Genomic DNA, 72089 nt, shown 5'->3' on the forward strand with positions numbered 1-72089 from the left:
GAAACTGATTATTTTCAGACATTACACAAGGAAGAGGATTGACTTAGTGTTACAATACTATGCTCTAACCAGTTATGCCTTAGTAATACTATTTAGAAATCGTACCAGGAGTAGCTGCAGTGGGATTTGATGGCTGTGTAGACTGAGGAGGCGCAGTGGCATCCGATGGTTGTGTAGGAGGTCCACTTGCTTCATTCTCTGCATCTGGCCAAAAAAAGACACCAAATACAAGCAAAACGTTAAAGCTTGATGCTAGAATAGTTGGGAAGGCTATTGTTCAGTGACTTCTCCTATTAAGCTAACCGCTTACCTGTGTTATCATCCACACCATCATCATCCTCTCCTTCAAGATCTAGTGAGCCACTTCCACTTGTTACGTTGCTTGCTGTAGACATAGGGGTGGCAGCGTCTGTCAGGTCAAACGCATAAATACTATGTGCATAAAATTAACAAAAAACAAGAGACGTCTTTTTACGCATCATCATGAGGAGACCGCAAAATAGCCATATACACTGCCTTACACTGACATTACTTTACATTAATTTGACGTTTATTTTACTTATTTATCAGGGACAGTGCATGTTAGGCAGCAGTTGTGGTACTAATGAGTAGCATTACTATTTATTATGACAATTGACCTTAGTTACATAGCTATTTTACTCAGACAAGCCGAGCTAACCTACCTTGGTCGTCCGGTATCTGCTCCTGTTCGTCCTCAAAGCCGACATCTACCCCGCTGTTTTCGGCAGTAGGGATGGGCCTATTCCCCAAAATCTCATCCATTATGTCGAACTGGGGGAAAGAAGTACCGTTTTGTTTCTTCGCCTTGTAGTATGCCTTTTTCAGCGTCTTCCAGCGGTGTTTGACTTGGTCTGGGGTCCGTACAACCCTGCTTCGCATAATTTTTCGGTCACCTTCTTATAAATTTCAGTATCTCGGTACTTTCTGCCGTCAACAAATGACATTATATTCATGGTTTTCAACTCGCTTTTCCTCCTCGTTTTCCTCCTCGCTCCAAAAATGTGGTGCTGTGCTGCGTCTTGCCATGTTTCCCTCTATTTATTGTTTACTTCCGGTATACTGGTTTTCTGGCGCATACAAGAAGTTCCTCTACTCAAAAGACCAAGATTCCTTGCGAATAGAACATGTGCAGAACACAAATCAATGTTCCTTTTGATGGGGATATGCCGATACGTGTTTACATGACCAAAATTTCGGGTTAGAAAAGGGGTAACCCAGGTAGTATATTCGGTTTTAAAAACCGGAATATACATATACATTTTTGCCGGTGTTTACATGGCCGTGCGCGACAGGGTTATTTCTAATATTCCGGTTTTGAACGGGTTATTGGCTGCATGTAAACGTAGTCAATGAATCTAGCCTCATGGCACTCTTGAAATTTTGCCAGATGTGCGGGAAACCAATTTTAACAAAGAACATTGTTGACATTGGGGCACAGAGGAAGGTGGATTGGACATGTCTTGGGGGGCATTCTGGGACATGGACATCTTCACGTGACATTAGGGGAATGCCAGAGGTGAACCTCCTTGCAGCTGCAGCTGTTCTGTTCAGGGGGGGCACATATACAGAACTATCAGACTGGTGCAAGATAATGGGTGTCCAAATGATGGGACAGACCACCTTTTACAATATCCAGAAGGTCTACTTGCACCCTGCCATCGAGGAACTATATAGTGAACAAAGAAGAGAACTCTTGGCAAGAGTGTTTTTAGAACAGGAGGATGGGAAGGCGCTGCACTTGACGGGTGATGGACGATGTGTCACGCCAGGATTCAGTGCAAAATACTGTCACTACACCTTCATGTTGGATGATACAAAGGAGATACTCCACATAGAACTGGTGCAGGTAAAATAAATTTAAAAAGCAGCAGAATTATAATGTAAAATTACAGATGCTATTTGGAAAATTGTGATAACATCCAAGTAATTACTGAACTTGACTCTTTAGGTTACTGAGGCCACCAGCACTGTTGCCATGGAACCACTGGGTTTCAAAAGAGGCATGACTGAGCTGATGGACATGGGCCTTGACGTGGAGGTAATGGCCACGGACCGCTCCACATTTATACAAAAAAATTATGCGAGAACAATTTCCTGATGTGCAACATCAGTTTGACATCTGGCACACAGCCAAAGGTATGTATTTCTTTTGCCATCCCTGTACACACACAAATCTCCACACTTGTCCAGCCCTACCCCCACTGACAAGTCATGGTCTCAGTCTTCACCCCCTCCCAGAGTTTTGCAGCCTTGAAGCACTTGGCCAGTGTATTAGTGTGAATTGCTTATTCAAGAAAACAATGAACAATTCACACTTCTACACTAGCAGAGTGCATCAATGCTGCAACGCTCTGTAAGGGGTTGAAGAGTGAGAGACTAAGGTGTAAATGGGGGGGCAATACAAAATAAAATGAAAAATGTTGGTGTTTGTCAAAATTATGCTGCATTTACTCACAGTTTTCCGGAAGAAGATGCAGAAGAAGGGGAAATAAAAGGACAACGAAATCCTCCTTGCATGGACCAGGTCAGTGTTGGTTTCTAATGTGGCAGACTTTACATTAGTTTGCAAGGTTCCAAATTACTAATGTCATTATCTTTCATAGGTCTGTTGTAAACCATTTGTGGGTTGCCCATGCAACCAGTAAGGGGGACGTTGAGGTAAGACATTTGATTCTAATTTGATTCTTTTTAGGAAAAATTATTTTGGTAGACTTATTGATAATAATCGTATTTTCATACAGGCGCTGAAAGGCCGGTGGAAGTCCATTCAACACCATGTGTGTAATGAGCATGAGTCGACAGGTGATGACAGAGAACGCCATCGGTGTGACCATGCTCCTCTAACACCCCAAGAGCAAAAGATGCGTATATGGATGAACAAGGACTTGGTGGCATTTCAAGACCTGTCATCGCTGGTCCTTGACAAAAGGCTTCTGAGAGACATAAAGATGGCCCTGTTCAAACATACTGGTGAGATTAGTTGCCCTTGTACACTTGATTATTTTCACAAATACTAATGATCATGTTTTAATTTGTTATATCCCTTCTCCCTTTCTCTTTATATAATTGCACACAGGGCCGCTGGAAGTCTTTCACAGCGCACTTTTGAAATACCTCCCCAAACGCCAGGCATTCTCATTCCAGGGAAGAGAGGTGTCACCTAGCCATCCTGGAGCACAACGAGAACATTGTGAAGAGGAAGCAGGCCACAACCAACACAGGTGTGTTATCATGTGTTGTTAGAGTAGTATAATGTCCAAATTCAGAATGTGCAAAGCTAAGGGTACAGACAGAACAGTGAGCAGAGCAGTGCAGCTTTTTGTTGCTTTGTATTGGCAGGAAGTGTTTTGTGTGCTGCCTTTGAGCACATAATGGAATAAAGTCTTGCAAAGTCAAATCATAGTTCAGATATTTAATTATATTAAACATAATATTATATTACTACTCTTATGTTACCACAATGCACATAGCTGTACATGTCTGTCTATATGGTTCATACTGAATATCCATATTTATTGTTTTTGTTAAAATATATTCTGTTAATACACTGCATACATCTACATCTATATTATTCTTACTACTATTATAATGTTACTGCTACTACATCACACATATCTGTACATGTCGTTCATACATGGTTCATATTACATAGACATTTATTATGCTTTTGCAAGGTAAATGCTAAGACACTGCACATATTTCTATTACTCTAAAACACCTTCTCTAAACCAACAGTATACTACTATCTACACTGCACTACATTTTTTGCACTTCTGGTTGGACGCAAACTGCATTTTTTTTACTTGTACTCTGCACAACGACAATGAAGTTGAATCTAATCCATCTAATTTCTTGTCCTTTACAGGACAAGCACGGTTCAAGCAAGTGTTCTGCAAGCGATCAAAGAAGTGGGTCTTGAAGAAAATCTTCACATCACACACCACCCAGTTTATTGACACACTCATCCTGAAGGTCATGGACAGAAGACGCAACCCAAACATTGTGTTCAAGGTGCCAACCTCCTCACTTGCCCTGCCACAGCCTGTGCTGCCACCAAACATTGCACCAGTGCCTAAACCAGCAAAAGCGGCTGCCACGACTTCCTTCAAAAGCCGCTTCTGAGACCGACACTTTCCGATGGCACCTTCTAACAGCACCTCTTCCTTGAGCCCTATAGCTGTCTGATCAGATTCTGCCAACACTGTGTATGTATGTATGTATGTATGTGTGTATATATATGTATGTGTGTGTGTGTGTGTATATATATATATATATATATATATAGAGAGAGAGAGAGAGAGAGAGAGAGAGAGAGAGAGATGTATATATGAATAGATAGATAGATAGATAGATAGATAGATAGATAGATATTGCTTGCTTTGGTTTTATATTGTGCATATATTATGTGTATATTAGACGTATCTCCTTGTTTATTGTGACACAATCTTTTTCCTTTGTGAATAATAAAAAATATACATGTCTTCATCTTCACCTGTACTCTTTTGTACACCAAAGTTATACATTATGCACTTGTGGAGGAGGCTGAATGGTTATTGTCACTGTGATTTAGCTGTTATTACTTATTGTACACGCTCTACCTGGATTATTTCCCTTGTTGGAATTCATTTGGGGTTTTGGAATTTATAGTGTGGTCTAGACTACTCTATCTGTAAAGTGTCTCGAGATAACTTTTGTTATGATTTGATACTATAAATAAAATTGAATTGAATTGAATTTGGGTTTAAAAGAAAGCCAAATGTTATGTATATTACACAATTTAGACTTGAACTTTAAAAAGAAAAAGGCAAGGCATGACCATGTCAAAAGAGTAGCTTAGTAGCTATTTCGCTAGGCAAATGAATACTATAATGCATAGGTACAACACTAAGGTTTTAAAATTTAGACCATAGCATCTCCAGACTGACCTGACTAAAAGTTATGGAAAGAATTGTTATACGATAAAAATAACGATAAACTAATTTGTGTAGCTAACTGTGAAAACACCAACTTTGCCATATCTCGGCCAAAATGAAAGCGATCAACGCCAAACTTTAGATTCTTCTTTGCCATGACCCTCTGGAGGTCCCCCATCCGTTTTAGGAAAATTGGTCACTAGGGGGCGCTACAAGTACAAAAAGTTTATATCTCATGAACGGCTCATCCGATCTATAAAAAATTTGATGGGTACCATCTAGGTCCAATCCAAGCTGAATTACCTAATATAGGCCACGCCCATTTCCACGCAAACGTTTTTTTGCAATATTGCGCAATGTGCAAAAACAACTTTTTCAAACTCGTCTTAGGCCATGCGACCGATTTGCACGAAACCTGGTAGTTAGCATCTCCAGATGGACATGACAAAAAGTTATGGAAAGAATTTTGCTACATTAAAGTATGCCAATTCCAATTCCTTGTTCAACAGCCCACTACGATGCTCTGTACCAAATCTGGCAAAGATCAGCCTTTAGGGGGCGCTATAAGCAACGTTTATTTTTTTCGCCCTATAACTCAATGCATTTAAATGGAAAATTTGCAATTGCAATATCTCTGCCACAGTAAAAGCAATCAACACAAAACTTTTGATGCTTGTTCAGCATGGCGCTCTGAGACGCTGTACCAAATTTAGCGAAGATCGGCCATTAGGGGGCGCTATAGTCAACATATACCCGTTTGGGCCTTTTAACCCCTTCTGAGGTCGAGCATGTTGTATACAACGCCAAACGGCACTGCTGATTCATAACTTAATAATTATAAATAGTTAAAACTTAGAGTCTTTTGGAGCTAAAAGCTAACAGTTGCCCTTTTCTGCTGATGTTTTTTTGTCATCCTAGCCCTTACAGAAGGTTTTGCATCCAGCCTAGAAGTCCAGAATCTTTCGGGTCTTTGTGAAATTAATCCATACTGTTACATCCAAGATTGATACACTGTGTGTAAGACATGTTAATAGTTTGTCCTTTAAGAGTTATAATGTTCAATATGTTTATTTTTGCACTGGATGACTCCCAATATATAGAACTGTAGATGTGTTGCTCGTTCGGCATGCCGCTCTGAGGATTTGTACCAAATTTGGCAAATATCGGCCATTAGGGGGCGCTATAATCAACGTATACGTTTTTTGCCCTGTTAATCAATGTTAATGGAATATTTGCAATGGGAATGTATCACAGACCTTGCAGCTCACACTTCTCAATATTTACTGATGTTTACCTCCTACCGTTACGTTTTGGTTTTCGCTTTTGCGTGCTCCCCTGGTGTTCTACAATAAACAAACTTCCTAACCCACCTGACAAAGTTTCTATAACCTTCAGAGTGGATAAATGTAACTCTTTTCTCCCACTTTTTCAATCCAACATAAACACCATTCATAGGCGCTGATCCCGTGCAATTCAACATTGCAGTTGGTGCTACGTGGAGAGTCTGTCATAGTGTGATTAGTTATGTCGGTGGCATTGATTCTTAATTTCCCATGAAGCTGATCGCGGTTATGTGTCAGTTAAACTTCTCATCTCCAATCCTATCTGTATTTGTGAGAAGTGCCTGATATGAAAGCCTTCTTTACGACTTTAGTATCGAGTTAATAGGCGCGTGTGTTCGTGCCGGCCGCTGTCCATTTCCTAAGGTTTTGAAATGCAAACAACTTTTGACAACCTTTTTTTTTTTTAAACGACGTGTGCCTGTGAGCACCCTCAGAGGAAAACATCAATCGGCGCCTATGACATTTCACTACAGACTTTGGACCTCGCACTTGGTCAAATTTCCTGACTTTTGCCTCAGCGTCATCGTGCTTTGGGTTTCCCTTTCGTGGGCTTCGCTTCCGTGGGCTCTTAGCGTCGTCAGGGGCGACTCGCGCCGGGGGGACTGGCACCGGGGGGACTGGCACCGGGGAGGCTTGGACCCCGTTCATAACTGCTTGCAGTTCTAGTTGTATTTTTTTCTTCTTTTTCCTATCTTAATTTTTTTGTTTGTTGTGGTTATAGTGGTCTTGTCTGGTGTCCATATGGGCAGATATTGTGTATGCATGCACTGATGTTTGAGTTGCCCTATGTTTGTTTAGTATTGTGAGGAATATTTTCATGCTTCTTATTCATCACTAGTAACCTATATTTATGTTTAAAATCAATAAACATTTCCAATGACAAAAAAAAAATAATCATAAAGTGAAATTTTCATGCCATGGGACTTTTAATTGCTGCCTTGAGACGGAGGAATTTTTTTATTTAGTGCAGACACTTTTTAATTTTTCCTCCAAATCCATATCCCATTGGCAGACAATTACAGCGGGTTTACAGCCAAATGACAACTAGAAGATGTAGGGACCTATTTTAACGATCTGAAACGCAAGTGTGATGGGCAGATCTCGGGCGGTGTTGCTATTATACCGGCGGGATAAAGGAGTCTTGCACCCGACAGAAATCTAAAATGGGTTGCTCTGAAGTAGCTAGGAGTGGTTTGGGCGTAACGTGAAAATAACCAATCAGAGCGTCATCTCACATTCCCTTTAAGAGCAGGCACGCTTGTTCCGTGGCGGATTGCTATGACGGTGGATTTGCGTCTTGTCCGGGTGGTGATGTTGCTGCGGCCTCTCGGGCGCATCTCCTCAAGTCTGGAGAGGATTGCTGCAGCCATGCAGCGTGGGCCTCCAAACGCACCACCTGCACCTGTTGTGCCCCTTCCTCCTCCCCACACTCCATCTCCGTCCACCTGCTCCATCAGGAGCGCATCGCGCATTGCCACTCCCGGACCAGATTCCGCTGGAGTGTCCAATCTCACCGTAGTTCAACATCACGTGTCTTTAAGTCCTCTAATATTTCCTCATTTACAAGTCTCTTTTCCATGGACAGCATGGCCAATGCAATCAGCCTCTCCTGGGTCATGGTGTTTCTGAGAAAAGTTTTTATTTTTTTCAAGGTTGAGAAGCACCTCTCAGCTTCAGCCGTGGTCATGGGTGTGGTAATGACAACTTTTACTAGAGTCACAGATTTTGAAAACACAGATTGACAACTGGAATAGGTCCACAGAACCATGGCAGGCTTTGAACTCTTCCTTGCTGTAGATGAGACTGAGCTCTGTCTTCAGCTTGCTTCCACTGAGCATTGGGTACGCTTTCATGGTGCTGCTCAATGCATCTTCAGGAAAGGTATCCTTGTACAGCCTTTGTTGGAACTGTTGGATGCTCCCTTTGATATGGACCGAATCAATGTTCTTCTTCTGGAGCTTGGCATAGATGAAGTCTACATGTGGCATGATGTGGTGAAGAAGTTCCAGAAAGAACTTAAAATCCTGATCCTCCAGTAGCATGGCCAGGGCTCCTGCTTCTCTGACAGTATTGGGGTCAAAATCACCTGAGTCTTGTATGTTCTCAAAACAGAGATTCAGATCCTTTCTGTGCTCAAAGGCTCCACAATATTTCACATACTCTATTATCCTGGACAGTATGTGTCCTCTTCCTTGTACTTTCTAATGCCAATCCTGTAGCCTTCATCTAGTTCTTCAGCAATGCTAACTCTGCCAAATTTTGTTAGCTTCATGCTATTATCAAGATGGCTGCGGCTAATTTTATGACGTTTGCATTTTCTTTTTAGGTCTCTTACCCCCGTTGTTGTCCACAAAACCTCAGTGCCAACACTTTGAAATAAATTGCAGGGAAAGCAAAGGCATTGCTAACATCACATCCAGCCAGTCAACTCCGTTTCGCATAACAAGAGCAGGTGAAGCCCACGGTGAAGCCCACTGCTGGTGGTCCGGTCCGAGATCCATTATCATCTTTTTTTTTTCCAGCGAACGCCTTGTGAAAGGGTTTTTTGGAAGATCAATGACAGAATTTGGTTTAGCTGCTGCCATTATCGCTACGAAAGTGATTTGTGTGATTGTCAGCTTGCAAGGTTTTGGCGAAGTGATGGTATCACCTGCATGTTAAGCAGCCAAGAGCGTGAAGTTGAATGACAGGTGTCAAGAATCAATCAGATTGGATAAAATAACACATATCCAATTCTGATTCGTCAGGGATGCAGTGAGCTACGCCTGGAGAAGAATCTTCAAGAAACCAATTACAGACCAGTTTGAGGTCACATGCTTGCCTTGTGGAATGTAACTGTAACATATACTCAAGTCCAAATGTTGAGGTACTTGTACTTTACTTGAGACTTTTCTTTGCATGCCACTTTCTACTTCTACTCCGCTACATTTCAGAGAGAAACATTGTGCTTTTTACTCCACTACATTCATCTGTTACAGCTTTAGTTACTAGTTACTTTACACATTAAGATTTCTGCACGCAAAACACATGTAGTTTATAAAATCTAGTTTTATTCTAAATGAAACTAGCCAACAATATAATGGCCTACAAGTCCAGCTGAAATGATTAGACCATTAAACATACAACTGTCAGTGTGTGTGTGTGTGTGTGTGTGTGTGTGTGTGTGTGTAGACCATTAAACACACAACTTTTTGGATCCTTTACACTTTCTAAAATGGGAAGAGAGTTCTCTACTTTTAATTCTTTAACTACATTTTCCTGATGATGCTTAGAGACTTTTACTGAAGTAACATTTTCACTGCAGCCCTAACCTTAAAGGATCTGAATACTTCTTCCACCACTTTTTTTTTCCTATTATGAACTCTGTAGAGTCAGGTGCAAACATAGTCCGGAGTTTCCCTTTCTCACATGTAGCACAGAACATATGATTGGCCGTGTCAGATGCGTTCTCATTTGCTAGAAATCCTCCGTTTAGTTTGGGCAAGCGGTGGCATTTGGGTAGAGCGTGCAGGAGGCAGGACATGACACAGATTACACCACTGTCACTAAGCCAGTTCGTAATTTAGTCAAAGACAACCAAGTCTCTTGCCGTTCCTTGAATTAGCAGGGTACAGTGAATACCGTTTCAAGTCCAGTCCAACTGATATGGACATTCCTGTTTAGTGCTCCACTAACTTAAATGGGGATTAAATGATTTAATCATGCAGCACTTTTACACTTTCCAAATGTTATTGGACCGAATGGATCAAATTCTGAAAGTGAAACAACTCATTACATGGAGGGATGTGATGCTCAAAAAAATGTCTCCACTGATTTACAGACATCTCTTCTCCATGTAAGTCTGTGGGAAAAGTTTTACCGTAAAGTTTAATGTTTTTTTTGGGCCAGAGGGCCAACTGTTTTGACACTAATAGCTGCATCTCATGTCGCTTAAATTGCATCACTGACTCCTCTACCTCCCTTCCTCGCATGTTAGTCCCTCCCACCAAGAAAGCCCTGGACAGACATGAGGAAATCATAGGAGAAGAGAGGCAACGAGCAAATTCTTTTTAGAGGAATGAGATGTCCTTTCCTCTGAAGCGTCACATGAATTTATCAGCTGCACGGCTTCCAGGAAGGCTGCGCTCTGTATCCTCACTCATAGCTCCTCGATGATTCCTCCTCGATCCCTTCTCGATGATCCCTCCTCAATGCTCGTTCCTTGGTCAGCGATGATCCCTCCTCGATGCTCGCTCCTCAGTCCTCGATGATCTCTCCTCAATGCTCACTCCTCTGGGCAGAAATAAGAGCTTTGAGACGGCCTTCACCGAGGAGGGACATAACTTCTGGTTCAGCCAAGGAGTGAGGAGTCGAGGAGCCATCAGATAAGGGCCATGAGATGCAGCTTATGTTCAATTTGCTTCAAAGCCCGGCGCACATAAAGCTCCTCCGGGTAATGTTAGATTAGTTCAGGGTGCAGTGCATGATGTGTGAAAGAGACATGTGTGTGTGTGTGTGTGTGTGTGTGTGTGTGTGTGTGTGTGTGTGTGTGAGTGTGTGTGTGTGTGTGTTAACGTTACCTGGAGAAGAGTCTGGCCTTGCTGGTTCCCAGTAGTGTGGCTTTGTTTCCCTCCACTAGCAGCGGGGATCCCTCCCTTAGACCCTGAAGAGGCACAAAATGACCGTAAATATATCTGATAAAAAGCCGGTATTTGTCTGCGGCCTTCTCAAACAAATAAAGGCAATAAAACATTGAAAACATTGTGCTATAATGTTTGTAAATTTCCACAGCTCTATTGCCATCATTAGAACAATCATTATTAACCCTAAGATCATTGATTACATGAATTTGGTTGACAACATTTTTTCCAATCAACACAGTTCACAGTTTACAAAGATAACAGCAGCAGATTTAGCATCAGAATTCTTAGTAATTTTGCGATGTTATTTTCTTAAATGAAGTCAACACATCCAGCAAATGTTTCACAATAAAAGCGTCCCTGTAAAGGGAGGGAATTATGTACATTGATCCTCTGGAATCATTTCATTTCTGTGAAGGAAGTGTGCAACATCTTTCCAAGCTAGTTTAAAGGCAAGGTTGGTAACTATTCCCAATACACACTTTTTATATATATATATATATATATATATATATATATATATATATATATATATATATATATATATTTATTGTTTGAAATTGTCTTTACACCCTGACAATATAAATAACTTATGGGCTCTGAAAAAGGAGCAAAAAAGATCCGTCACCTGTAGCTTTTGTAATCCTATTAACACGCCCACCAATCAAAACCTGGTGGTGCGCTTGGAAAAAAACTATGAAATGCCTCCTTGCGTAGGCACAGCGGGCCTACTCTATCCCTCCCGCGAATGAGCATGAACTCAAAGAACGTCGTTACTGCAAGTATACAGGAGAACCAAAGAAAAAAATCAAAAAAAGTTGCCGCTGCTGCCTGTACTTGCACCCTGCTAAAAAGGCAAAGAAAAGAAAGTCTGACGCGACTAGTCTAGTCTTCACTACAAAGGCTGCAGATGCAGATTGAGGAGGATTCTTTACCAGTGATCTTAAATAATGGCTGACTGGAAGCGAGCATTTAAGAAGAAGAACTGACAGTAGGACATGTCATTGTTGGGATTAGTGCTGTAGACATGTACATAACACTGACTTTATTGAGACAAACAAAAGGTAAACATGCAAATAGTTTGGAGTTTGTAATCTCACCAGAACACTTAGAGTGTCAGCTTCTTCATGGTACTGAGTGATCCTGAGCTCTCTGGTTCATGCACAAGAATAACAAAGTCAAATTAAGTATATATAATGTTACCACAGAGCCCTGTTGTTCTAGCCTATATTTGTTTACATTCAATCAAACTGTGTCCATCAGAAGTATGCCGAATCATCTGTCAGCAGCTCCTGATTGAAGTTTAAACATGGGTGTACAGACAACTATCGCCAGATTACTTTATACTCACGAAAAAATTAAAACATCTAGATTTTCAGGCAAGTTCTGCATTAATAGGGAGCATTTTTGTTTTATTATTTCTAGGCAGATTTATCAACGTTTATTCACCACTGATATCAGAGATAATTACATCACATGAACATGTAAGTCAGACTGAATCTGAATTTGTTTTTCATGTCTGTGTGTTCAGATTTGACCGAGTTATGAAAAAAAGTGTGTTTTTTGACGCAAGTAAGGGCAAAAGGGATTTAAAGTACCTTAATCGCCTCCATGAGTGTGTTTTATGGTCAATCTACTCCACTGCTAAAGTTGACAGTTGCATTATATTTTGCAACTGTTATTATATTATATTATATAATATTTTATATATTCTGGTGTAGTTTGTGAATGACAAACTCATGTTAGTCCTGTTAAGTAAAACGTACTTTAAACAAACTTTTTGGGACTCAGTTCTTAATCTAAACATAAGTTGCTTGTTGCTTGTACAATTTACAGCAGAAGTTCACTGAGAATCTCTTTTATATCCAAGATGAACTGGTATTGAAACTGAAATTTCCCTAACCTCATTGATATCTAATTTGAATCGAAATCAATTCAGGCAATCATCGGCGATACCCAGTCGTAGTATTAAACCTAACTGAATGTAATGTATTTTCGAATCAGAGGACAAAACCAGAGTCAATTCAAACACCAGATGAACACTTAAGATACCATAAAATGTTATAGAGTGTCATGGGGAAACCCAGTCATTAAATCATTTGTTGATTTTCCTGTGAGAGGATTAGCGTCCAAGATCTATGCTAAACTGTTGCAAGTATCTATAGGAGAACTCCCAATAGTAAAGAAATGGGAATGAAAGCTGAGCCCTGAGGGGAACGCAATTAATTGGGAGACAGTTTGGGACATTTTCCACTGTTCCAAGAACCCAAATCACCAGCAAATCCATTTCAACATATGCCATAGGACACATTGGACTCCTCAGAAGAGATACGTCTCTAAAGTCATTCCCACTCCCTATTGCATGTTTTGTCAACCTGAACAAGCTGGAACTTTCCTACACATGATCTGGGAGTGTGAACAGGTGCACGAATTTTGGAATAAAAAAACATCAATAATATCTGATGTGATATTAGATAGTGAATTCCTACACCTGCTTGGGAGACAGAGGAAAATTTGGCTAGCCGGCTAAACTGCAACCAAGAAAATGATAGCTCAATGCTGGCTCCCCCCTCACTCGCTTTGTATAAAACAGTGGTTGGTGTATTTTCTGGACATAGTTATGCTTGAGCTCTCTACAGAAATGATTAACAAAGCCAAATCATCAACTATCAGCCTATGGAAAAGCACAGCAGCACAAATATCAGACCTAAGCGCCATAAGAACTAGAGGAGAGTGACTAGGCAAGGTGTGATTTCTGTTTGTTTATTTTGTTTTCCTCGAGACCGCAGTGTTAGGGTTGGGAGAGGGTTTTTGTTCTTGTTCAATTTGTGTTTCTCTGTTCTGTGCACCATCTGACATTACCCGGCACGTATTTGTTTTGTGTTTTGTCTGAAGGTGCTAATAAAATGTTAGAGACAAACAAAAAAAACACCAGATGAAAGTGGACACAGTTGAAAGTGGACACAGTTGAGTCCTTACTTTTACTGCTTAAAGTATATTTTACTGATAATACTTTTACTTGAGTAGGATGATTTTGAATGCAAGACTTTTACTTGTACTGGAGTATTTTCTACTTTTGTTGTGTTGGTGTTTTCTCACTGACCGCTGCAGACTTTAATACTAATGTCTGTTAATAAAAAAAGCAAATTTTTCTGTGTAGATAAGGAGGCAGTAAAACGCAGAGGGCTAGATTTACTAACACTAGCGCAGTTTGCGCTGCGTCTGTTTATGTGAGTTTGGTAATAGCGCACGTTATGCTTCCACATTTTGCGTAGTATTTATCAACCCTGACACCCATCAGGCAATCAGCGTCTTTCTCCGCCCACTATACCGTAAATTGCGCTGTAGCGAAGCGGTACTTGTGCTATGATACGGCTGAGTGCAGACTGCGATATTCCCACTGCTGATGCTATGACTGTTTGAAATGATCCTGATGCCGATATTTGTAATGTAGCGAGGAGTTTAACAACTGCTGGAATGGAATGTGAACGCTGAGTGGGTGATTCAATGTCATCTTTGATTTCTTCCAGTAACTCTAATATTGCATGGCTGCTTGATCTGTAACGCTAAATAATGTTGTGTTCACTGACAAAGTGTGATTCTTGTGTTAAAAATATTTTCAGACTCGCCTATGTCTTCGTCTTGCTCAGATTACTGTTGCCATTTCACCAGCGGCATAAAGGTCTACAAGGAAACTCGATTGCGGCTGGTTTAGACCTGCTTTTAAAAGGCGGAGAATTTCCCCCGCAGAATAGAGACGCGCTCTTACTGACAGTCTTTGTAAATACCACGGAATATATAATTAGGCGCACTTTGCGCTTATCCTCCCACCTTTTTGGGTGGAACTCCCACTTTCCCCACGACCCTCCCACGAACGCATATTGAAAGCGCAACTTGTCTCTTCTCGCTCATGTGGCAGACAATCTGCGGTTTTACCCAAGTGCCCCCTGTTTGTAAATAGCCCGCATCGGTTACGTCTCATCAGCAGCTGTAAAATTTTAAACGTTGTTCCCTTTCTGCTGGAGGAAGTTTCGCAACACGTGAAGCTGTGAAAACTACAGTGGTTAACGAAAAAAAATGCAGCGTCAGCAAACTGAAGCGAGAGTCCTAACATAGGACTTTTTTGAGGTTTTGGAACTCTCGATAATTTGTGAATGGGAGCCTTTAAGGAAACATGACAAACACAGCTGTCCCACAATCATGATTATCTTGGTCAGAATGATCTCTGCACATTATATTGTCTTACTAAAATAGGAGGAATGTTTTCCAACAGTGTTAACGTGTGCTGTAAGTAGGGGTCCTACTACTCCTACTACTAGCTCCTACTACTGCCTGTAGTCCATTGCCTCTGGGAAAAAAATCATCCGATGATGCAAAAATCATTGTTTTCCGTCATCGGAAGATTTTTTCCAGACCCACAATACAGAGATCTTTCGTCTCAGGGAGACATGAGGGAGGAAAGCACGGTCATTTGAAAATACTACCGGGTTTCTAATGATACAAAGCTTAATGCTAAATCGGTGAAGTATCCCTTTAAGTTACCTCTCTTTCTGAAACGGGCTGGAGTTACCCCTCTCTCTCAGGTTTGATTAACCTCTCTTTCTGAAACGGAAAACTCTGAGTTTCCCTCATCTCAGGGTTAACAAACTCAGAGTTTTCACTAAACCTGCTTTCTGAAACCGACCCGTTTGCCTTCTCTTTTGCCACCCACCTGTACCTGTGGCTGTTGATTCCTATAAGCATTTCCTGTGTCAATGCACCAACCTGCTATATAAACAAAAGAAAGTTACATTATGGCTCCAACATGTATTTTGATGCTGATACTTTTGTACCTTTTACAAGTATTATTTTCAGGATTGTCTCTAATAACTAGAAGTAGTATTTCTGCACTGTGGTTTCAGTACTTTTAGTTCCAAATTCAGGTAAATTCAGAGGGTCAACAATACGAAATCAAATTATTTTCCACATTGATTCACGGGTAAATCCATGGGCGTCAGTTTGGTTTGAAATGTGCTGGGGACAGAGACGCATTTGGAAGTACATTTCCAGAAGTGCTGATACAATGACGCATACATTTTTTTTTGTGCAGGTCACCTTTGAAAGACGCTATCCTGTAGCTTACTAATGAATAAAAACGTGGTTTAATGTACGTAAACAATGATCAATGATAACCAAATTTCTCTCTCATATTGCTCCTCATAACCACTGAAAACTGTCAAAAAATCGAACCCAAAGTCCTATTATCATGGACGTTATCTGACATCTGACTTGTTTCTGCTTCACATTTTCAGCAGGGCAGCGCTTCTCATGGGCTTTATATGTCCTAACATGAAAAAGCTTAACGTGGTTTAATGTACCTAAACAATGATCAATCATCACCACATTTGGATTTCGGTTTAGTTCTTTTGACAGGCTTAAGTGTTCATTACAAGTGTTCATTGGTGATCATTGATCGTTGTTGAGGTACATTAAACCATGTTAAGCTTTTTCACGTTAAGCAGAATTTTCCAACAGCAGCAGAGCGGCTGTGGGGATAGAGATTGCTGTGGATTTTTTGGCATCTTTTTTTTGGCAGAATTATATGTATTGGTAATAAAGTATTAAAGTAGTAAAGTATTTTATTCCAGACGCCAGCTTTTATTTTGAAAAGTAGAAGCTCGGGGACGGCACCAGGCGGGATGGCATGAGACGGGTCGGCATGAGGCTCCAGGTTGCAGCCATACCGTCTTGGTCTAGTGCGCGGTCTTGCTCCAGATTGGATGTCATATGCGGGCGTCAAGGAGCCGCTATCAATATGGAACAGTTGGGATTTCTGGATAAAGATATAAAGGCATAAAAACGAAAAATTCCTCCCGTTTGGCACGCCTCACCTGTCAGATCTCTATTTCCCACCAGTGGGGCGCGCCCCACACTTTGAGAACCGCTGCATTAGACACTTTTTTTCAAAAATGAAATCTGCTGTTGTCATTGGGAAAACACTCTGTTCAAAATGCAAAACTCATCTGGCAATTGTAGCCACATACATACAGACCTGAAAACACTTGCAGAAAAAAGAACACCAATCGGTCTGATCCTTAGCACTACAAATAGGCCTCAGGTAAGCCATTTTGAGAACTTGGCAAGCATGGAGGCAATGGAGTCAGAGTAAGAGCAGGACAAAGAGAGAGAGAGAGAGGAGTCGGACGTGGAAGAGACATCGCCTGTGATGTTGACAAGTTCTTGTGGCCAGATCCACACACGCACGCACGCACGCACACAAAACAAGTATGTTTTTTTTCCCAATAGAAATTTACAGTATCTAGTAATAGTTTTTTTTACTTTTGTTTTGTTGCTAAATTTGATGATTTGTGATTCTATTTTTCTTTATTTCTGTAAGAATGTTTGTTTTTTGTAAAATCTATTGTTTGATTACTGCAGAAATTCTACTTTTGAGTTTTGAGAAAATGACAATAACAATAGATTGTCCTTTGGACAATACAAGACTTTTACTTTAACAAAGTATTAATACACTTTAGAGACTATCCTCCCCCCAATATGTCATTTGTTCAAGCAGCAATTAGGACTCATATTTAGGTTTATAGTGGTGGCGCCCTCTAATGGCCACAGTAGTTATTGACGGCAGCACGGCAGGAAGTAAAGTGATTTATGTCATAACTACTATGGCCACTAGAGGACACCGCCACTAGAAATCTAAATATACGTCAGGAAAGTCTTGATAAAACTGCTGTACCTCTGCATCGATCCAATTCTTTCCCTGGATGTTGAACCTGAAACAGCGAGAGCCGAACTGAGTCCAACCAGGAGGGCAGGGACCTTCAAGACAATGCTGAGTGAAGCATGTGAAGTTGATCGACCTCTGCCTGTCCATAGCAAGCTCGCTTTTGTTTTTTAACTTCTGTGAGGCAGTGTTCCATGTCTTCTGTTTGTATTATTAATAAATTATATAGATAATTTTGCTACAAGCTCCTCCCATCCTTCCTTTAGAAACCTAACAATTTTTTTCTCCCTAATCCCTATCAGGACGTAAAATATCTAGTCAAGACCAGATGTACGGGAAGTTAACATCTGATCGTACAGCCAGGGACAGCAAGGTTGATGGCCTTATGTGGTACCTAATTTAAACGCCTGATGTACTGATATGGACTCCAACCTCCCAAATGTATAAATGACTGGCATGCTAGAGAATGTCTTCAGTTCCTCTACAGAGTAACTCAGGTCTTTGGTTGAATTAAGATCTTATGTTTTCAGGGATTAAAATTCTCCGTCGTTACAACGGATTTCCGTCAATTTGATTTTAGAAATGCCACATCTGAGATCGCTGCAGATCTGATGATAAAAAAATGTGGGGGCCCTTAAAAGTCTTGAATAAAGTTCACAAAGTTACACATTTTGTTTACAAAGGTCTTCAATTACATCTTGTCCGTAGGATGAAACGTCCTAAATAAATGCTTTGTGTGTGTGTGTGTGTGTGTGTGTGTATGACTTTACAATTTACTCTGTGTGACTGGGATGTAATATGACAGTATAGGTACTATTTACGTCAATGTTTTTCTTTACGCTCTTGAACATGGAGTGTGCGCGGACCATGGCACAGACGCGGGGTGCGCGACACATGGATGTAGCTAGGCTATAACAATAATAACGGCGTAACATGGTGTTTTATCTTAAATTCGTGGACATGGTGAGAAAGCTCTGGCCCTAAACATCCAAGCTCGGGCGCAAATCAATCAGTTGTCAAGAAAGAAAACAAAATGTTTTGCACCGTGCTACTAACTAAGCTAACGTTAGCTCGTCGGTTAGAATGGGCAAGTGTCTGAAGGTCTGGCCAAAGATGTGGACCAGCTGGCGGACCAGGCTGAGAGCAGTGGGGCTGAGGTTAGCATAAAAAGTGGATTGGCGTGCAATTCAGTCTAGTGCTAATGAAACGGGGGAGCTGGAAGACCCGCCTGCTGGTTCCTGATCAGCTAGCAATGGAGAGAGGGCTATGAATAAGACAATGATGGTGTCTGCAGTGCTCCACCTTTGGTAGGATGTGTTTGAAATGCAGCCAACATGCTAACACACATTTGACAGTATCACCCAGATGTGCCGATCACCGGGGTGAGAAAAAAAACCCTGAGCCCAACTCTTTATACCCGCTGCTATTATGCAGCCTTTAGACGCATAAGCAGAACGGGATGAAACAATCACTGAAGCAATTGGCATTTACATTGGCTTATTATATTACATTATATTGTCTTATCTAGGTGGAACTAATTATGACACCTCCATATGCACACATTTTTATTTTTTTATTTTTGTTTTTTTAAGTTTCATAGCATAAAAGCGATTCATGCAAAAAATACTTTATTATGTGATGTTATTAGATTACAAACATGCCTTACAAAGCTGTTGTGAACCAAATATGATTGTTGAATATTATAATAAAATGTCATTACCTGGTAAATCATGCTTTTCTCAGGCCTAAAATCCACACAGATTTTTCATTATATGGCTTAAGTTGGCATTAAATTTCATCCTAGGTGGTATAACGGTCTTAAAAAGTCCTGGGTGTAGCCTGTAAAAACCGTACTGAATGCAATTTATTATCCCGTCATGTCCACAATCTTTCACACTTTGCAACGGAAGGTTTTGACTGAGCATGTTAACATAAAATAATAATAATAATAATAATAATAATAATAATAATAATAATAATAATAATACAATCATGCAAAAGACTATTTGTCATTATTGTGAACCGTTATGTTAGATGGTCAATCGCGTTTGTGACGCATGTTAGAGTGTAAGATAAACCTTTACAATATGATTGCCGCAGTAGAAAAGAACAGCAATAGTTAGTCGTGGGATGGTACTGAAATATTGTTATGTTCATCAGGAAAGGAGAACACTAGCTATACTCCCTTTACTTTGCTGTTTGCATCTTCTTGTACATTAAAAACCAATATGGATAGATCACAAAAGGGGAGCTATCTGTATAGGTAGATGTGAACAACTTATGACTAGATTTTTTTCACTTTAATCCCTGTGTTTTGCAACACCTTGGTCTCCCTGAAAATTCCTTGATTAGTAAAGTCTGCAAGTTGAAAAATCCAAGACAAACCAACATGGAGAAGAGAGGAAGGAGGCGCGCACACACACACAACAAAAAAATACAAACACCTACGTAACACTGTATGAAAAAACAATTCAAATACAATCAGAGCAACGAGACAGAGATACTGTACTGACCTGGGTAAGAGGTTTGTCCACAACACTGTCATCACAAAAAGACGTATTAAACACGAGCAGTCTAATTACAGGACTACTCAACTCCACTTTATTTATATAGCACCTTTGACACAAACATGCAGCCCAAAGAGCTTCTGTTGAAGTTAAAAAGTTAAAACCCGGCTTATGTTTTGAAAACAATGTTTAATGGGGCCTGCAGCTAAATTTAATCAAGTACACTAATACAGCATTTGAGTGTCTCACCTAAAACCTAGCTTCTAAAGAATGAATCAGGTCATGTCTGACATTTAGCATATGAAGAAGACTCATTGTCCCCACAGGAAAGGTAACTATTGTTTCTGGTTTTGGAGAGCCACTCCCTGCAGGGCCAGACGTGATTAGAACAAAGGAAATACAAACTCTGTAAACTTGAACAGAATCGGCACTACCATGTGAAACGACCTTTGTCTGTGACCTGGAGTAAACCTGAAATCAGAGGTGTGTCTTTAATCAGAGACCCACAATTCCACAAGAATATAATTCGGAAACTGATGTGATTTCGGCACTTCAATCTGTGACCCCGACAGGGGAAGCACGTTGAAGTCCGCTGTTTACAGCGTATTGTTTGTCATGTCACATGACTGTTCTTCTGTGACTCCACAAGGAGAAGCATGAGATCAGTCCGCTGTCAGCTGCAGTGTTTTCATGTTTTATGTTGATTGTGTTTTGTCTTGTCGTTTTCATGCAGTTTCATTAAACCTTTTGCTTAACTTTCAATTCGACCACAGCCTCTCCTCCTTCCTCCAGAAATCAGAACGAACACGTTATTTAGAGAATTCTTAACAGATGGTGACCCCTGACGTGGATTTTTGGAGGATTAAAAGGAAAAAAGGGCCCGAAATGAAAAGGTGAGCCAGAACCTGTTTTTATCGAAAATCTGCAAATAGTTAATTTAGGAAGATTTAGGTGGGAGAGATCAGCAGCGTCAAACTCGTAAGTCTATTAAAATCTGTACAAGTATTGATAAAGTAATGCCCAATTGAGAACTGCGTTGAGAACGATAAGTCGAGGGCAATGTATGTGATTGTGTGTGATTTGTATGGGTTAAAGCTTAAAAAGCCTGAAAGAAGGTCCATGGAAAAATGCACAGACCGACCGGGACGGGAGACCCGAGTAGCGTTTGATTCGCGTGCATTTTATTAGAAGTCCATTTGAGTTTGGCTGATTTTAGATTGTGATAAATTTTAAATATGAAGTGCACTAACTAGGTTACAGCGTTTGATTCGCGTGCAGTATTAGAGGATCGATTTGAACTCGACCGGGTTTAGACCAGTGAATACATTTTAAATAGAAAGGCCGGGGGACGGCGACAGAGAATTAGTCTTTGTGAAGGCACGAAGGAAAACATTAAGACTTTTTTAAAGCCAGCTTAAACAGCTGTGGGGAAGTAGGACTTGGTAAAGCTGATTTTGCGGCGACGGTGGAAATAAAGCGTCAGTGGAAGACCCCCCAGTTTTTTCTCGTGACCATAGTATGGAAATAGGAAAATCAATTTAATAATAGGTATAGTCAAATTGTGTGAAAACACTTAGGAATTGTAAAGAAAGGCCTACTGTAAATACATTTTATAAGAATTGTGGTGTTGGGATTTGAGTCTGCGGCAGCGACTCGCGCGCGCTGTGTGTGTTTTTGTGAAAAATTGTAAATAAGATTGTTTTGTTTAAATTGAGAGCGTGCAGCTCAGCGGTGGGTTTGTGGACGTGTTGAGGTTACAGAGCAGTGTGGTTGTGAATGTTCGTTTGTGTTGAGTTTTGCATTGGAAATTCCATTTCCTGAGTGTTATAACGAACAGCGACTCCATCTGGTTGGTAAATCATTACAACAGAGCGTCTACTAAAACCAGCTAGGGGTCAGACTATGAAAAAAATACGGTAAACTAGAGAAATGAAATTTCTGAAGAGATTGCATTGTGAATGCTTTATGATCGAAAGGCTAACTGGATGGCTGTTTGGATTTTTGTGGAAAAGGGTGGAGCAGTGAGAAAATGGATTAATCTGTATGAATGTCTTTGAAGAGTTGGGCGCCGACCCTGAATGTATGAAAGACGTGGAACATTTTAAAGTTTGAATGGAGTTTCTCAGTGAATGTATGAAAATGTGCTAAGCAGTTAAAAATGTATGAAAATGTGTTTCGAGGGGGCAAAGATGGCTGCTAAAACGTTGAATATTGGAAATGATTGGTTTCATTTGATTACATTTTTTGTTCATGTTTAGTGTTGTTCTGTAGGGACAGAAATGGATAATACCTTTAAATCCATTTTTCTGTTCCTTGACTAAGTTTCAGTTATTCTTCAAATAAACAAACTCTTAGAGTATCGTCTCCTGTGTTAATGGAGGACCGTTTAGGAGACAGGGGGGTTTTCACACCTCATTCAATGCAATAGATGCAGACAAATTTCCTGAGTGAATGCTTGAATCATTGTAATCTTCTCTCTAAACTATTTGATATGTTCCCCTATGCCAGAATATTTTGTAATTGAAATAAGGGATTAATCATTATATTCTAAGTAGGTTACTGGATTTTGAGTTTGTTTTTCTTCTGCTACATTTTTTATACATTTTACTATGATCCTTCTGTTATCTTTTATCTTTTCTTTTACATTTTTTGGTTTGTTGATTTTTTATTATTTTTATTCCCTAATTGTAAATATTTTGTTAAAAAATAAATTAAAAAGAGGGGGAGACTGGAGGATTTATAGGACTTCTGTGTGGCCACACAGAGTGCTATGCAAATCTTCTTCTCAGGGTATTAAATGTGGCACAAAAGAATGACACGGGACTTATATAGAAATTGATATGCTCAAAAAATAGCAATTTGCTGATCAAGTTTGTTAAAAATGTTTGAAGTAATAGTAAAAGATGAATCACCCAGCCCACATTCCCCCATTGAGAAAGAAAATTGTGGAGTTTTTATTTTTTTGTTTTTGTGTTTTTGTAATTGATGATCTGTACTGTATGTTTACAATGGACTCATGACTTTTTGGGATCATTTATTGTGTTATGGACTGAAGCGTTTTGCCCATTGTCTTAAGGACTTTGGAAAACACAGATGACAAAGGAAATTTCTCCTCCCATGAGAAATTAATGGACAAATCAAGGACAAACTATCAAATTTTTTCTTCTTCATTGTTTTCACCCCTAGACATTGCCTGAAATGAAAACACTAATATGACTTTTGCAAAAAGTCAGTGTGTCAAAGCCATTTTATTCACAGGTGAAAGCAGCCTCCAGATTCCTGCTGATGATGACTACATCTGATCAAGGAGATGAAGGAATCCAGGACAGATTCATGCAAGGTGCTGCTGGACACCAGCGCTGCAGTGGAGTGGGAGAGACGCATCACAAGGAACCAGGTTCACACTTCAACTTCAAGCCCAGCAGAGTGCCTACGGGAACTCAGTTCATCTGACCAGACGCTGACGGAGAGCATGGAGCATCACTGCTGCTGAATTCCTGCGGTGGTTTCCTGACAGAGCAAGGAGACTGGATCCCACCCCCTGACCCTGGGCCTGCTGACACACCAAAAAAGCTAAGGATGGCTTTTTCCTACAAGATGTAACGCTTGAATGCCAGCACAGTAGGATGGACACCAACGCCAACAAGGGGAGTGAGGAGAATTGGGTCAGCAGTAAATCCACAAGGAGACCCTGGGCTCCCCTCTGATCTGTCACCTTCATGTTTCAACGGTTAAAGGGCCAGAATGCTCAGGAGGATAAGAGCAGTTTTTACAGCAGCTGCAGCCAAGCTAGGCGCGCAAATGTGACGTCAAGAGTGCGCCGTAGCCTGCTAAGGTTTTTGGTGACGTTGCCGCCTGGCGCTGGGTGCATGAGAATGAACCAGCAGCGATCTGAGATTTTGTCCCAAATTTTCAGATTGGACAAGACTGAACAAAAACCTTTCAAAATCTGGATTTCAGACTTTTTTCCCCAGTGTGCATCTTTCACTACAGAATGGAAAATGATGAAGACTGTTTCTTTGTGCTCACTCCATCTGAATTGACAGCATATATTGAAGTGTGTGTATATCAGTTTTTTAGCTCCTTTGAGATTAAGATCAAACCTAATGCATTTTTTCCTTGAGCCAGATAAAAGATATTTTCTGCCATAGAATAGATTTCAGCCCACCTGACTGCATTACAGATGTGAGTTATTCCTTGTGCAGTATTTGAAGTGCAGTGTGGAAACTTGAATTTGGTTTTGTTTTCTTTGATTTCTAAGATGTTTTCCCTTCCATTGTCTTTACCTGGTCAACAGCTTTAATATCTTCTGATTTAATTAAGTGTTTCTGTTTTTGTTTCAAATGGAATGCAAGTCACTAATCACTGTGAGTAAAACCAGCGAAACATATTTTGTTAAGAGAAAATAACCTTCTTGATACAAGATATGGAGTCAGATAAGATGAGGTCAGAGATGAAAAATAATTTCTTGTATAAATCAAACACATTTTGCTAATGTCTACATTTTTGTTGTATGTTTATGTAATGACATTGTTTTCATTAACATTCATAGTGTTTTCACACCAAAGGTGTGAAAAATGAGGGATTGTTGAAGTTAAAAAGTTAAAACCCGGCTTATGTTTTGAAAACAATGTTTAATGGGGCCTGCAGCTAAATTTAATCTAGTACAGTAATACAGCATTTGAGCAATAAATAAGAGTAAAACAATGTATAGGCTATTGAACTAAAATGACTAATGTCATATGTATTGCCTCATTTATGTATTTTATTATCTATTTCATAGCCATATTAATGTATTTCTCTTGGGGCGTTGTCTGCGGCGGGTAGAGACAGAGAGTCAGGGAGAGAGGGTAATAAATATCATGTGACATTATGAAATAAAATTCCCCCCGAGCATTATCAAGAGTATAGGTTTCCAAAGTAATTTTAGTCTGGGCTTAAAGCAACACTGGTAGGCTATGCTGGCGCTGTTGCCTTGGAAATGACAACAGCCGGTCTCTGAATATGAAAAAAAACCTAACAAAACAAGCCTTTTTTCATTTCTATTTCCGAGTGATTTTATTTTTGTTATAGGAAATAGAAAATGAAAATCACAGCATATTTTAAATTTCTCCCATCCCCTTTTGACCATGAAAAGAAAAGAAAAAAAGTCGTATTTCAATTTCAAATGTTCTATTTTTTTTAATACCTGTTTATGAAATGAAAATTGAATGAACGAAAAAGTACACGGACCATAAAGAACCCAACACACCAGAAACTCCTCTTGTATCACAGAAAGTTCAGACAAAATTGTGATTTTATTTTCTATTTGGACATTTTAAAGATTAGTTTTTGGCCATTATTTTTGACACGACAGATGAAGTAATGAAAGGGGAGAGACGGGGGGAACGACATGCAGCAAAGGGCCACAGGTTGGAGTCGAACCTGGGCCCGCTGTGTCGAGGAGTAAACCTCTATATATGGGCGCCTGCTCTACCAACTGAGCTATCTGCTATTTGGATATTTAGTTTGGATGAGAAGATCGTCACCACTCATGTCTGGTAGGTAGATGTTGTTACCTTTAGACATAGCCATGCTAGCTGTTTCCCCTTGTTTCCAGTCTTTATGCTAAGCTAAGCTAAAGTTTGCTCGAAGGGAACTTCATAATTAATGTACAGACGAGAGTTGTATCGATCAGAACATTAACTTTTAGAGAGAAATCAAATAAGTGTGTTGAAGTTGTTCTTATCACATCAGTGGACGCAGTTTAGAACAGACAATATTCAGGAAAATCAAATGGGAAAAGATTTGAGTATTTTAATGTTTTCTGTATTTAGTTTTGTGTTATTCACAAAATATGGATTAGTATTTTTACCTTGTTTTTATTGTGATTATTTAAGCAATAATATATTATCCACAATTATATAACTATTTGTCCCTTTAGAGAAAACAAAAGTCAATAAGTCAGGACCAGACAGTGTGACAATATGTCTTTTATTATTTAATATTATTGATTATAAAGTGAAGGAAAACAGATGAAGAAAGAACCCAACACACCAGAAACTCCTCTTGTATCACAGAACGTTCAGACAACATTTGGATTTTATTTTCTATTTGGACATTTTTGAAGAGAAGATCTTCACCATCCATGTCTGGTAGGTGGATGTTGTTACCTTTGGACAGAGCTGACAGACACTATTCAGGAAACTAAAATGGAAAAGATGTCAGAGTATTTGAATGTTTTCTGTATTTCATTATGTGTTATTTACTAGATTAAAAGTCCAATAACTGATTATGTTTTTGTCCAGCTCAGAGAGTCAGTTTCCTTCTAATGTTAAAACTCAAGTGTGAACCGTTTCCTAACTCTTCAGAAAATAAACAAGTGAAAGTGAGTCTGTCAGCAGAGAGCTGTTTCTGTCTGCAGAACAAACTGAAAGTGAATCAATGATAGAGATTATAGATGAGCTGTAGTGACATCATGATGGAGACCTCACAGGTTCTTGGAGCACAGGAAAGGAAATATTATTACTGTAGTACGGGCACACGGCGCGTCGTTCCAGTTCCTTCCTGTTGAGAGAGTTTCCAGAGAGTTTTAGGCCCCTGCGGTTTGGCCTCTCATTTACATGAAAACCCAGTTTTTATCACAGAAAACGATTATTTCTAAAAGCTTCGGCCAAAGTGGAGATTTTGGAAAACTTCGTTTTATATACGTTTGAATGTAAACTGAGACAAACGGAGGTTTAGGCAGCCGAGAGAGAGAAAGAGGACGTGATTGGTTGCTGTTGTTGCTATTGTCGGGATTCTGATTGGCTAACGTGGGCTTGAGCTTCTCGTTACACTGCCACCTTCAGGTCTGGCGTGCTCTTGACTGCATTGACGGCATATATATACACGGGTACATAAAAACGAACACTTTTCTTAAAACCGAGAGGTTGAAATGTCCGTTTATGAAAATAGCCAGCCACGTGTAAATGTAGTCTTAATGTCTTAACTTTTTATCTTTCAGTCTGGAACAACCACCTGCAATAAGTTTAGAGATCATTTGTGGATCATCATGTTTATTTAAAAGACAAGATATTTCATATGTTGTTGGTTTTTACCCTGATAGTTCATCTCAAGACAGTTCTCTTCTCCATCGAAGTTGTCAGGCTGCCCCACATCCCAGTTTTTGTAGTCAAATGTGGATCCATCAGACCACATCCACACGCCCTTCTGGAGGAGAAAGATTGGTTCAAAGTCAAAGTGTAATCAAAAGAGCATCCTCCTTTTTTTCTGTTTTATTTAGAGTAATTTTCCTCTCTGTTTTTTATTTCTTTCATCAAATTTCATTTTCTCAATAGCTCGAGAGACGAGTGACATCACTTCCTGTGATGATAAAAGTCTCACCTTCACTGAGTCAAAGCCTCCAATCCAGGCCCGTCCGTTTGCACCGGTCACTTGGTTAATGTAGGCTTTGAGGAATACGTGTTCCTCTTCTGAGTGGACTGAAGCCAGATTCCCACCGGCGGCCTTGCAGAAGCTCTAATGGAGAAAATATAATAAGTTAAAAACATTTAAGAAAAAAAAAATAAACCTAATCACAATTTTAACAGATGCAATCTCAGGACATTTCATTTTCATACTGACTAGCTTTGGACAATGCAGGACTTTTACTGTAACAAAGTATTTATACTTTTAGAGACTGTCCTCCCCCCAAAAACAGTCCCATAAGTTGTTTGTTCAAGCAGCAATTAGGACTCATATTTAGGATTATAGTGGCGGCGCCCTCTAATGGCCATAGAAGTTATGACGCCAGCAAATTAGGAAGTGATTTATTTTTTGCCCCTGTCATAACTACTATGGCCACTAGAGGACACCGCCACTAGAAATCTAAATATAGGTCAGGACAGTCTTGAGAAATCTGCTGTACCTCTGCATCGATCCAATTCTTTCCTTGGAAGTTGAAACTGAAACAGCGAGAGCCGAACTGAGTCCAACCAGGAGGACAGGGACCTTCAAGACAATGTTGGAAAAAAGAGAAAGTTAGATTCTTGTTACGTAGCAGTTTGTATTTTTTGTTGCATGTGTGTGCCTCCCTCCCTTCTCCAGCTTGGTTGGTTATTGCTTGTGCTCACTCAGCTCCCTGGATATAAAGGAGGGAGGAGACCTTCATTGTGTCGGCCGGCAGCAGACTGAGAGAAGCATGTGAAGCTCGCTTTTTTTTTTACTTCTGTGAGGCAGTGTTGCGTTTCTTCTGTTTGTATTATTAATAAATTATATAGATAATTTTGCTACAAGCTCCTCCCATCCTTCCTTCAGAAACCTAACATAATTCTTTTCTCCCTAATCCCTATCAGGACTAATAGATCTTTCTGCGTGATGCAATCAGTCAAGAGCAGATGTACGGGAAGTTATCATCTGGGCGTACAGCCAGGGACACCGAGGTCAATGGCCTTATGTGGTTCCTAATGTTAAAAACGTGATGTACTGATATGGCCTCCATCCTCCCAAATGTATAAATGACTCACATGCCAGAGAATGTCTTCAGTTTCTCTGCAAAGTAACTCAGGTCTTTGCTTGAATTAAGATCTAATGTTTTGCAACATATTGGTCTCCCTGAAAATTCCTTGATTAGTAAAATCTGCAAGTTTAAAAATCCAAGACAAACCAACATGGAGAAGAGAAGAAAGAGGCGCACACAAACGCACACAACAAAAAATACAAACCCATATGTAACACTGTATGAACAAACAAGTCAAATACATAAGATCAACGAGTCAGAGATATTGTACTGACCTGGGCAGGAGGTTTGTCCATGACACTGTGATCACAAAAAAAACATTAAAATGGTTATATAGGGTATTTTACACTGTTCTTTAAGGTCTCCTAATGGGGTATGTAACATTGGTTGGGCTGAAAAATGCCCGAATGGTATTTTATTAGGCCCTTAACTACCCTGTGAATATGGCTCTATTTGAGATATTTTAAGAGCTTTTCTTCCAAATATGGTATGCTCATGAATATTCCGAATGAGCTACGCGCTGATTGCACTGCAAAGTTATACATTGTTTGTCGGGCTTTTTCGTTATTAAATTCACTTCTGAGACTTTTTTAAGCGAGAAATCAACTATATAAAGCTCAAAATATGGGCCGTTTTACAAAAATGAATGGCTAATTGCAAATTTGGTAAGACTGTGTGTCGGAGTTCAGCCGCCGGTTCCTGCCTCGCTGCCCGGCCTGCCTTCCTTCACAGACCACGGCCTTCTATGAGGTACTTGGAGCTCCGTCACGGCTGGCAGCCCACAGCATGGACTACCAAACGCAGCTGCCCTGACAGAGCTCCAGGGCCTGCAACTCCTATCTTCCTGCTAGCTAAATGGCCCGTTGTGTGATAGTGAGAGCGCGGTTAGTGAGCTTGATACACCAGCAATTTTTTACCACGTTACACACATGTCACGCCACTTATAAAACATCTAACTAAATGTCTTATAAAGCTAACAACGGTGTCCGATTTCAAGTTAATGAATATTTGTGAAGACTAGGTGTTTCGTTAGCTGTGTAGCTAGCTACAAATCACGGACAGTTAGCTTAATTTTCGGCGTAATTTGAGTATATTTACAGTTTGAACATCTAACTAAATGTCTTATAAAGCTAACAACGGTGTCCGATTTCAAGTTAATGAATTTTTGTGAATTCCAGAGGAATTCTAAGAGGAGGCTAGCATTGATAGAGCTCCATCCAGCCGCAAGCTCTATTAATGAGACTCACGGACAAGCAGCGTTTATTTCCCCCAATCGTTTGTTTAAATAACTCAACACATTATAATTACACACATTTTAAGATTAACTGAAACCTGTGGTAAGAGACTGCTGGCGTAACAAGCTCACTGACCGCACTCTCACTCACATACACCGGGCATTAGGAAGAGGGGAACTGCAGGCCCTGGAGCTCTGTCAGAGCAGCGGCGTTTAGTAGTCCATTAGCCCACAAAGCGGTGACTTTGCGCGGGTATGAAGTGCCGTGGGCTGCCAGCCTTGATGGAGCTCAATCAAGCTCACAGCAGGCCGGGGTCTGTGAAGGAAGGCAGGCCAGGCGGCGAGGCAGCTACACAGGCAGCACTGGCCGCTGAACTCCGACACACAGTTGGACAAAATTTGCAATTAGACATACATTTTTGTAAAATGGCCCATATTTTACCTCTACATTGTTGATTTCTCGCATAAAAAAAGTCTCAGAAGTGAATTGAATGGTAAAATAACATATGAACAATGTATACAATTTCTGAGATCTGCCCGACCTAGATTCAGAAGACTAACTGATCTCAGGTCAGTTGTGTAGCCTATGCAAATGTTGGGTTGTGACAAAGAGAGAGACTAGAGCCACATGAGGAGGAGCTCCATAGTTGACGTCAACTATGGGGCTTGTTGAGATTTTCCCGTTTTCAGAGGCAGTTTCAAATTGTGAGATTTGCAGAGAAATGAGGTGTCAATGGGATTTAGAGGTTCTATGTATGTCGTAGTTACCCACTAAACTGTCATTATTCAACTATGACAAGGTAAAATCGGTTTTGCATTCTATCACCCCTTTAAACACGAGCAGTCTAATTACAAAGCTTCTCAACTCAACTTTAAAACACTGGACTTTCACCCGGGCGAGCGGGAATGGCGTCCTGCGTGTGGTTGTTTTGTCCCGCGTGTTACTATGGCGCGTCTCCTGGCTTTTAAGGCGTCCTTTCCCCGTAAGGTTTTTCCTAAATCCAACCTCCGCCATCCCGTTATTGTGGCGCATCCCCAGCAGGCCGCCTTGCGGGCACCTCCCAGCTTATGGAGCTTCGTGGCGTTTTGTCCAGCGTGTTACTGTGGCGCGTCTCCCGGCGTTTAAGGCGCCCTTTCCCCGTAAGGTTTTTCCTAAACCCAACCTCCGCCATCATGTTATTGTGGCGCGTCTCCAGCGGGCCGCCTCGCGGGCGCCTCCCGGCTTGTGGAGCTTCTTTTTCGGCCGCCTTCCGGCATCCTTTCCCCGAGAAAATAACGTGATATTTACACGTAAACAACGAGAAAAACGTTTCTGTGAACACGTATCAATAGATTAAGAATAACGTTGAGTCATTTACACGAACTGCGGTGAGACCGGGTTGTATATATACACCCCCCCACACACACACACACACACTACTGGTCAAAAGTTTTAAAACACCCCAATTTTTTTTTTTTTATTGAAATTTTAGGAGTTCAAGTCCAATGAATAGCTTGAAATGGTACACAGGTAAGTGGTGAACTGCCTGAGGTTAAAAAAAAAGTAAGGTTACCAAAACTGAAAAATAATGTACATTTCAGTATTTTACAGAAAGTCCTTTTTCAGGGAACAAGAAATGGGTTAACAACTTAAAATTGTTCTGCAGCAATGGAGGTTGATCAAGCTTTGAAAGTTGGTACTACCAATTCCCACAGGTGTTCCAACTTGTCTGGATTACTTACAACCCCCTCTATTTGTATAAAAGCATTGTTGGAACACACTGTGGTACCATACCTTCATGAGCATTATATGAACAATATTGTGCAGAAAGTAGTGTGTTGCTATAAAAATGGCGGGAAAATGGCAATTATCAATGGAAGAGAGACAGACCGTCATAACACTTAAGAATGTTGGTCTTTCCTACAGAGAAATTGCAAAGAAAGTCAAGATGTCAGTTAGTACAGTATTCTTCACCATCAAAAGGCACTTAGAAACTGGGGGAAACTCTGACAGGAAGAGGTCTGGCAGACCCAAAGCCACAACAGAATCAGAAGACAAGTTTCTGAGAGTCAACAGCTTGCGTGATAGGCTCACAGGACAACAGCTTCAAGCACAGCTTAATAGTGGTCGTAATAAGAAGTCTCAGTTTCAAGCTTCAAGCTGCAGGTTTGATAGTTCCAGTTGCAGCAAGAAAGCCATTGCTAAGAAGTAGAATAAGAAAAAGAGGCTTGCCTGGGCCAAGAAACATCATCAATGGACTACTGAAGACTGGAAGAAGGTGTTATGGACTGATGAATCAAAATTTCAAATCTTCGGTTCATAACGCAGGATTTTTGTATGCCATCGAGTAGGTGAAAGGATGGTTCCTCAGTGTGTGACATCAACTGTCAAACATGGAGGAGGAAGCGTGATGGTCTGGGGCTGTTTTGCTGGATCCAGGATTGGTGATTTGAGTTAAAGGCACCCTGAACCAAAACGGCTACCACAGCATTTTGACCCAAAACATAAGTCCAAGCTATGCCAGAACTACCTTAGCAAAAAAGAACAAGATGGTAAGCTTAAAAACATGGAGTGGCCAGCACAGTGACCAGACTTAAACCCCATTGAGCTGGTTTGGGATGAACTGGAAAGAAAAGTGAAAGCAAAGCAACCTACAAGTGCCACACATTTATGGGAACTTCTGCAACAGAGTTGTGAAGAACTTTCTGAAGAATATTTGATTTCCATTGTAGAAAGAATGCCACGAGTGTGTTCAGCTGTTATATCTGCCAAAGGGGGCTACTTTGAGGAGTAAAAATTTAGAATACATTTTGGTTTATAAATTAATTCCATGAGTTCTTTTTTAACTTAAATTCATTTCAGAGTACAATAAGACATTAAACTGCATGAATTTCAATAAAACCTGGAAAAAATTGGGGCGTTCTAACACCAGTAGTGTACATACATCAGAGTGAGATTTGGTGGGGCGAACAAAAATGTTGCTGCGTACAAAGCAATTTCTTTTGGCTAATTCAGCATCATTATCATACTGCAAAAAATATATAATAATAATAATATTGTTGTGTGGAGCAGGGGATAATGGACCCAAATGCAGGGAGAGGCAGGCAGGCAGGAAAAGGTTGAACACAATGATTTATTCACAACAAAAAAGGCAGAGTCTACTAGGGTATCAAAAAAGGCATAGGGAAACACAAGGTATCCAGAGGAGGAAGACAAACAAAAGGAACAAAAGGCTGAGAACTGCTGAGCAGGATGAAACACTAAACAATCTGACAAGACACAATGAGAAACACAGAGGCTAAATAAACTAGGTAACGAGCAAACACAGGACAGGTGACACCAGGGCTGTGGAACAGGTGGAGCACATTAGACATCACACATGCGGGAAAACACAGGAAGCAGAACTAGACATGACAAGACAGAAAACGGACTATCACAATAAAACAGGAAACAGAACATAATACAAAACAAGACCAAAAATCACTCAATGACAAGGAGACAAAACCCACAGTACAGAAACAATCCATAGGAACATGCATTAAACAGAAATATACAAATAGGGAAACAGAACCTAATACAAAGAACAGGAAAACAGGATAACACATAACAGAGAACAGAAATACAAAGCAAAACACCGAAACCATGACAAATATACACACACACACACACACACACACACACACACACACACACACACACACTAACACTAACACACACACACACACCAGTGGTTCTCAGTGTAGGGACCAGGGTCCCAAAGTTAAATTAACATTTGCCTACCAAAGGGATCTACTAGGACCACTGAAATTTTAAAGAATGAGAACCACTGATTTATATAAATTCCAATCCTTCAAAACTAATGTAGGATTTTCTAGTAGGGTACAGATTGATCATTAGCAAATTATCAAATATGTTTTATCAATATTAATAAAGTTATGAATAAAATATTATAAAATCGACAAACAATCAAAACGGGGCACTACCCTGTAAGTCAGGGACCAACAATCAACTGTGGAACAGTCTCATTTCTGTTAAAATCCTTTAAAAGGATTTAAAGGAAGGGGTGATTTTGAGCACGGACCCATCCAGCCAGCAATTATTACAATAAGTACACAAATAATCACAAACAACTGCTATTTAAGTATAATAAGATTTATTAACGTCACAATTATCAGTAGCCAATCAGCAATCCTTCAATAATAAACTTATATACCCTTTTACAATATCACAATCTGGTGACTTCCCTACAGGCCGCTCTTTGTTCTTAGGGGAAGCTTCAGGCCTCACAGAATAGTCTTGATCATAACTGTTAGGTTCCAACACTAAATAAATAGAAATATCCCTTTTTGGGCACCGGGGGAATGGTGGCCAAAGACCAAACCTCATTAGATTAGGCAGTGAGGGAAATTCGCCTTTCCCCACCACAAGATCCGGCAGAAAATAGACTGAAAAATACCAACAGCAAGACAAAAGACACTGCTCATTTTGTGCATGTGTTATATGACAGCCTTTCTCAAACCTTTTTTGTGCCAAGGCCCAGTAATGTTTGGCCCTCATCCTCTGTGCCCCACTTACTGTATGTAATTTTTTGGGAAAAGAAAGACTATTACATCTAGGTGCTAAATAACATCTGCAAGCATTTAGAGATACACAGAGGTTAGAGAAGCACAATAGTGGCCCAAAGTTTCCCAGTATCTGCCCCCCTGGTGAGCTGGCACAAACATCTGGACCAGTCACAGCTGCATGGCCTGGCAACCCAATGGCATAGGTTTTGTTTTCAGATTTTGTGAGGAGACATATAATTTTGAGCATTAAACATGCACCTATTTCTACCCTTTTCTACATCAATTTATGCTGGAAACAATTGAAAATATAGAACAATAAGGCCCTCAGGCATTCTGTATTACTTTCATCTCTTCTCTTGTAGACCAACTTTTTCTAATTGAATGTTATCTCTGCTGAGTCAACACATATGTAGGCCTAATTTACCTCCTCTTTTGCATCTTTTGTTGAGGAAGTAACCTCTTTATATGTGCATGTGGCACTTATTCATGTGAATCATACATCATTTTAATTCATTTATAAACCCCTGGACTTCAATAGCTCAGATGTGTTTCAGCAAGATGTACAACTTTGTGCACATTCAAAATATAACTCCTCCCATCTGTGTTCTCCGAGATTTTGAGAGTTGTAATATAGTCTGCTGTGCATGTTATTGCTCCGCTGATATGGTAGTAGCTCATTCATACCGTCTGACAGACACAGAGTCCCAGAGCACAAAGCAGAGCGAGTCCATTCAAATTAACTGAAGTTGCTACACTTACCAGCCGCGCTGCTCACCTCTATTTTTACAGAGCGACACAAAGCGACGGAAGCATCTGTATTTAATGCTGAATGAACATTTCAAAATTTCCACAGACAGGGAGCGCTCTTGAACCCCCTCACCATCTCTAAAAGCATAACTATTCGATCACGAGTGGCTCAACAGGTAGATCTATATATAAATATAATTATATATAAACTCATCTTTCAGGTATTTGACCGACCGGGTTGACACTTTAGCGTGAGATATTGGGGGTGTGGCGTGTGAGTGTCTGAAACCAAATCAAATGAGTGTGTCTCACGGCCAATGCGTGAGAGTTGGCAGCCCTACATACATATACATACATACGTAATATACATATGCACACCTACACCCATACTTTCGAATATGTGGGTATTTAAAACAAAAGTCCACTCACACATGAGGAAAACATTTACAGCAACAGTTTCCATGCAAGTAAGGAAAGAGCTATGTTTTGAAGGTGTGCAAAGAAGTGACAGATCTTAGATCTTAGAGACCCAGGCAGGCTGAAGGGGTTTTAAATTTAAGGGTACGTCTACCACTCTCTTTGTAGATGTCTGGCACAGTAAAGAAGGGATATTCAGTGTGTCTCAATCTATAGCTGGGTCTATATGGAATATGTAAGGAGGATAATCAGAGTACACGCATTTAAAAATAACCTGGTACCAGTGATACTGTCTTCTGGCATTTGGTGATAATAAGTTCAGTGAGTCTTACATTACACAGTGGTGAGTAGTAAGAGGACATCTCAGCACAAATCTGCATATATTATTGAAAGCAACATTTAATGCTTTCAGATTTGATGAGTTTTGACAACATCTGCATAGTCTAATAGAGGAAATATTAATGTGACACAATTGTTAACCTAATCAATTGAGTGAAACAGTTAACAGAGCGATACAATATTTGTAAATTACAGTTGATCTTTTTCACAACAGAATTAATATGACATCTAAAGGAGAGTAGTGATTCAAGACAAAGGCTCAGATATTTAAGTTTATCAACTTGTACAAGTGGCGTATCATTCAGTGGAAGGTGGTTGGATTGGAACCAAAGTTGAATGGCATTAAAGTTAGATTGCAGTGAGGATTTAATCTTATAGACAGACACATTAGATATATAGACACTGTGTCATCTGCATATAGATGAATAAAAAACAGTATGAGCAGATTTGAGGAAAAATTAAAGCTGCGAGCAGCGTTGGACGGGATCTCGCGCCTCTGCGTGCGTCAGGGTTACTGGTGGACGCCGCTCCTTGCGACACCGCAAAACGTCACCAATGAAAAGGGAACTCCCTGCTGAGTTCAATGATACCTCACACAAGACTCTACGTCATACAGTTCCTTAGCTGTGAAAGGGGCCGTGGCCAAAGCATAGGGGTCGAGACAAGGCTTTACCAAAAAAAGGAAGTCTCTGCTGAGTTCAATGATAAGACTCTACCTTAAACCAGTAATGAAAGGGGGCTTGGCTTAAGCATAGGGGGGCGGGCCAAACCATCACCAATGAATAAGGAACTTTCTGCTGAGTTTATCTGGTTTCTCAGAGTTTTTATCATGTTTATTCCTTAAATCAGACAAAGTACTTATTGTAGGTGATTTTAATATCCATGTGGACGTTGACAATGATAGCCTTAGTACTGCTTTCAACTCATTACTGGATTCAATCGGTTTCAGTCAGAGTGTGCACAAGGCGATGCACTGTTTTAACCACACCCTCGACCTTGTGCTGGCATATGGTATTGAAATTGAGGATTTAATAATATTTCCGCAGAATTCGGTATTATCAGATCATTTTTTAATTACTTTCGAATTCTTACTACCTGACTATACTAAATTAGATAAAAGCTTCTACACTAGATGCCTATCTGACAGTGCTATAGCTAAATTTAAGGAAGATATTCCAACAGCATTCGACTCTATGTCATGCCTTAACATAACAGAGGACCTCTATGTTAACCTCAGTCCCTCTCAAATTGATAAATTTGTAGACGGTGCTACGACTTGCCTACGGATGACCTTAGACTCTGTTGCTCCCCTAAAAAAGAAGATGATGAAGCAAAGGAAACTAGCACCTTGGTATAACTCCCAAACTCGCAAATTAAAACAAATCTCGCGAAACCTCGAAAGTAAGTGGCGTTCCACCAAAGTGGAAGAATCCCGTTTGGATTGGCAAGAAAGTCTAAAAACCTATAGGAAGGCCCTAAGAAAAGCCAGATCAGACTATTACTCATCACTAATAGAAGAAAATAAGAACAACCCAAGGTTTCTTTTCAGCACTGTAGCCAGGCTGACAGATAGCAACAGCTCTACTGAGCCATCTATTCCTCTAGTTCTGAGTAGTGATGACTTCATGATCTTCTTTAAAGATAAAAGTATAACAATTAGAGATAAAATTCATCACCTTTTGCCCTCAACTTATAACAGTTCACCTTTAAATGCAGGACCGCTAGAAAGAACGATTAGTCCTGACATATACTTAGACTGCTTTTATCCTATAGACCTTCAACAATTAATGTTAAAGATATCCTCAGCTAAACCATCTACCTGTCTCTTAGACCCCATCCCAACGAGACTACTCAAAGAAGCGTTACCCGTGGTAAACACTTCATTACTAGATATGATCAATATGTCCTTATTAACAGGTTATGTACCGCAGTCATTTAAAATAACTGTGATAAAACCTCTTCTGAAAAAACCCAACCTTGATCCTGAGGTCTTAGCAAACTATAGACCTATATCTAACCTTCCCTTTCTATCCAAGATCCTTGAGAAGGTGGTTGCTAATCAGTTATGTGATTTTCTACATAGCAATAGTTTATTCGATGATTTTCAATCAGGATTTAGAAAGAATCATAGCACAGAGACGGCACTGTTGAAAATTACTAACGACCTTCTAACTTCTGCAGACAAAGGACTTGTCTCCGTGCTTGTCTTACTAGATCTTAGTGCTGCATTTGACACTATTGACCATACCGTTACAGAGACTGGAACACTTAGTTGGCATTAAAGGAATCGCACTAAGCTGGTTTAAGTCCTACTTCGCTGAGCGATCCCAATTTGTTAACATTAACGATAAACCCTCCAAGGGTTGGACCAATTCTATTTTCCTTATATATGCTTCCTTTAGGTAATATTATTAGGAAACACTCAATTAACTTTCACTGTTACGCAGACGGTACCCAATTATATCTGTCAATTAAGCCAGACGAAAGGGGTCGGTTAGCTAAACTTCAAGCGTGTATTAAAGATATAAAATCCTGGATGACCCACAATTTCCTGATGTTAAACTCAGACAAAATCAAAGTTATTGTGATGGGACCAACGCACCTCCGAACTTCATTATCTAAAGATATAGCTACTCTGGATGGTATTGCCCTGGCCTCCAGCACTACTGTCAGAAATTTAGGAGTTATTTTTGATCAGGATATATCCTTCAATGCCCACTTAAAACAAACCTCAAGAACAGCCTTTTTCCATCTTCGTAACATCGCCAAAATTAGGAATATCCTGTCTCAAAACGATGCTGAAAAACTAGTCCATGCATTCGTTACTTCTAGACTAGACTACTGCAATTCCTTATTATCACGTTGCTCAAATAAATGCCTTAAGACTCTCCAGCTAATCCAGAATGCTGCAGCGCGTGTTCTCACAAGAACTAAGAAAAGAGATCATATTTCTCCTGTATTAGCTTCTCTGCATTGGCTTCCTGTAAAATACAGGATTGATTTTAAAATCCTTCTCCTGACCTACAAAGCTCTAAATCTTCAAGCACCATCATATCTAGAAGGGCTCCTAATACCTTATTGTCCCACTAGAGCACTGCGCTCCCAGAATGCAGAGTTACTGGTGGTACCTAGAGTCTCTAAAAGTAGAATGGGAGCCAGAGCCTTTAGTTATCAGGCTCCTCTCCTATGGAACCAGCTCCCAATTTGGGTTCGGGGGGCAGAAACTGTCACCTCATTCAAGAATGAACTTAAAACTCTCCTATTTGATAAAGCTTATAGTTAGGGAGTGAGGAGTTGCAGTGTCCAAACTGCAACTCCTCCTTGGTTTCTTCCCAAGATGGAGTTTTTTCTCGCCACTGTCGCACTGCTTGCTCTTGAGGGAATTACTGGAATTGTTGGGGCTTTGTAAATTATAGAGTGTGGTCTAGACCTACTCTATCTGTAAAGTGTCTTGAGATAACTCTTGTTATGATTTGATACTATAAATAAAATTGAATTGAAAAATTGAATTGAATGATACCTCACACAAGGGTCTACCTTAAACGGGTCATTAGTTATAAAAGGGGCGTGGCTTAAGCATAGGGGTCGGGCCAAGCCATCACCAATGAAGAAGGAACTCTGTGCTGAGTTCAATGACACCTCACACAAGACTCTACCTTAACCTGTTCAAATGTTATAAAGGGGGCGTTGCCTGAGTAAGTAGGTGTGGTTAAAGTGTAGGGGGTGGTATACAGTATCACATGTAGACCACACATTATAAGTTTCATGTAAATTGGATGATGTTTGTCATATAAGGCTGATTTCCTGTAGCCAGCGGGGGGCGCTATGACGACAAGTCAATTTTGGCCTATAAATGTCTTTAGGCCTGGACCCTTGTCAATCGTGGCATCAACAAACATGGAATTCCACCAGAACTGTTTGAGGCCTATTGGCCCCAGCTTGGTCCTCTACTGCTGAATATGCTACATTTTTCTATCAATAGAGGCTCCTTCTCTGCCAGTTCAAATATTGCAATAATTTCATTATTACTTAAAAAGGACAAGCCATCTAACGACTGTACTTCCTACAGGCCTTTAAGTCTTCTGAATTGTGAAGTCAAGCTTTATGCTAAGGTCTTAGCTACACGTTTAGAGCGCTATATGCCCCATTTAGTACATCATGATCAAACTGGGTTCATTAAATCTAGACTAGCATCGGATAATGTCCGTCGCTTGCTTCATATTATAGATTTTGCCTCTGTTTCAGAAGATCAAAATGCCATTCTTTCATTAGATGCCGAGAATGGTTTTGATCGACTGGAATGGTGTTACTTGTGGTCTGTTCTCCAATTTATGGGTTTTAGTGATAGCCTTATCTCTATGATAAAGTTATTGTATACTAATCCCTCTGCAGTTGTTATAACGGGCAATAACTGTTCGGCTAGGTTCCCTGTAACAAGATCGTCCCATCAGGGTTGCCCTTTATCTCCACTTCTATTCTCTTTATCTTTGGAATCTGTGGCCCAGGCAATACGGCAGTCAGAGGCCTTAGAACCAATCATTATTCAAGATACACTGCATTGCATCTCTCTGTATGCAGATGACATTTTATTTAAAAAATCCTTCTAAATCCCTTCCACATCTTCTTAAAATCTTTGAGAACTTCAGCAGTATATCAGGCTACAAAATAAATTGGACAAAATCGGCTTTAATGTTGTTGGGGGTACCGGATGACAAGATATCACTTTTCAGTATTCCAGTTGTTAATAGTTTTACATATCTAGAAGTGCTCATCAATCCCTCACTTAACTTGTTAACTGCTTACAATTATAATAAAGTTCTAAAAAATGTAGAGGGGGATTTGAATAGATGGGAGATGCTCCCTACTTCTTTCCAGTCTAGACTTTCAGTTATCAAGATGAATATATTGCCTCGAGTTAATTTTGTGAGTAGTATGATCCCTTTAGCCCCACCGGGTGGTTACTGGAAGAAGCTACATTCAATCATTAGCTCTTACCTATGGAACAGAAAAAAACCTAGAATCAAAGCATCTACCCTACAAAGACATAGATTATCAGGTGGGGTCAACTTGCCCAATTTTGAGTGGTATTCCTGGAGCTTTGTTTTTTACGCCCGCTTGCTATATGGTCGAATCCAGGGATCTTTGTGTCATGGCGTCCCATTGAAGAACGTTTACCATATTGTTTGTCTAGTCTGGTATACTCTAATATACCTTCAAGTAAAATTAAACGTGATTTTGTGTCAATAATCTCTTATCTTTTCACGGTTTGGCATAAAGTCCATCGAGTTGCTAAAATCCCGAACGCATTCTTCGCTCAATCTCCTATCTTTAATAATCACTCTCTTTTAATTGAGAAGAAACCAATTATGTTTCCTCAGTGGAGTAATAGAGTGGTTCATGTCCTCAAGGACATAGGGGAACAGGGCCTTCGTGCATTCCATGACTTAGAGAGAGCATATAATTTACCGGGCACTTTTTATTTTTATTTACAGTTACGCACAGCAATGCGCGCTCAGGGTGTTCCTTGGGGTATCGAGTTGGGGAATCACCCTCTTCATGTAATCTTTGACACTAAAGGTAAAATTAATGGTATTGTCTCAGAGTTATACAAGTTTATAACTAAAGTCTCATATAAGCCCTTATCATTTATCAGAATCTGGAAGACAGATATTAACATCTCTCAGGAACCAGACTGGTGCGTGGTCTGGTCAAATATATCTTTATCATCTAGAAATCCTGATCATCAAATGATACATTACAGATTTATCCAAAGGTCTTATTTAACCCCGCGAAGATTACAGCAAATGAAACTCAGAGACAATCCATATTGTGATTTCTGCTCAGACAATACCATTGCTACTTTTTACCATATGGTGTGGCAGTGTCCAGAGGTCAATAGATTTTGGCATAGTGTTTCAACCATCATGTCTAGTATCATTAAACGACCCATCCCTTTCTTACCATATTTGCTTCTGCTCAATGACACATCGTCTCTAAAGCTAACTGTTAACAATAGGCGTCTTCTTTTGGCTGGTTTGACAGCCGCCAAAAGAATGATAGCTTGTCGCTGGAAACCACCACATACATTGTTAGTAAAGAAATGGCTCTCTTCTTACCGGGATATTGCTCAGCTAGAGCTCTCTACAGCACGTTTACATTATGCCAAAACCTCGAATATTGATTGCTGGACAGAGCTATTGGAGAAAATAAATGAAATAATGTAGATAAGGTCAGACTCTTTCTACTGTTTACATTCTGAGTTGCTTCATATATTTGCTTTATTTATATATATATATATTTTTTTTTTTTTGAAATGTGCATCTAATGTATACAATGTTTAAATGTTGTGCATATACCTCACTCAGTTTTTTTTATTATCTAGAATGTTGTATGGACCTCTGTGGATTTTATAATATGAAGGAGGAAATTAGGATGTGTTTGATATTCTCAAGTATGAGATATTTATCCAATATATACAATGCTCAATATCCTGCTTTGGGTTCTATGATGGAGGAAGGATGGACGGGTGGCAATGGGAAAATCTTGTTGGGGGTGGGGTGGGGTCTGGAGGGGGATAAGGGAGAGGAAAAACAAGCATCAGAATTAAGCAACACTTTATTGTGCTTTTGTTGTATTTTCAATGATGATGTAATCAGCCTAAGGTTTCTTGTTTTTGTTTTTTTTCTTTTCTCTGTGAAGATGTTTCCTTTCCAGTGTATGAATGATTGTAAGAAAATAAATAAATAATTGATCACAACAAACAAACATCAAAAACTGTACTACCTTAGACACCGCGCAAAGGTAATTAATGAACAAAATAAAAAGTAATGGGCCTAAAACGGACCCTTGTTGAACTCTACATATTATATCTTTTAACTCAGATCTTTGACCATTAATTTGAACAAACTGCTGTCAATTGTTAAGATAACTATTGAGCCTTTGATGAGCTAGACCCCTAATGCCATAGTTGTATGATTTTAACAATAGCAGACTATGATTTATAGTGTTGAATGCTTTGATTAAGTCGATGAAGACCCCCACTGTGTGTTGCTTATTCTCAGTTGCAGATGTAATTTTTTCTATGAGTTCAATTAATGCCAAAGCTGTTGCTCTTTTTGCTCTAAAGCCATATTGTTTTTCAGTAATTAATTTGTTTTTCTAAAAAAATATTTAGTTTTTGAGCAAACCACTTTTCAAGGATTTTAGAAAACTGAGAGAGCAATGACACTGGTCTATAGTTATTAAAGTAATGTACATCTCCCTTTTTGAAAAATGGAACGACTTTGGCGACCTTCATCTTCTCAGGAAAAACACCCAAATATATAGACAAATTAAAAATAAAAGTCAGAGGATTAATAATGCAGTCAATGTCCAGTCCGTCAGAATCAGTATATAGTTTATTTTCACATTTGCTAACAATAGACGTAATTTCATTTTCCTTAACCTCACCCAGGAACATGGACTGCATTATTCTACTTTCTATTCTACAGGTAGCATTTTGACTTTGGTTAGATATATCAATTGATTTGGCCATGTTTTCCCCAATATTAATAAATAATTAGTTAAATTCATTGGCCACATCTATGCTATTGTTCTTAACAGTTTCAGTGTACACAACATATGCAGGTACCTTAATACGTTGTGAGTTTCTCTTAAAATTGTCGTCAATTCATTTTTGTATGCTTTATATTTGGCCTCACAATTAGGTGTCCTGTTTTTTTACAAAGTCTTTATACAATCTATTTTTCTTTTTACATGCTTTAATTAATCCTAATGTCATCCAAGGTTTATCACTTTTATGGGGTTTCTTTGACTGCTTTAGTGGGCAAAATTTATCATAACTAGATATAACTCTGTTATGATTTGATACTATAAATAAAAAATTGAATTGAATATTTTTAAAAAGGTTTCATATGCTGTATTCACATCAGTCACATAAACACCTGAACAGTTCTGTTGTGAAAGCTCACTCCTAAAGTCATTTATTGTTTTCTCGGTTCTCACTCTAAAATATGAAGGCTGATTTGAGCTCTTGTATAGCTCAGGTTGCATGTCACATATGGTAAAAACAGGCAAATTATCGCTTAAGTCATTTACCAATAATCCACTTTGAACAATTGTTTGAACATCGTTTGTGACAATATTATCAATTAATGTAACACACGAGCTAGTGATTCTGCTAGGCTGTGTAATTAAAGAAAAAAAGAGATCTTGTATGCAATTTATCTAAGAAATCTGAAGTAAACTTACATTTAGATTGATTGAGAAAATCAATATTAAAATCACCACTTATTAAAAGTGTTTTCTGGTTATTCTGTATATCAAGTAATTGTTCACTTTGTCCTGAAAAACATCTATTTTGGATCCTTAAGCTCTATAAATGCAAGCAACAATCACATTCCAAAGTTTGCATTTCAAATGACTGTCAACATACAATGCCACACCTCCTCCTCTTTTTTCTGATTATATTTATGTGGTATAACTTGTATCCTTCTAGTTCAAAGTCTACACCCTTTTCATTACTAATCCATGTTTCAGAAAGTGCTATTATATTATATTGAATCAACTTGTAAATGTAGTGATATAATCCTTCATTTTATTGAAATTTGCATAAAGACTTCTGATGTTGAAATGAACAAGCGACAGATTGTCCCTTGAATTAACATTTAAATTAAATTCATAGTCAGTATAATATTTAGAGGTGTCACCTGTTTCATTCAACCCATGGCTATCAGGGTCCAGGTCCTTATCAAAATCATGCATGCTTTGCTCTCTAGTATCAAATCTTGTCAGTGTTATACTTATCTAGTTTTAAATAATAACAACAAAAAATCTCTTTGCAAATTTGCATGTAAACTCACCGAGCTTACATGACTTTTCTGTCAGCAATTACCTAAAGTTAACGGTTAGCCCAGCCAGGTATCTACCAAGTGTGTAGCTAAACCGTTAGCTAATGTTGTCACTCTCCACAATGCATTGAACAGTAACGTTATCTCCACTAACGTTTTCAGTCTCAATCTATCAGTAGCAGCTAGGCTAACGTTATGAAAGGGGCTAGCTCTATTAGCTAGAGTAGCCTACCAAAAGTTATTACCTGCTCATCAGTAGCTGTTGGTGCATGTAGAAAGACGGATGGAACCGCATACGTTGTCAGTGACTTGTGGTCCTTTAGATTGCTAGGTTTTCCAAAGTTGTCTGGTCTAAAATGATCACTACACATGTCCCACTTGAGTAGAGTGTTGGCTAGTGCCTTGATGTCCAAGCCAGTTGCAAGAAGCCACAGTTGGTTCCTTTGTGGATCTCGCAATGGAAATTTGTGGAAACTTTGTGGTGCCCATCTGTTTGATTTATTTTTTACAATTTCTAAATGCACACTGAATCACCATGTTGCCTAGTCCTTAGTTTCAAATCCATTGCTTCAATAGCAATGTACTAGGTTACTACTAGGTTTACATTTTGGCTACTAACCGATGCTAAGTAAAATTCCACCGCTGCTGAGAAACTAGTCCCTCAAAATGTAATGCGATCATTGAGATGCAAGGATAGTTATATTTCTAACATTATTTTATCAACAGACATTTACATCGATAGTCTGGCGTTATAATATATTTGCCTCGGGTGTACTGTGGAGTGGGTAAGACTGCTTTTAATGGCAGGCTAGCAGATACTGTTGACTTGCGCTAGCCTAGCACCAGCGAACTCTGCAACTGGAAGGTCTGGATCAAAAGTGTTAAACTGTCTCCACTGATAAATAACACACTGGCTAACTTGGAAATTTGGTCCTATGTCCAAAATTCTGCACCACCCCTTTAAACACACTGCAGGGGCTCTAATTTGTTTTTTACTTTGTAGGGGGCACTAGCAAGCCATTTTTGTGGGCCTATTCTCAAAACCCTTAAAATACATGGATTTTTAGCAGGATTGATGCAACCGCCAATTTTGGTGAGTTATTGAGTATGTTAAAGTTGCCATATTATGAAAAAAACACTTTTTCTGGGATTTGTGGTGTCCATGCTGTTTTGAGTGAGATACAGTTTCCTGCCTTCAGTCTCCGGGTGAGCTGTTCAAAATCGGCACGGCTTGTGAAATGAGCTGGCTAACCGTAACCGTTAGCTCGTATGCTAATGCTAGCATGCTACCTCGTTCTCAATAGCAAAGCACAGCTACAACACACACAAGTTCACCATAATCTACAAAAGAACTACTTACATGTGCGCCCTCATTTAGAAGTCTCCCAGCTAATCTTGCCTTGTAACTGACCGAAGTCGGAGAAACAGCCTTTCTTTTACTGTCTATGGAGCTAGCTAGCTGACATGATCTACATCTGAGCTACTGAGCATGTGCGAGTGCAATCAAAGATAGTACAGAAGAAGAAGAAGAAAAGAGGTCTCACTCTGTAGCTAAAACAGAAACCAGGTGAAAAGAGGATCTGCAGCAGTGAGAGAGAGCTGTGCAGTACAACAAAAATATGGTATTTTTTGAAAATTAAACCATGTAAACCTATTCTGGTACAACCTTAAAATACAATTATGAACCTGAAAATGAGCATAATATGGGCGCATTAAGCCCCTCAAAAAGGTGATTCAATTGCCAGGAAAATAATTCCTTCAGTTTCAATAGGGCCTTTGCGCTGTCGGTGATCGGGCCCTAATAAAGAAAATAGGAGAGGCCCTAAGGAGTTTATCGGTGTTTTAAGCCCCCAATGTCTCTCCATCGTACTAGCATTAGGCAATGATTAGGGTTAAGGTTGGGTTAGGCACCTTCAAGTCAACGGTCGTAGCGCTGCCTGGAAGGAGACGTTTGGGGCTTAAAACCCCATCGAGCCCCCAAGGAGGAGAGGGACACCTTTCTCCATTATTAAGGACAGTGATACACAACCATGAAAAGAGACACGCTGACGTCCAAATCATCAAATCTAGAAAATTGTGAGCTACAAATAGAGGAAAAGTGTTGGTTAAAAGCATTGGCAACCGCAGCAGGATCACTGATAATATCATTGTTTACTTTGATTTTGGTAGCAATGCTTTGAGTAGAATTGTTTAGTAAAGAATTAAGACTTTTCCAAGACTTCTTAGGATTATTGAAGTTATTAGACAGATTTTTTTTATAATAATTCGATTTAGCATTTCTTGTTTTTAGTTGTACATGTATTTCTTAATTGTTGAGTCCTTTGACAGGCGGCACTTTTTAAAACAATGTATTAAATCAGCATCAATCTATGGTAAATGTCAGCCCTTGACCCTTAGGGGCATGTTTGTCAATTACTTTAAGAACTTCAGTGTAGATAAAATTCCAAGCATCTACAACAAAGGGAATGAGGTGAAGCCTATTCCAATTTATATCTAATAAATCTTGGATGAAAAACTCAGTGTTAATATGTTTACTCTGCCTTACCCTTATTACCTTGGGTGGTAGGCAAGGTAATCTAATTTTCCTTACACAGAAAACCATGGAATGATCACTAAAGCAATCGGGTAGAACACCAGATTCAGTGATTCTGTCAGAGTGGGTGACCAAAATCCAGTCTAATAGAGATTTGGATCTGTGGTCAACCTGAGTAGGTTCTCTGATTAGTTGAGTCAGATTTAAGCTTTCAAAGAAGTTTCTGTTGTTTAGAGATGAACGATCTAACCAGGTAATGTTAAAGTCACCAAGGATAATCATCTTGTTTGGGCTACCAACAGATATAATAGTAGTGCTTATGCAGTGTATTGACTCTATAGGGAGTTAGGAGGTGTGTAGATGTTCCCTATGGTCAGCTGTTTATAGACACATTTTAACAAAAAGAAACAGGGTTTACAATGTTTTCCATTGGGGTTACAAGCTTGGATAATCAATTTGAGGAGACATAAGTGGCTATTTTTCTGTCCGAGTCGGGCCTGTGTTCGACAGAGCACGCACAATCAGAGACTGGCTGACCATAACAGAATACAGATACCATCTGCTAAATTTTTCACTGTAGTTACATGAAGTGAAAGCCTAAAGTGAAATAGTTATTCATCCAGAAATAATCATGAGTTGTTCAGTAAGAGCGTTTGCCCCATGTTGGCTGAGACCTGCAGCGGCACAAGGTTCGGGACCTGCTGCCCTTTGCTGCGTGTCATCCTCCATCTCTCTCCCCCTTTCATGTTATCTACTTTAAAATAAAGGGAAAAGCCCCCAAAAATAATCTTTAAAAAATAAAATAAAATAAATAAATAATCATGTTAAGTTAAATCCCAGCCCTTAATGATAGTAAGATTAGTATTGGCCAATATCATTCTAGTAAAGAAGAAACAAAACACAGCTCAATAAAGAGGTAGCAGGCCTAGTTAACCATTCATCAACCATGGGATCTCAAAGAAGAAAACAGGAAAAAAATATTATCATGGCCGTGTTGGGAACATGCCATGTTGGGAAACCACTGCATTATTCTTCATGTGCAACACATAGAATTGCTTTTTAAATTAATAGTTGCATAGTTTTTACTTACAGATGGAGCCAACAGTCCGATGGACAAACAGAGCAACAAAGCAAACGGAAAGACTGATGCCATCTGTGGAAAGACGTTAAACAAAGTCAACATAAATGCAGACAATTAATGTGATCAGTGAGCCATTTATCAAATTAATGTATCCTGCGGGTTATAAGTGTATTATATAGGCTAACATAAATATAGTTTAATATTTAGATTAATATCTTATATATATCTAATAAATTAAAATATAAAGTGTTGTCAAAATATTAAATGTCCTCTCGATGAAATTGTGATAATAAATTGAAATAGAATTACCTTTGCTGAGGTGATGATTGTCTGACACAGAACAACAAGCTGATGACTCTCAGTAAAGGAAGATATTCGCTCTTTATATAGTTAATCTTGATACCTAAAAAACATGTTTGAGTCACTGATCGATATTGGTGATGCTTGGAAAGGATCAAGGAACAAGTAAACACTTGTTACATAAATGATTTACCAGTTAGAGATGAAACATTGACAAATTGCAGCCTACATGCCAACATAATTGTGGGTTCAACGTTTTTCTTTTCTTTTTTTATTTGTTAGGGACCATGTACAATTTTTAACATAAATGTTGCCATTTGATGCATTGTACCAGAGTTAGCCTTAGGCTAAATTACATCTGCAGTCCCTACTTAAATCAAGTATTGCCTTTTTTCACTGTATACTCGTACTCCACCAAAACTCAGAGGGAAATATTGTACTTTTTACTGCAATACAATCATGTGACAGTTAATTTTTAAATAAAAAAATTATATGAAGCTGTACTTATACTACTAATCTAGACAGTAGTATAGAAAGTATTTAACTAAATTGACTCCACGTTAATAAACTACAACATTGAAATGCTCTTACTTGATACAGATAATATGATATTCTATGATAATATAACACTTTGAAAGGAGCTATTCTGCATATTTATTATGATGATGACTTTTGATTTGAAGAATATGTTCCTAATACTTTTACTTGAGCAACATTTTGAACAGGTTATGTACCACAGTCATTTAAAGCAGCTGTGATAAAACCTCTGCTTAAAAAAACACTTTTGATCCAGAGGTCTTAGCCAACTTTAGAGCACAGAGATGGCACTGGTGAAAATTACAAATGACCTTCTAACTTCTTCAAACAAAGGACTTGTCTCCGTACTTGTCTTATTTGATCTTAATGCTTTATGTGACATTGACCATCACACCGGGTGGGTGCGGGGATACTCACAAGCCCGCGGCTGAGCGCCGCTACGTTTGAGTTTACCCCGGTGGACGAGAGGGTCGCCTCCCTACGCCTGCGGGTTGTGGGGGGGAAAACTCTGACTGTTGTTTGTGCATATGCACCAAACAGGAGTTCTGAGTATTCGGTCTTCTTGGAGACCTTGACTGGAGTCCTGCATGGGGCTCCAGTGGGGGACTCCATTGTTCTGCTGGGGGACTTCAACGCACATGTGGGCAATGATGGAGACACATGGAGAGGCGTGATTGGGAGGAACGGCCTCCCTGATCTAAACCAGAGTGGTTGTTTGTTGTTGGACTTCTGTGCTAGTCATGGATTGTCTATAACGAACACCATGTTCGAACATAGGGATGCTCATAAGTGTACTTGGTACCAGAGCACCCTAGGCCAAAGGTCAATGATTGATTTTATAATCGTTTCATCTGATCTGAGGCCGTATGTTTTGGACACTCGGGTGAAGAGAGGGGCGGAGCTGTCAACTGATCACCATCTTGTGGTGAGTTGGGTCAGGGGGTGGGGGAAGACTCTGGACAGACCTGGTAAGCCCAAACGGGTAGTGCGGGTAAATTGGGAACGTCTGGAGGAGGCCCCTGTCCGACAGACTTTCAACTCACACCTCCGGCAGAGCTTTTCGTGCACCCCTGTGGAGGCTGGGGGCATTGAACCTGAGTGGACAATGTTCAAAGTTTCCATTGCTGAAGCTGCGGTGAGGAGCTGTGGTCTTAGGGTCTTAGGTGCCTCAAGGGGCGGTAACCCACGAACACCGTGGTGGACACCGGTGGTCAGGGAAGCCGTCCAACTGAAGAAGGAGTCTTTCCAGGATATGTTATCTCGGAGGACTCCGGAGGCAGTTGCAGGGTACCGAAGGGCCCGAAGGGCTGCAGCCTCTGCTGTGAAAGAGGCAAAGCAGCGGGTGTGGGAGAAGTTTGGAGAAGACATGGAGAAGGACTTTCGGTCGGCACCAAAGTGTTTCTGGAAAACTGTTCGCCACCTCAGGAGGGGGGGGGGAACCATCCAAGCTGTGTACAGTAAGGATGGGACACTGTTGACCTCCACTGAGGAGGTAATAGGGCGGTGGAGGGAGCACTTTGAGGAACTCCTGAATCCGACTAATACGCCCTCTATGTTAGAGGCAGAGCTGGAGGATAACGGGGGATTGTCGCCGATTTCCCAGGCGGAAGTCACTGATGTAGTCAAACAACTACACAGTGGCAAAGCCCCGGGATTGATGAGATCCGTCCAGAAATGCTCAAGGCTCTGGGTGTGGAGGGGTTGTCCTGGTTGACACGCCTCTTCAACATTGCGTGGAAGTCTGGGACGGTGCCAAAGGAGTGGCAGACTGGGGTGGTGGTTCCTCTTTTTAAAAGGGGACCAGAGGGTGTGTGCCAATTATAGGGGTATCACACTTCTCAGCCTCCCTGGTAAAGTCTACTCCAAGGTGCTGGAAAGGAGGGTTCGGCCGATAGTCGAACCTCGGGTTGAGGAGGAACAATGCGGATTCCGTCCTGGTCGTGGAACAACGGACCAGCTCTTCACTCGCAAGGATCCTGGAGGGAGCCTGGGAGTATGCCCAACCGGGTCTACATGTGTTTTGTGGATTTGGAGAAGGCGTATGACCGGGTCCCCCGGAGATACTGTGGGAGGTGCTGCGGGAGTATGGGGTGAGGGGTCTCTACTCAGGGCCATCCAATCTCTGTATGACCAAAGTGAGAGCTGTGTCCGGGTTCTCGGTAGTAAGTCGGACTCGTTTCAGGTGAGGGTTGGCCTCCGCCAGGGCTGCGCTTTGTCACCAATCCTGTTTGTAATATTTATGGACAGGATATCGAGGCGTAGTCGGGGTGGGGAGGGGTTGCAGTTTGGTGGGCTGGGGATCTCATCGCTGCTCTTTGCAGATGATGTGGTCCTGATGGCATCATCGGCCTGCGACCTTCAGCACTCACTGGATCGGTTCGCAACCGAGTGTCAAGCGGTTGGGATGAGGATCAGCACCTCTAAATCGGAGGCCATGGTTCTCAGCAGGAAACCGATGGAATGCCTTCTCCAGGTAGGGAATGAGTCCTTACCCCAAGTGAAGGAGTTCAAGTACCTTGGGGTTTTGTTCGCGAGTGAGGGACAATGGAGCGGGAGATTGGTCGGAGAATCGGCGCAGCGGGTGCGGTATTGCATTCAATCTATCGCACCGTTGTGACGAAAAGAGAGCTGAGCCAGAAGGCAAAGCTCTCGATCTACCGGTCAGTTTTCGTTCCTACCCTCACCTATGGTCATGAAGGCTGGGTCATGACCGAAAGAACGAGATCCAGGGTACAAGCGGCGAAATGGGTTTCCTCAGGAGGGTGGCTGGCGTCTCCCTTAGAGATAGGGTGAGAAAGCTCAGTCATCCGTGAGGAGCTCGGAGTAGAGCCGCTGCTCCTTTGCGTCCGAAAGGAGCCAGTTGAGGTGGTTCGGGCATCTGGTAAGGATGCCCCTGGGCGCCTCCCTAGGGAGGTGTTCCAGGCACGTCCAGCTGGGAGGAGGCCTCGGGAAGACCCAGGACTAGGTGGAGGGATTATATCTCCAACCTGGCCTGGGAACGCCTCGATCCCCAGTCGGAGCTGGTTAATGTTGCTCGGGAAAGGGAAGTTTGGGGTCCCCTGCTGGAGCTGCTCCCCCCGCGACCCGACACCGGATAAGCGGACGAAGATGGATGGATGGATGGATGGAGGATATCAAGGCGTGGTTGGGGTGGGGAGGGGTTGCGGTTCGGTGGGCTGGGGATCTCATCGCTGCTCTTTGCAGATGATGTGGTCATGATGGCATCATCGGCCTGTGACCTTCAGCACTCACTGGATCGGTTCGCAGCCGAGTGTGAAGCGGTTTAGATGAGGATCAGCACCTCTAAATCTGAGGCCATGATTCTCAGCAGGAAACCGATGGAGTGCCTACTCCAGGTAGGGAATGAGTCCTTACCCCAACCTTGCGAGTGAGGGGACAATGGAGCGGGAGATTGGTCAGAGAATTGGCGCAGCGGGTGCGGTATTACATTCAATCTATCGCACCGTTGTGACGAAAAGAGAGCTGAGCCAGAAGGCAAAGCTCTTGATCTACTGGTCAGCTTTCGTTCCTACCCTCACCTATGGTCATGAAGGCTGGGTCATGACCGAAAGAACGAGATCCAGGGTACAAGCGGCCAAAATGGGTTTCCTCAGGAGGGTGGCTGGCGTCTCCCTTAGAGATAGGGTGAGAAGCTCAGTTATCCGTGAGGAGCTCGGAGTAGAACCGCTGCTCCTTCACGTTGAAAGGAGCCAGTTGAGGTTGTTCGGGCATCTGGTAAGGATGCCCCCTGGGCGCCTCCCTAGGGAGGTGTTCCAGGCACGTCCAGCTAGGAGGAGGCCTCGGGGGAAGACCCAGGACTAGGTGGAGGGATTATATCTCCAACCTGGCCTGGGAACGCCTCGGGATCCCCCAGTCGGAGTTGGTTAATGTTGCTCAGGAAAGGGAAGTTTGGGGTCCCCTGCTGGAGCTGCTCCCCCGCGACCCGACACTGGATAAGCGGACGAAGATGGATGGATGGATGGATAATTAACCTTACAGGAGGAGTCAACAATCAGCCAAATTGCTTAACTGCAAACATTCTGCATTCAGGCTGAACACAGGCCTATTGAGTTCGCTCTGCTCACAGTAGAATGTTGGATTATCAAAGCTTTTATATAATGACAATACTTCCAGCTGTTGAAAGTTTTCCTCTCTCTATAATCCTTCTTTTAGCTTTTTGGCTAGTAGCCGAAGTGACCTGCCCTGACCTGCCATGCCCTAAATTATGACAAGCGTACATATTAACATCCACACTCGCTCGCTCTGAATTCTGTGGACTATTTTGTACTTGGGAGCTGGCAGCGTAAAGACCGCTTAATGTCTGATCTAACTGATACAGACATTCTCATTCAGACCATCAATGTATGAAGAGAACTGGATACATCGTTAGATATGGACCCCTGTTCATTCCTATAAGAGTTGCTCAGTGGCACATGAAGCCAAAAAACTAATCTCTCCACTTCTTCCCACTGTGCAAATTGAAGCCAAAATCTTACGGATACGGGCGCTGCCATATTGTGGACATTTTGGACATTTTGGAGCCAGAGTCTGCGTAGTAGTGATCGAGTGGTGGATCAATGTGCCGCCCACACACCCACTTAACCTCAGGCTGTCATCTTTTGGAAAATAAAAATAAAAGAATAGACTCAAATTTATGTTATTATAGTTTATAGGAAAGGCCAGGAACGGTTTTGACGCCTATGAAACAGTGGCCAAAACTCTTACAGCAACTGATGAATACAAGGCAGCCTTTGCCCTGCTGTCAATTGAGAATGGATTTCCAACCTCCCAGGACTTAGATAACATCATCGAGGACTTCACCTCATTAGGTAGGCTAGTACTATATTTTAGGTCTTTTAGCTTAAATAAATGAACAATTTGCATTTAAATAGTTAAATATAGCCTAAATTAGGGTTATGATGCATTCACATACCTGAATAAATAAGTTAGCATAATAATCATGTGGCAGTTTAAAGTAAACTTGTTGTTTTGAAGGGGGCCCAAAACAATGAAGAATGCCTAGTGTAATTGTTATGGTTGTATATGTTCCTGTTTTATTTTTTTAGTTTGTTTTTCTCCCTTATCTTGTCTTGTTTTACTTCCTGCCTTGTGTTTTCCCGCCTTTGTAATTGTCTGCCCCACCCTGATGTGTTTCACCTGTTCCTGAGTCCTCGTGTCACCTGAGGCCTATACTACGAATCAAGATTAAAGTGCCCTGGATTTATTTCAGTTACCCGGCTTCACCTAACGTAACAACCGTGGTCCCGCATAAGCTGTGTCACGACGGTATGGAGTGCAGTGGCCTGCCAGCCGTGACGGAGCTCCAGCTACCTCACAGCAGGCCGGGGTCTGTGGAGGAAGGCAGACCGGGCAGCGAGGCAGCAACACAAGCAGCACCGGCAGCTGAACTCCACACAGATACACAGACACACAGTCTTACCAAATTTGCAATAAGCCATCAATTTTCGTAAAACGTCCCATATTTGAGCTTTATATAGTGGATTTCTTGCTTAAAAAAGTCTCAGAAGTGAATTTAATAACGTAATAGCCCGACAAACAATGTATTACTTTGCAGTGAGACCTGCTGTCGAGTCTCCCATGTGTTTCTATGTAGTTTGCTCAAACCAATCAGTGCGCAGCTCATTCTGAATATTCATGAGCATACCATATTTGGAAGAAAAGCTCTTGTTCCAAACAGAGCCATATTCACAGGGTAGTTAAGGGCCTAATAAAATAGCATTCAGGCAATTTTCAGCCCAACCAATGTTACATACCCCATTAGGAGACCATAAGGAACAGTGTAAAATACCCTATATAATCATTCTATCACCCCTATATGTAAACAAACTCAACATATTTGACTGATGTGTACTTAAAACAATGACATAAACTAATAAACATTGAGTTTGGTTAACATAAAATGGTGTGGTTGTTTACTTATTTTTTAAAGTTCTGTGAACTTATTCCTGTGGTTTGAAAACTCAAAACTGTAAGTCATAACTGCAAATATTTGAGTTGAGCTAAATGAGCACTTTTAATTTAACTGTTATCAAAAGGTACAAGTAGCAATTCATCCAACCTTTTAAATTCTGGAAATTTTGACTTTTAAGTTAATCAACTTAAAAAAGAATTAGGCAATTGATTGCCTCACTTTTTTGAGTTCTGGTAACTTATTCGGGTTTACAGTGTATAAGCATTTCCTGTGTCAATGCTTCACCCAGTGGTCACACACAAAACTGCATATCCATTAATGACACCAACCTGCAATATAAACAAAACAAAGTTACATTATGGCTCCAACATGTATTTTGATGCTGATACTTTTGTACCTTTTTACAAGTAATATTTTCATGATTGTCTCTTATAACTAGAAGTAGTATTTCTGCACTGTGGTTTCAGGTACTTTTAGTTCCACAGTGTGTCACAATACCTCGATACAGACCTACATGAAGTTACACTTGTTTTGGTGATTTTGTTTTTCTCTCATACATTCCTTAAAAAGTCTAAATTTACTTTATTATCCCGTAAGCGTAAATTAATGTGAGAAGAAACACAAGACTTTCAAATAAACTTCACTATCTTATTACCTAACCTATTCATCAATGTCTTTTTATTTGTATTTTGGATTAGTATCTTATAGGGGTGTAACGATTAGTTTTTTTCAACGATTCGATTTGTATCACGATTCGTGGTTGTCGATACGATTCAAGGACGATATTGGTTCATTTAGAACGATCCGATCCGAAACGATGCAGTGACTTGAAATCGATTCAGTAACCTTTTAGCCAAAAATTCAACCAGTGTGACTGAAATAAATACCTGGATACTGGACAGTGCAGGTGTAGTTTCCTAGATTCCTGTTTCTTGTAATGGAATCAGGTATCAATTAATTATGAATATAAATAAACAAGTAAACAATGAATGGCAAATGCATTCACATTTTATTTGAATAAAGTGCAAACAACACTTTAGGTTGAATTAACAGGAAGTTCAAAGTTTTCTGATCTCATTTTCAATATTCAATACATTTTCAATAAAAGTACAGTAAGTGCAACCAACATTTCAACAGTAGGTTTACCTGCTACTTCTGCTTTTGTTTTTCAACATAAAAATATTACAATATTAATATCAAAAATAAAGTGCAACCAACATCTCTTCAGGTTGAATTAAGAGTAGGTTTACCTGCTACTTCTGCTTTTGTTTTTCAACATAAAAATATTACAATATTAATATCAAAAATAAAGTGCAACCAACATCTCTTCAGGTTGAATTAACAGTAGGTATACCTGCTACTTCTGCTTTTGTTTTTCAACATTACAATACAAATACGGTATTAATATCAAAAATAAAGTGCAACCAACATTTCTTCAGGTTGAATGAGCAGTGGATGAAACTGCAACTACTCTCATTTTAATAAACAAACAATATTCAACAAAAGATCAAGTGTAACCAACTACTCTTCAATGACTACAGATTTTTTTTCAAAAATATCAACTGATCAACATGATCTGGCAGCAGAACACTTCTTTGTGCGTTCACTATGTCGCCAGCAGTACTAAAAACTCGTTCTGCTGGCACACTGGTGCCTGGAATGCACAGGTACCATTTAGCAAGGATGGAAAGTACAGGTAGCTCTTTCTCCTGAGACCTCCACCACTTCATGGCATTTCCAGTCAAAGGCAACGCATCTTTTGCTCGGTACCTTAACGCCTCTGCTCTGGCTGTCTTGCTTGTGGATTTTCTTTCTCTTTGGGTGAAGAAATCGCCAAACAGTGCATCTAAGGCTTTCTTCTTACAAGGAGGTGACTCATTTGGAGCTACAATATAAGAAATGTATTTCAAAATATAGTCATGTTTCTCATTAATACAAAACAACAACAATCTTTTATTGGTATCACATGAAACACACCCGTGGTCTCGAGCCTCCCTCGTCTTCCTCCCAATTTCCCATTGCTTGCATCTATTGATGTAAGAATGTGTGAACTGTTCAAATTTCTGCTCTGTAATACTGTAATACTACAAAGCAGGTAATGTGTGGACTGAACTGGGCTTCTGCACCGGCCACAATCATATTCCTGGCGTTATCTGTGACGATGGCAGGATTCTTGTTGGAGTTTTTCCACTCCATGCTGGCTTCATGCAGTAACGCGCCAATATTTTTACCAGTATGGGCTTCATTTAAAACTCTGGTTTGCAGAACAAAGGTCTTCATTTTCCACTCCGGATCAATGTGATGAGAGGTAATTGTCACATACCCTTGATTTGAGCATGATGTCCAGCCATCTCTCGTTCAGCTTGAGAAAGCGACAGCTTCACATCATTCATAGTACTTTCGTACAATGCAGGAATAACCTTTTCTGAGAAGTGTGGTCGGCTTGGTATTGTGTACCTTGGCTCCAATGTTTGAATCATTTCACGGAATCCCGGATTTTCAACCACACTGTAGGATAATTGTTGCCGTGATGTTTTCGCCCGAGCTGAGATTTGGCCTAGTCTCTGACTAAACATGCAGGCGAGACCTGAGGCTTCTGCAGAGTTGCCTTTACCTTTCGCTGCTGTGGCAGCAGGAACGCTGCAAGAATTGCCTGGACGGTCGGTGTTGTGTGAAATCCCATGGCACCTTAGTAGGTGGTTGGAGAGATTTGTCGTGTTGCCGTTGTACTTTACTTGACCTTGACTACATATCCTACAAACAGCGAGCGACTTGTTTAGAACATCTCCGTCTTTGCAAAAGCCAAAGTGTTTCCACACACTGGACCGCAATGGTGGCTTGATAATTTCTCGCTCGTCGGCTTCTCCTCTGCCATCCGCCATGCTACGTTTTGTTTGCGGGGCGATGACGTCACGGATAGGCAGACTGAATCGAGTAATGTTTAAAGCCTTTATCATTAAAAGTGCTAAGAAAAAATATCCATATAAAGTCTGACGTGCTTAAATCCAATGGGTTATTTCCTAGTATTGATACAATCGATTTATTACATTTTAAAACGATGTTAGATTGATATATGTCATCCAGAAGGCCAACTCGCCGAGCACAGATCGATGTAGTTGGATCATAGGAATATAAATCGATACATCGATGTAGTAGATGGATCATTACACCTCTAGTATCTTAGCCTTGTTTTATTGTAATTATTTAAGAAAGGAATAAAATATAATTCACAAATATATTATTATTTGCCCCTTTAGAGAAAACAAGATTCAATCAGTCAGGACCAGACAATGTTTGTGACAATATGTCTTTATTTTTGAATGCTTATTGATTATATAATGAAGGTAATCAGATGAATAACGAACCCAACACACCAGAAACTCCTCTTGTATCACAGAAAGTTCTGACATTTGGATTTTATTTTCCATTTGGACATTATTGAAGAGAAGATTGTCACCACTCATGTCTGGTAGGTGGATGTTGTTACCTTTGGATAGAGCTGACAGACAATATTCAGTAAACTTAAAATGGAAAAGATGTCAGAGTATTCAAATGTTTTCTGTATTTCATTTTGTGTTATTTACTAGATTAAAAGTCCAATAACAGATTATGTTTTTGTCCAGCAAAGCAAGTCAGTTTCCTTCTAATGTTAAAACTCAAATGTGAACCGTTTCCTAACTCTTCAGATAATAAACAACTGAGGAATTACCGTATAGTACAGGAGAAGCTCGCAGTCAGTTTGGACTTACATTAGCTGTTTAAGTTTAATTACTAATGTTAACTAGCATTTTAGTTAGCAATAATTAGCCTGTGCCCATGTTATCTCCTTACATATACCTTCGCTCTCCATCTCTGCAAGCTTGGGAATGATTGAGATTTCTCTTGGAACAGCTACCAAATTTACACCGTCTCTCTCTCTCAGCGCTCACCAGAAACGTGCTTCTAATAGCCTTCACTGGTCTCCATCTTTTGGTCCATTTTATATACTGTCTATGATGTTTAATCATTCTTAAATACAGGAAATTTGCTGTAATGCAATGGTTAGCCTGCATACACCTCAAACTAGCAGATGTTATTGCTAATGTTAGCAAACTCAAATATGTTATAACTTAGGTGCAAGCTAAATTGAGATTTTACTGTTAAACATTATCTATGCATTTTACAAGTAACTGATGCCAGCTAGCTGTTACATTACTTTAGATATGGAGCAGTAGTTTATGGTTTATTTTGACGTGACAGTGGTCAATACTTTCTCAGTAACAGTTAGCAGTCAGTGCACAAGGTAGGCTACCAATTCCTCTTGCTTCAGGCCATCATTGCCGTGTAGCGTGTGATTAATAGTCTTTAGGCAGGCATTTAACCAAGCATTGTGTCATTGGAGAACGCATATTTTAGCGTTTGCAATGCATAATAAACCCACGACCATCTTTAGGATTGTGATTCAGTAGAATTCAGCAGAATGTAGGCTACAGTCTCACACACAAATTAGGTGAGGTGTGGTTGTGCAGGGGGACAGAATAGTAAGTAAGTAAGTAATTTAATTTAATATAGCACCTTTCACAGACAGAGTCACAAAGTGCTTCACACAAAAGACATTTGATTAAAATACAATAGAATCCAAAATAGAAAATAAACAAGCAACAACAAATGCAGTTTGAATGAGGATTAAAAGAATAAAACCCAAAATTACAAACATTAGACAAAAGCCAGTTGAAACAAGTATGTTTTCAGTTGCTTTCTAAAAGCATCAACCGAGACTGCAGAACATAAGTTAACAGGAAGAGCATTCCACAAGGTCGGAGCTACCACTTCAAAGGAACGATTACCTTCAGTCTTTAAACGAGTACGTGGGACCACCAATAGTCCCTGGTTAGAACACCTGAGTGACCTGTTAGTGATATACGTCTGGAGCAGGTCAGAGATATAAACCATGCAATGCTTTATATGTAAGAACTAGAACCTTAAATTGGATCCTGAACTTTATTGGAAGCCAATGTAACATGGATAACACAGGAGTGATGTGTGACATTCTGTTGGACCTGGTCAACAGATTGGACTGTACCACTGAAGAAAGGCACCCCAAAAGATTAACAACTTTGGAGGCTGTAGTATCCGGAGCGACAATAACGACTTCGGTCTTATCTTAATTAAGCTGCAAGAAATTGTTTGCCAACCAATCCTTAATGGAGGACAAACAATTGAGCAGTGCTGACACTTTGTTAGTTTCCTCCGGCTTAAAAGAGACATACAGCTGGATGTCATCAGCTTAGAAATGATAACGTATATCTCCAAATTGCACACTGAATAGGTTCTATCTGAAAGATAGGAGGTGAACCAGTCCAGGGCACTCCCAGAGATCCCAACCCAGTGCTTAAGTCTGTCAAGCAAAATGGTGTGATCCACAGTATCGAACGCTGCGCTAAGGTCCAACAATACCAGAACAGAACATTTACCCGCATCAGAAGACATCATTAGATCATTGGATACTCTAAGAAGAGTGATTTCTGTAGAGTGTTTCTGACGGAAGCCCGATTGAAATGTGTCTAGTATGTTGTGAGTGGCTAAAACAGCAGAGAGCTGATTAGCTACAACTTTTTCTAAAATGTTCGAAATAAAAGGCATCTTGGAGATTGGCCTATAGTTTGCGGGAATTGAGGGATCCAGATTTGTTTTCTTTAAAAGTGGCTGAACCACTGCATGTTTAAAATACAATGGGACACAGCCGGTTTGCAGAGAGCAGTTGATTGTAGAAAGTAAGCAAGTACTTACAGACCCGAGGACATTTTTAAGAAGGGAAGCAGGTATAACATCTACCGGGCTCGAGGAAGGCTTCATACTGTACACCAAGTCAGTGAGTTGTGAGAACAGAGAAATAGGAGCAAAACAGTTTAAAGTTAACGGCCGAGTGAACTGAAAAGAACATACCGTAGCAGTGGAGATAATGATATTCTTGACATCTCTGATCTCATTTTCAAAGAACAAGAGAAAGTCTCTGCAGTCATTGTTCGAAAAGAATGGCACTTCAGGAGTAGAGGGATTTACAAGATTGTTAACGGTGTCAAAAAGGATTTTTGGATTACGCTTGCTAGAAGCAATAAGGTTAGTAAAGTATGATGTCCTCGCCTCCTTAACCATGTTATTATATTCAAATAATAGCTCTTTGTGATGGATCCGGTGCACCTGAAGTTTGGTGGTTTTCGACTCTCCTTCAGCCCTCTGACATAAACGTCAAAAAGAGCGAGTGGAGTCATTTAACCATGGGGATGAATTAACAAAAGGGACAAGTTGCACTTTACTTGGAGCCACATTATCCAAAAGAGATGAGCAATAAGTGTTGAATGAGTGAACCGGACCATTAATGTCAGTATTATAAGACAACACTGCACTTTGGTCAAATGCAGCAGAAAACCTTTTCCGCTGAAAGGCTTTTTAATAGGCGTTTACTGGGATGTAAATCCAAATTAATTAATTACATGCAGCTCCTCAGTGCAGATAGAGTCAAGGTTAAGACCAAGTTTAAAAACAAGGTCCAAAGTATGACCCCCAACATGTGTGGGACCAGACACATGTTGGATAGAATTAAAAGATTCAATGACATTAAGAAAATCTGCGGCAAAGGTGCAGGAATTTTCATCGACATGAATATTAAAATCACCAACAATAACCACTTTTTCCAAACCAATTATAGAAGAGAAAAGAAAAAAAGAAAACAGTTTGAATCAGGGGGCCGGTAAATTAAAACACAATAAAAAGGATTAGAACTACAGACTTTGGTCACCTGTAGTTCGAATGTGGAAAACACCCCACAGGTTACTGTCCGACTTTGAAAGTGTCTTTTGTACACCACCGCGAGCCCTCCTCCCTGGCCCGAGATCCTTGGAGTACTGATAAAATGACAGTCTGGTGGACAAAGTTCAATTAGAGTTCTGAAGTCAATGCTTTTCTGCCAAGTCTCAGTTAGGAATAAAAACTCAAGGCATTTTTCAATGAATAAATCATTCAGAATAAAAGACTTAATGGTGATGGAACGAGCATTTATCATTTATCCTGAGAGGCACGGACTGACTGCTAGGCACAGCAGAAGCCCGGGCCAGTGGCTGCAGATACCTGGACACTGATCTGCTGGTACACTTCCCAGGGAGTGAAGACCTCACAGTTAAAATAGTCTGGATAGGAGAAAAGAGAAGAGGCTGTGTTGTTGCCAATGACTGTTTCCAAGGCCTTGAGAAAAAGGGGGAAGTAACTAATTTCACCCGCAAGGGTGTTGATGGCAAGGGAAGACAGTAGGGGGGGCTAGTGCTGCAAACAGTGTCCTGAGGTGATGCCATAGAAGGAGAGAGGGATTCCAGGGTGTGTGTGTGTTGTGTGAATAGTCAATCGTGTGGTGAGGACTGCACAACACGCTGGACGTTAGCGGTTAGCACCTGTGAGCCCAGCCTGTTAAGATGAATGCCGTCTCTCATAAAGAGAGAATATCGATCCCAAAAAAGAATAAAATTGTCAATGAAACCAACATTGTGTGCCCCACATGCAGACTGCAACCAGTTGTGAAGGCTAAAGACTCTGCTGAAGCGACTGGAACCACGGCCCAGTGTGGGAATCTGCCACATTGTTTTAGAAGCTTAAAAAGTTGGCTAAAATCTTTTTTGGTCAGCTCTGGCAGTTGGCGGACTGTATTGTTGGTTCCCACGTGGACAATGATCCTTTTTATGGAAGTCGGGAGTGAAGGTAATAGATCCCGTAGTTTATCCCGGATGACAGTGACCGTGGCCCTGGAAAGACAGTGTGTAGCTGCATTGAAGAAACGTACACTCCTGATAATGGAATCACCGACGATCAACGTTGTAGGGGGGAAAAGCGGATGAGGGGATGAAGACTGGTTGCTGACAGCCTCGTGGGTGGACCGAACAGAGGGTTGTAGTGGTGAAGGACGGGGCTGGGGACTTTTTGGAGGATGTCCAGCAGCAGACTCGGGACGAGGGACACCACTGGATCTTCTGGCAGCATCCCTTATGAGCTGCCGGCGAGCAGAGGAAACCTCTCGCCGTTTCCGTTGGAGGTTGGAGGCATCCGTCTGCTTGTCAGCCACGGTGGGAGCCAGAGCCAGGTGGTCACCTGCCGTTGGCCCATCCAACTGGAGGAACCTACAGGGGAGCTGAAACCTGGAAAGGAGCCTGAGGTGGGGCATCGTCGGCCAGCTGGTGAATCGAGGCAGAGGATCATCAGTAGCCAGTAGTGCAAATTGGTTCGAGAGGTGCAGGCTAGGTGGTGATGCCTTGATCGCACCCGCTGTTTGCTTCGGATGACCACGAGTCTGCACTATAGACCACGACGACTGCGGTGTAGAGCAGGCCAGCTGAGGACAGGTGGAGGAATCCCAGTGGACCGTGTCCTGCAGGGCTGCTGTGAGAGACGCCAGCCGCTTGGATTTCCCGGCAGCTACGTCCAAGTTAAACAGGAGAGCCTCTTTATGCCGCAGCTCGTCGGTTAGTTTTTGGATTTAATTTTTGAGGTTGATGATCTTCTCTTCAGTTTGGTTGAGTAATATAGATTTGTCAGGTGTTGTTGCCATGCTGAGTGTAGTGTAACTGTCGTGGAAGTTTCCTTTGCAGCAGGGGGAAGAGTTTTCAGAGTTTAGTAAATTGAAACAAATAAGACAGACTGAGACTAAAACCAAGTTGGGTTTTTGTATTTTATTAGAAAAGATATATTTGCAAATATAGGATCAACATGATTTCACAAAAGGCCGCAGCCCAGTGTGGAGTCAGTTTCTCAAATGAGTGAACAAGAACACTAGGCTTATATGCATCTTCAGAGTGACAGCACACACGCACTTGGATTATTATGACGCTACAATTTTTACATGCAATCTGATACACATGAAGACAATCAGAGAAATACAAGAGACATCTTGGAGTCATCTCACCTCCTCCTCCCTGTATGACTTTCACCCCCCCGTTACATCTTAACTGGCATGGGAAAACATGAGATAGTTTTGGGGTGACCTTGTCCCTTTATCGGTTCAGGCTAACAATGGAGACTGGATGTCTCACAAAGTTAGAATCAAAATCTACATGTGGAAAATTAGATAAACTCTTTCAGCATTTGTGAGAGAAGTAAAGTATGAATTAAACATAAAAATATAAGGAATTGTGCTTAAATGTAATTTTCCCATTACATTCCACCCTTTTGATTACAACCTAATCACAATACACAAATTACTTTAATGATTACATATATTTTTTTGCAAATAGCGTCTTCCATGTCCATGTCTTCTATTGTCAGAGGTTGCTAGCACTTGACAAATCGTTGGAAACAATCTTTACCGTTGTTTCGGGTGTGTGTGTGTGTGTGTGTTAGTGTGTGTGTGTGTAGTCCCCTTCTTGGCTGTTTTGAGCCTCTGTAAGAAGGACACACTGCTTTTCAAAGTTTGATCTATGTCATCATTGATTCAAAAATATTGTTACATTGGGGTTAGTCAATTAAACAAGGTTCATACAGATAGTTATAGTAAACATTTTCTTTTACCACCAATATTCCATTAAAAATATGTACTTAAGGTACAAAAAAAAACCCAGCAATATCAAAAAGTCCTCACATTTTTTGAAACTGGAAACGATCAAAGCAGTTTTTCTGTCAATCAATTAATTGATTTAGCAACTAATCATTTCAGTTGGACTTGTAGGCCTATGTATTGGTTGGGCAGTTTGATGACAATAAAACATTATATTTCATAAACATAAACATATGTTTTGTGTACAAAAATCCTAATTCTTTTTAACCCAAATATGTCAGATTACAAATAGCATCTGTAAGCATTTGACAAAATTCTGATACTAACTTTTTTGTCTTTGAAATCCAAATTAGTTATTCCTAAAAATGACATAATTTGTCTTTGAAATCAAAAACCAACTGTTTGTTTATCACCTATATGACATAAGAAAGATTTTATTTAGCCCCCAGTGGGGAAATTCCCGCAGATGAAAGCAAGAAGTAGGTCAAATATAATTGACTTCCGATTGAAAGTAAAAAGTTAAATTTAACTCCTATACAATCCATCAATAGGAGACCTATTGTTTTAATTAAAAAGTACTTTTAGCTCTCTGGTACCAGCAGGAACTGGCCTGAAAGGCAACTTCTGTTTTTTTCAAAACTTTTAGGCATTTGAGTCAATTCAAGTTTTTTATGTTGGTGTGCTGAAAGCTCTGAGACAGAAGGCCTTGTGTCAGACTCGTCCTCGCTGGACACGCCTGCTGTAACCTGAGCCAGGCATCCAGTGCACTTCTCTCTAAAGCTCTTGTTTCCTCTAAGCTCTGACTGAATTGTTATCCCTTCTATTTATAAAGTATACTAGTATATTATATATTATTATCTTTATGGTATAAAAGTATTATCTTTTACTGTTTATAAGAGTTATCTTTAACTTATATTATATTTAACTTTTCGTGTAAACATAAATATGAGAGTAAATATTAAATGAATATGTGTATACCATTGTCTCAGTACATTACTCATAATGTACATCATTAAGCAGTCACATCAACATTAAACATTTTCATTGAGATATTTAGCCTTAATCATATCTCCAAGTTGTTGATACATTTAATCATCATGGTTTCAAACCCCATCTTAGCACTCACACAAAAATAGTTTACGGATGTTTATGTCAGACTTTACCTAAAGCCAAAGTTATTTCTATCAAATTTTCATCAATCCAATTCAGATTCGAACAATGAAACGTACTTTAAACATTTCCTGACACATCAACTGAATACTTATCTTAAAAGTAAAAATAAGTACTTCTAATTATCTTATCTCCTAATAATGCTTGTATTTTCAGAATGTGAGTCTGTGTGCTACTTAACTTCACAATGCGTCAGATGTGTCAGAGCAGAATGGTCTCTCGCCCCCCCCCTCCTTCTCTCAGTCCGTCTGCTGGTCCGGACCTCCAGACAGTTTTTACTGGTCCTGCAGCTGGAGGGGGAGCGAGATGGACCCGACTGACACAAATGAGGCGCCGTGTGGCACAAAACAGAACTCCAAAAAGCATTATTTGTTCTTTTATCAATATAATCACTTGGAAAGGTGTCTACTTATTTTAATGAATATCAATAATTATAAAACCGCATTACTTTCCCTCATGCTGGTTTAACTCTATAAAATCCATACAAATTGTGCTAAAAAGGAAACACTGCTTTTGTAATTGTTCTCTTTTAGATTTCTTTAAGGGTTGTGTTTCAGTAAATAGTGAAACTCAATCAAAACAAAACTAAATTTTCTTTAGAATAGTTTTTAAATTTAAAAAATTATGTGAACACCCCATTCATTAAACACCCTATTTATTATTGCTACTGTATCCCTTCTATTTGAGGCATGACAAGCTCATGACTGAAGAAACGCAGCACATATAAATAATCTGTTCAGTGGTTTAGCCATTAACACTGTCCTGTGTTACACAGCAAAACCTGAATAAAAGCAACACAAAATTCAATAAATCATTTCTTTTAAAAGAAAACCATTCACCAAAGTGTTTTCAACGTCAACATCAATTAATTTAGTTTTAACCTATTTCTGATATAGCAAATCAAAATACAAACAAAGTCTTTAGTGCAGTTTTACTGGAAAAAAAAAACTCACTAGAGTACAATATTAAATTAACTGTTTTTAGGCTGAAATCTCATATCAACCTGTATTGGTTTCAATATAACCAATAAACTAAGACGAATTAAACAAAAATATGTTGTTACAAATTTTTTAGGCCTATAGAACAAACCTAAGTACTTCCAATTTGACCTCTATTTATCCAATTTGTTACCTGATATGGGAAACATATCACATTCTTATAATTCATGACAAACTATATCAAAATCATTGCTGAACTCTACATGCACAACTCCTGTTTTTCTCTTATCTCTGACTATGTGTGTGTGTGTCTATGGCCTTGCTGCTCTGTAAGCTTAGTCTACAGTGAGGGTTAACCAATCACCTCACTGAGTGGTTCTGCTGCTCTCATTGTGGTTGTTAGCATGTCATCAGGAATTTGTGCCTTTTGGACTGAGACATAATACGTTACCAGTTGGTCCTCACACAGTGGTGTGTCTGGTGGGTGTCCTCTTTACCCAAGTCCAATTTGGCTCCTACACTAGCTGACAGTAGTCTTGATCCAAAAAGAAATCATTTGTGAACCAATGTTGCTTCACCATTGTGAAACAACTGTTTTTCCCTCAATTGTATTTCCATCATCCTAATCATACTTTTTACACCTGGTTTTAACCCATGTGTCAACTTTGTAAAATTTAGGAAAGAAAAAGCTGGATAGCTTTCTGTTAGGAAGAATGAGCTCTACTGCTTGTACTGAGAGATGAGATGGCAGAGGTCCAAATCGGATAGCATCAGAAACACCTACAACAGAGATGCCCACACGGTTAGGCCACTGCTAGAGTTTCTGGAAGAAGAACTTAACCTAAAAAAAAATGAAATCGGGGTTAGTGAGAGGTGTGTCAGAGAGGTCAGGTCATGGTATTCAGACCACCTTTAGCTCTGCAACTCCATTGTTTCTCTCGGTCAGCTGGTGTGTGGAGAAGAAAATCAGGGTTAAGAACAGTGCATCTGTTAGAGTGACATTTTGCAATCTAACAGAGTAGTAATATCTAAGGTACCTGGCCACAGAGACTTTTATTCTGTTCCCACAAAATGTGTGATACAGAATGTGGAACAGGGCGTATTTAATACTTCGAGTGGCAGAATCAAGTTTAGCAGAGAAATTTGCAACCGGACGGAGTTTTGTCGTCGTGGTGTTGCAGCAACACAGAGCCACGCAGCTCTTGTGCTTATCAACGGTCTGCATAAACTGTTTTTAGGGATCTGGCAGTCCCAGCGTCGGGGAAGCCAGTTTCATATTCACAAACGCTTCATTAGCTTCGGCAGCAAAAAGTCTTACAGTGACCTCAGGAACGTGTACAGACATTTTTACGTGACAGGCTCAAGTAAAAAAAAATCCTAATCATTAACACTAAACTGAAAAAGCTGCTATTCTGTTCATTTTACATGAAAACAGCACTGTACCAAAAAACTCTCTCGAGGAAGGAAAAAGCAGATGCAACCTTGAGAGATGTAGAAAAAACACAAGCTGGGCTCTTTAAAAAAACTATATTGGTTGTCAGTCAAGCTACAAATCAGATGTGAGGTTGTCAAACTGTCATTATGTCTCTAAAGCCATTCTTCATCAGGCCCTGTAGTAACATGAGCTGTGTAGTGCAGGTTGTCAGGTTTCATGCAGTCAGAGGCAGGGCTGATTACAGACGCCGCCTCAGTGAGCTCATTTTAGCCACACTGTGATTAACAAATTATTTTGTTTGTTTGTTTTGTTAGATGCATCATTACGAGAAATTCTCAATCCATCAGGTGTTGAGGTTAAGCCAATGTTGAAAGTGCACATTAAATCACTACCTGAGCAAAATAAGTGGACATAAATCAGACACCAAGAAAAAGTTTCCCATGTATATGAGAAAGGAACAGAAAATTGTTCTTTTACTGTTTAACCTGTATTCCCAATTGACCAAATAGAATGACCACTGCACTTCAGTGTCAAATCTTTAGCTCTAATAATCAAGTTATGTGAATGGAACCCTTTAACTTTACCCTCAGTAGTAGGCATTTTCTTCTAGGTTTCAGAAGATAACATACTATAATGGTTTAACTGATTAGATCCTTTTTTCAGAACTTTCTAACCTATCAATTGTCCCTAAATAGCAAAAAAACAGTTTTTCAAAAACAGTGTATCAGTGCCAAGCATTTCTTCATTGCATGAAGCGAGTGTGTGTGTGTTTTTTAGCAGTACCTTCCTTATCAGCTTTTGGACTGGGACAAGGGGACTAGGGACAAGTGTTGTTCTCTGTCTGAGGTGTTTTTTGTTTTTTCTTCGGGCAGTTACATACCCAATGTCCAAAGTCCTTGCAGTACAAACACTGGTCTTGGTTGTAGGGTTCATTATTTTGCTCACGGTACCCGCCTCCGCCCCTTCTGGCTCGACCACGTCCTTCGTGGGAGCGGCCTTTTTCGGGTCCGCGCTCCATATGTTGCCCACCAGCCTGTTGTAACATACAGACAAACGCTTCAAACATGGTTTTCTCACGTACTCGTTGGTCTTTCCACCCGATGCAGGTGTGACTGATGTTGTCGGTCCTGTCCGATAGTTGAGTCTGTGTCCTCTTCGTCCCTCCATTTCTCCAACTTGTCTTTCTGAACTGATGAGGAAGTTATTGGTGTGTGTTTTTGCAATCTTTCCCTGAATCATACCTTTAGTTTTTCCTGTACTCAGTAGCTTTAAATCCTCTTAATTTTGTTTGTTTTTTTAGTTTTTTCTCTTGTTCTCCTAATTCCTGTTTGAATATTTTCAATTTGCCCGAATTTAAAGGAAAACCCAAAAGTTTTTGACCAATACGGACAATCCAAACTTTTGAGCCGTATTTTCGCACCATGTCATCCACCACGGTTCCCGTAGGGACGTGTGAGCCGGATCTACCCGATCCGTTACCCATTGTCACGGACCAAGCAGTTAGACAATAAGGATAACAGGAGTTTGTTGGAAAATAGAGGGTTTTTATTTACCCAAAAAATGCACAAAACAATATAAGACCAAGAACTTAATATATAAACCAATAAAATAGGTAAACTCAATATAACTCAAACCAAAAATAACTATAACAAAAATTACATGTGCACATCAAAACCCTGCCTTCCCTAGAATGAGACAACAGGGAACATATATACTAACTGGGCCAAACCAAATAACCACCCAGGGGAAAACTAAGATAGACATAATTTAAACTAATACAAATAAACCCCCAACCTAAACCCCCCTCCAGCATGGCATCTAATGGTACGGTCCAATTGGCAGGCCATAGTATAAAACAGTCCTTCACCCTTGGCCACGCCTTTTCTGCATTAGATAGGATCTCATTGCTGGCTGTTTAACCTGTGTGGCTTAGGCCATCACACACGCCCCCTCTTCAGGACTCTCGCTGAAACTGCGAGAGAGGTAGTCAGCTGTGAGGTTGTTCTTGCCTGGGATGTGCTGGATGTTGAAGCAGAAAGGTTGGAGTGCCAGGTACCACCTGGTTATTCTGCCATTGCTATCCTTCATCCTTTCCATCCACTGAAGAGCTTTGTGGTCCGTCTCAAGGGTGAATTCCCTGCCTAGGAGGTAGTACCTAAAGGAGTCAAGAGCCCACTTGATAGCCAGGGCCTCCTTTTCCACTGTTGAATACCGAACTTCTCTTGGGAACATCTTCCTGCTGATGTAGGCGACTGGATGGCGGTCACCAGGTGGTCCCTGGAGAAGCACCGCCCCCAGACCCCTGTCAGAAGCATCTGTTTGCAGAATAAACTGTTCATCAAAGTTTGGACTGTACAAAACTGGTTCCTTACTTAGTGATTGCCGGATGTCATAGAAAGCTGCCATTGCATCCTCTGTCCACAGGATCTGATTGGGCCACCGGGATCCTGTCAGGTCTGTGAGAAGAGCTGCCCTGGTGGAGAACTGCGGTATGAAGCGATGGTAAAAGCCTGCCATGCCCAGAAAAGATCGAAGTGGTTTCTTTGTCTGTGGCAAAGGACATGACTCTATGGCCTGGATCTTGTTGACCTGTGGCCGTATCACCCCATTTCCGATGATATGGCCCAGGTATGCCGTCTCTGCAGCCGCAAAGACACACTTTGATGGGTTTATGGTCAGCCCGGCAGAGTGGAGACAGTCCAAGACAGCCTGCAGATGTTCCAAATGCTCCTTCCAGGTGTTACTGTAAATGACAATATCATCCAGATATGCAGACGCAAAACCAGTGAAATCACATAGTACCTGGTCCATGAGCCTCTGGAAGGTGGCAGGAGCTCCGTGCAACCCAAATGGCAGGACCGTAAACTGGAAGAGACCCAATGGAGTCCTGAAGGCTGTCAGCTCTCTGGATCGCTCAGTGAGTGGAACCTGCCAATAACCCTTGCACAGATCTAATGTGGTCAAGTATTTTGCTTTGCCCAGTCGTTCAAGCAGTTCATCAATTCTTGGTGTAGGATAGGAATCAAACTGAGAAACTGAATTTAGGTACCTGAAGTCAATGCAGAACCGTATGCTGCCATCCTTCTTTGGCACCAGCACCACTGGGTGACACCACTCACTTCTTGAAGTCTCGATGATCCCCAGGGACAACATCAGTTGAATCTCCTTTTCCAGTGAAGCCAGTAAGCGTTCAGGGATCCTGTAACTAAGTCGTCTCACGGAAGCACCTTCTTTAACAACAATGTTATGTTCAACAATATTTGTCCTACCAGGATTCTCCTGGAATACTTCTGAATTACAGATGTCTCTCACCTGGAGCTGCTTGTCTTCAGAAAGGTGGTCGAGGTCATGGTCCACTGGAACCCCAGCTGAAGGTAAGTATTGTTCATCCACTTCCTCTTCCTCTTGCACAACTCTGATGAGCATCACTTCTTTTCTTTCTGGACGCTGCACCCACTCCTTCAGGAGATTTATATGTAGTATCCTACTTGACCGTGGTTTCCCTGAGGTTGACACCTGGTACGTAGTGGGCCCTAGTTTCTTGAGAATCTCAAACGGTCCTTGCCACTTTGCCAGAAGCTTTTTGTCATCACTGGGGAGGAGCACTAGCACTTTCTGTCCAGGGTTAAAGGACCTCTGTTGGGCCGATCGATCGTACCAGGACTTCTGCTGTTGCTGGGCCTCCACCATGTGCGCTTGGGCAAGCTCACTCATTTTCTCCAATCGTTCCCTCATCTGGACAACATAGGATATGACATTAACGGATTCCCCCCTCTCCTTTCCTCCCTCCCAAATCTCTCTCATCAGTGAGAGAGGACCTCGCACTTCATGCCCGTACAGAAGTTCAAACGGAGAGAAGCCAGTAGAGGCTTGGGGTACTTCCCTGTATGCGAAGAGGAGATATGGCAGCCACTGATC

At 40.5% G+C, this 72089-nt stretch overlaps 1 protein-coding gene across 1 annotated transcript; it reads right to left on the reverse strand.

The window, feature by feature from the left end:
- Nucleotides 1-26357: 26357 nt before the first annotated feature.
- LOC114559230 (galactose-specific lectin nattectin) lies at nucleotides 26358-48692 on the reverse strand. The gene is made up of 7 exons (XM_028583789.1): nucleotides 48655-48692; nucleotides 48355-48417; nucleotides 28876-28900; nucleotides 28010-28092; nucleotides 27487-27621; nucleotides 27201-27312; nucleotides 26358-26667 (listed from the first exon to the last, which is right to left on the reverse strand). The coding sequence occupies exons 2-7, from the start codon at nucleotides 48415-48417 to the stop codon at nucleotides 26591-26593; spliced, it is 495 nt and encodes a 164-aa protein (XP_028439590.1). The 5' UTR covers nucleotides 48655-48692; the 3' UTR covers nucleotides 26358-26590.
- Between the last annotated feature and the right edge of the window lie 23397 nt (nucleotides 48693-72089).

Source organism: Perca flavescens, chromosome 7 (assembly GCF_004354835.1).
Source record: "Perca flavescens isolate YP-PL-M2 chromosome 7, PFLA_1.0, whole genome shotgun sequence".
Lineage (NCBI taxonomy): Eukaryota > Metazoa > Chordata > Actinopteri > Perciformes > Percidae > Perca > Perca flavescens.

Bases quoted from the DNA above. Each gene is read 5' to 3' on its own strand.
- LOC114559230 (XM_028583789.1), bottom strand. From the start codon at position 48,417: ATGGCATCAGTCTTTCCGTTTGCTTTGTTGCTCTGTTTGTCCATCGGA. The intron at 28,901-48,354 runs GTAAGTAAAAAC...TTGTGATCACAG, and splicing joins TCGGACTGTTGGCTCCATCT to TGTCATGGACAAACCTCCTG. The intron at 27,622-28,009 runs GTACAGCAGATT...TTTCTCCATTAG, and splicing joins AGAATTGGATCGATGCAGAG to AGCTTCTGCAAGGCCGCCGG.